This window comes from Pygocentrus nattereri, chromosome 3, assembly GCF_015220715.1.
Source record: "Pygocentrus nattereri isolate fPygNat1 chromosome 3, fPygNat1.pri, whole genome shotgun sequence".
Taxonomy (NCBI): domain Eukaryota; kingdom Metazoa; phylum Chordata; class Actinopteri; order Characiformes; family Serrasalmidae; genus Pygocentrus; species Pygocentrus nattereri.
The window spans coordinates 9,300,604-9,372,447 of record NC_051213.1 but is presented as its reverse complement, the minus strand read 5'-3'; the positions used below and the strand labels follow the sequence as shown (position 1 = coordinate 9,372,447).

General features: G+C 39.1%; 1 protein-coding gene and 1 long non-coding RNA gene across 4 annotated transcripts; one reads left to right on the top strand and one right to left on the bottom strand.

Moving 5' to 3' along the window:
* The first annotated feature begins 45,192 nt into the window (after positions 1-45,192).
* si:ch73-206p6.1 (phospholipid scramblase 1) lies at positions 45,193-59,706 on the top strand. 3 transcript variants are annotated; one of them, XM_017705169.2, is made up of 8 exons: positions 45,193-45,332; positions 45,461-45,572; positions 47,157-47,234; positions 47,402-47,444; positions 49,451-49,671; positions 50,149-50,310; positions 56,643-56,801; positions 58,456-59,706. In XM_017705169.2, exons 3-8 carry the CDS (start codon positions 47,163-47,165, stop codon positions 58,483-58,485), a joined length of 687 nt encoding a protein of 228 aa, XP_017560658.1. In that variant the 5' UTR covers positions 45,193-45,332; positions 45,461-45,572; positions 47,157-47,162; the 3' UTR covers positions 58,486-59,706. The 3 variants fall into 3 exon arrangements, with proteins under 3 accessions (XP_017560658.1, XP_017560673.1, XP_017560663.1); XM_017705184.2 differs by having other exon boundaries at positions 47,154-47,234; XM_017705174.2 differs by lacking the exon at positions 45,193-45,332 and having other exon boundaries at positions 45,339-45,572.
* Positions 59,707-61,349: 1,643 nt separating this feature from the next.
* LOC108431812 lies at positions 61,350-67,460 on the bottom strand. Its single transcript, XR_001858178.1, has 3 exons — positions 67,402-67,460; positions 64,944-65,015; positions 61,350-62,681 (listed from the first exon to the last, which is right to left on the bottom strand). It is a non-coding gene; the product is annotated as an uncharacterized LOC108431812 (long non-coding RNA).
* Positions 67,461-71,844: the final 4,384 nt, after the last annotated feature.

The following is a 71,844-nucleotide window of genomic DNA, read 5'->3' as shown; positions in this document are numbered from 1 at the left end:
AGCAAGAGGAGAATAGGAAAGAGAGAAAGAAAGAAAGAATGAAAGAGAGAGAGATGGCGACACTGGCTATAACACACTACTGTAGCTACAGCAAGCTGAGTGTGTATTAGGCTCCATTTAAACGACTTTGTATTCACATACCCATCCTCATAGAGCCTAAAGCAGCTCCACTGAGATAACCCTCTGGTCCATCAGCATGAAGGAGAGCTTTTAGAAGAGCGGTCAGGCCTCAGGCCGAAAGGATGAGTGTCCAGCAGTAAACGTGTGCATGGAGACCCTGGACTTAATGGATTTTGCGTTCAAGCCTCGTTCTTATTCACTAAGGATTGTTCTTGGCTTCCTTGGCGGAGGACACAATTACCTTTTTCTCCCCGTTCTGGAGTGTCAGGCGCGTCACTCAGCGCTCATGAATAATGAACGCCTGACATTCTGTTACTGTTACCTGCCGCTCGTAACCAGTCAAACTGTAAAAGGTGTTTATCTGCGCTCCCCGCCACTCCAAATGTTAGATATTAAGAATTAATGGGCATGATTAAGACACTTTCAAGCCCTGGCAAATGGTATATTTAAATATTAAGTCACATGTAATTAAGATGAGAGAAATATTCATCCCCATAGTTAGGGGCAATTATAACAATTTCCATCAAGGGATTTCCCAGCTTGACTTTTTTGTTCTGAGCTATGGTGATTAACATTACGGCTAATTGAAGTCATTTTCTTAGGCTCGGGGTAGTTCTCCTCAGCCTTTTGTCCTGGAGGGAGTCTTAACACTCTGAAGGGTCTGAGCAGAATTTCAATGGAAGATTTTGGTCGTCTCCCTGTCCGCACACGCACGCGGGCCTCATTTAATTGTCTGCTGGAGTGTTTCCTCCCATTGGTTTGAGGGGTCAGGCTTCCGTTTGGGTTTTTTCCTTCTTTTGGAGGGGGTCGGGGGTGATGACTGTGACCCAGCAGGTGGACGCCTGCCCAAAGCCAGCCTCAGCTTAAAACCTCCTCAGTGTCTCTGACAAAGACTAAATTTACCCTGTGATGATGACTCTCCCCCTCTTGATGACCACTCAGCTCTCTCTGCCTGTAGCAGCATCTCAATCAAGCAAAAAATTAATATGCAGTTACTGCAAACCTAATAGCCTTTAGGATGACGAGAGAGAGACAGAGAGAGAGAGAGAGAGAGAGAGAGAAACAAAGTGTAAGGGGAAAAATCAGTGTGGGATAGAAAGTAAAGGGAGAAATGGGGGAAACATAAAAAGAGGAAGAGAGGGAAAGAACAGAAATATGAGAGAAAGAAAGGACAAAATATGCAGAGAGAAAAAAGTAAGAGATGGAGAAAAAGAAAAGGCAAAAACCAAAAGAGCATGAGAGATGGACGGAAAGAAAGAAAGAGAAAGAAATCAAATGAGAGGAAAGAAAAAGTACAAAAAAGAAAGATACAGATAGAGAGATGACTGAAAAAATGACTGAGATGAGAGGAAAGTATAGGAGGAAGAGTGTGAAACATAAAAAGAGGAAGAAAGGAAGAAAATGAGACATGGATTGAAAGCACAAAGTATGGTGAAAAAAAGGAGAGAAAAGACAAAAACAAAGGAAAGAAATGACAAAAAAGAAAGGAGAGAAATTACAAAAAGAAAGGAGAGAAAAGAAAAAAGAAAGGAGAGAAATGACAAAAAGAAAGGAGAGAAAAGAAAAAAGAAAGGAGAGAAATGACCAAAAAGAAAGGAGAGAAAAGACAAAAAAGAAAGGAGAGAAATGACAAAAAAGAAAGGAGAGAAATGACAAAAAGAAAGGAGAGAAAAGAAAAAAGAAAGGAGAGAAATGACCAAAAAGAAAGGAGAGAAATGACAAAAAGAAAGGAGAGAAAAGAAAAAAGAAAGGAGAGAAATGACCAAAAAGAAAGGAAAGAAAAGACAAAAAAGAAAGGAGAGAAATGACAAAAAAGAAAGGAGAGAAATGACAAAAAAGGAGGCGAGATGGAAAAAAGATGAAACAGAAAGAGAGAAGGAGAAAGAAAGAAAAGAAACTGAATGAAAGAAAGAAAAGAGAGAAAGAGAGAGGATGAAACAGAAGGGGAGAAAGAGAAAGAGGACACAAAATGAGAGAGAGAGAGAGAGAGAGAGAGAGAGAGAGAGAGAGAGAGAGAGAGAGAGAGACCTAGCCTTTGAGTTTCTCCCACTCTGTGTTAAACATTATATTATATGGTATTATGGCCAGAGCACAGCTGTGGTAGGAGCGCTAATGCGAGCTATGAATTATCCAGAATAGCGTGGAACTGCAGTGCTAACAGAGAGGTGGCACATACACGGACCTAATGTATAGAGAAGGTAACTATGAGTGACACTGCCAGTCAAACTGAAATACCGTCGGCCTCCGCTGGGACACCGATTCTGGCCTGAACGTGCGGCACACTGAGAAGCAAGTCCATTAAAGTTATGCATGATGTTTTCACAAGACATGCTGGGTAAAATGCTGTGCGCTTGAGTACGTATGCAGTACGTATCAGGATCGGGCTAAAACCATAAAAGACTTCATCTAAAACTAAAAACTCACCACACCAAAGCTGGACTCAAGCTAGCCAATCTCTAGAAGATAAACCATAGCATGCCACTCTGAGGGTATGCATGTAGAACAGGGAAGAGAGGTATAGAGATAGATAGAGTGAGAAAAATACATGCAGGAGTCCATTTAGGCGGCCGAGGAGCCGTTTTACAGATCGTGTGGAATGATCCCAGCAGTTGTCCTCCCTCTCAATGTTATTACAGGAGGAGGCAGGGTCAGATTGCAGGGATGATGCATGGGAGGCACTTTTGAAATAAGTAACTTTTTTTTTTTTTGCATGAGCATCGCATATTGACCTTGGCATTTCTGACAACAGCATCCATCATGCACATGATACTCTTCCAACAGGCAACGCCAGTCCACACCGAGGCCAAACGGAACGGGATGAAAGACTAACAGGAGTGGATCGACGCCTGACTTTCAGTGACAGACAAATAAACCTTCAGCTTCTCGTGTATTTAGGCCTTTGGAACCTGCGAGCCTCAACAGAAATGATGTACGAGGCAGGAATAAGTGCCTTTGGATCGATACCGCAAGAGTAGAACACGGACTACATAGTAGAGCATTGAAAATCCCGAAATGTATAAAAAGTATGTTGTCAAATAAAACAGCTTGAAATATTTTTACTTTAATGCAAGATAATGATGCTAAAATCCATTCAACTATTGTGGGCCAGTGATGTGTTTTAGGGAGTTCAAGGGTAAAACTGCAACTTCAGTCTGATATTTTAGCTTTGGGAATTTAATATGATTTAATTTAATATGAATTTAATGTGTTACCCCCCCCCCCGAGTAACACATCTGCACTGCAAAAAAATGCATTCTTGTCAATTGAAATTAACTTAAAAACAGTCAATAAGCCTAATATTTCTCCTGTTGAGATTGTTGTAAGCTTAATTTTAAGACTATTTATCTTATTATGTCTTATTTTGTCAAATGAAATGATCTTAAATGTAGTTGATTTGTCTAATATTTCTCATTTTGAGAGGATTTTGCACTTTGTTACACATTATTAGATTGTCTAGCTTATTTCTAGACTTATTTTTTTTTACTTGTTTTAAGTAATTTTACCTTTTTTAAGCAAATTTATCTCACAAGATTGGCAGATAATTTTCCTTGTTTTAAGAAATGAACTTGAAACGAGCTGAATTATCTTCCAGTATAGTGAGATCATTTCACTTAAAAAAGATCAAATTACCCAAACAAGTAATAATGTCTACAAATAAGCTTAGTAATCTCATAATAAGTGCACAACTATCATAAAATGGGAAATATTAGACATATCACCTAGATTTAAGATCATTTCAACTGACAAGATACATTTTCTACAGTGCAGTGGAATCAAGAATTGAACACAACAACCTAAAGTCTAAAAAACAGCCAGCCTAGAATCCTAAAGACCCTCTAAATGATGATTTGCAGTAGTGTTCAAATGTGTGGGATCACTTTTTTGTCAAAATTTTGAAAAATGATTGCAGGTAAACATATAAAGTGATTCTATTTCGATGTTTCTACTCAATTAATTAGTAAAACGTTTTATTTTAGATAAACAGAGACGTAGATGATTCTAAAATGACAAAAAAAAATGGTAAAATATTGAGAACAGAGTTTACAAATAATATCCAGCATGGCTTATATTTGAATACTTGAAACATTATGACCACATTAGATACCTTATCAAGAAATAACTGAATTGATGATTACAGAATGTTGCTTGAAATGTTGTTAAATAAAAATAAAACCTGAAATATTGAACAAAATGTCCTGAAATATCTTCTAATATCAAGCTACACTGTATAAGTTATTAATGAATAAACTAATAACAGTTATAAATACAAGTGATTCCAAACATCTGAACTCTTGTAAACTGGTGAACTTAGGTGTGACCATATTTAATAAATACCAATTTTACTACTGATGACCAAACTATGATGAATTTAAAGTAACAAATTTAAACTTAACTACACTTAAACTACACACTACACAACAAATCTCCGTCCTGCTACTAATGACCATTTAGCACCAAACAACGAAAAGGCTGGTTCAAATTTGGTCAGAGAATGAAAGGATCAGCCACGACTGGCACTGACATCACAGACAGTACGACGTTCTAGCTGACAACCTTGAAAACTTATCAAATATTATTTTACCAAACAGACACCGTGTACTTTCCAATTACAAATAAAAATACCAATCAGCTGGTCTTCGTCTCCATTTGAAGCGTGGTGTAATTTCTGCCCCTCACTGGGTGTGTAAATATGCTAATGGCCTCTGCCGATGTTAGAGGGTGTTGACAGCCCGGTGCAGCGTGTGTACAGTATGTAAATGTAAACAGCACAGCTATGGCACAGTGGAGTGAGTGAGTGTAGAGGAGCAGGACTGGGAGCAGTTACTGACCTCCTGCCTGGCCTGCTGTGCAGTGGGAGAAAGTGGCAAAATTCAGAGGACAGTGAAGCATTGTGCTAGCCAGAAATCTACCCCCCCCCCACCCCCACCAAAACACCCCCCCCCCCACCCCCCTCCCTCCCTCACGCCTTCTTTCTGACTAAGACATTCATGTTTGCTGCTGGAATATTCATATTCACCACAGCACTGTCAGTAATCTCTACTGAAAGACACAGCGTGCTCTTTTACTGTCGCAAGCTACAAGTACTGATGGCCTTATAACTGATATAAACCGAACACATATGAAATTCAAGAGATTTTGAACTGAAATCTAATTTGATGACTTTGTGCTGCCCCCTCAACAAAACTTTGCATCTCTGAAATGAGAACTTTTACAGAAGAATGAAAAGATACTTTACTTTTAATGAAAGTCAATGGAACCGGACGTCTTCGCAAGTCATTTTGGGCTGTTTCTTATTCATTTATCATGAAATTTATGCAACTGAAACCTGATAAGCGACATGAGGTTTTGACTGCATTCATTTATGATATATTTCATATAAATAGAGCAAATATAGAGAAATTATGTATTAAAATTTGCCTTAAATACGACATTTAAGTTTCTTCTCCTAAAGAATGTTTGAACTTATTTTCAATGGAACAAAACCTTTACAGTTTTACCTAAACATGCATTACAAGTTAAGAATATTTTTTTCCTTCTCTTGTAAAATTTTAGTGATATGAACTTTTGTTCAATTATTATTATTATTTTATTTTTTTACATTTTAATGGGCATTCAGAAGGTTAGTAGGGAACTACTTTGACAAGAAATAATGGCTCAGCATCAGATCCTTCAAAAAGTATTTATTTCATTTAAAAGAAATCAGCATTGACAAATATTAAACAAAAGCAAATAGACTGTCATCAACAACAATGACAGACGCTGTAGAACATTAGACATACACATACTTTGGTAACTAGAATTTAAAAAAATGACTTGAGCAAGTGAAACTTAAATCGTTCACCTAGTACCAACTTTTTTTTTTTCAGAATTCCCACTTTAGATCCACCTATAAATATTTACTGCATTGAGTCACACAGCGAAAGATAACATTTTGTTTCTTTTTCCGTTCTATTATTAAACCCAGCATGGTCCTGTTTTCCACAATCTATTTTTATGGTTTGACCGCAGGATCCTGAGTCAGACTGGGCCTCAGTTCCTAAAAGCCTTGTAGCACAAAGACTGGAAGCGTGTAAAGTATCACATGGCTTCGAACACTCGAGCTGTTAAGGTGATCAAGACACAGTGGCCTTAGGGAAACTGAGTGTCTGGTTGGTAAATGGAAAGAAAGCGATAAGCATGTGTAATACTATAGTTATTACATGTTAGCATTAGTGTATTAAACACTATAAATGTGTGTCAATCTTAATGGTGTCAGGTTCTGTAAGGTTACCTCAGCACTGCAGTGGAAGCCCCTGTGCTGCTTTTTCTACTTGCTAACATCAGACGTTCCAGCTTGATCTCGTTTGATATCTATGTATTAGCAGCTATTTCTCTCTGAAATGTCATTAGAACTTTGACTGCCACTCCCGTCAGTCGTACGTTGCGCTGACCACACTTTTCTGCTGCGTGTCATCGTCAGACACGTCTGAACTCTATGCACACTCGTCGTAGAGGCCCTCATTTTGTGAAGCACCGAAAAAGGCCTAGCTCTCTTCCACCAAAGCGCTAGCTAAAATGGAGAGGGGCTATTCTCTTCCTCAGGAGGGGTTGGTTTAACCCCCCTAATGCCCCAAAATACAGGCAGATAGTGCCCTCTAGCTGCAGCTGGTGAAAGTGCAGGGAAGCACAGGCGCCTTGAGATCGTCTGGGCGCCAGGCCTTGACCTGCCTCCGCAGAATTTTAATAGAAACCAAGCATGAAAGGCAGTCGTCTTGAAAGGCTTCATCAAGTGTGACCAAGTAGCATCAGCAGTAACCCATGTTATACAGGCCACAGTTATGACCCCCCTCAAAAGGCTGCCCAGAGGAGGCGGGCCACACGCCCTCAGAAGTTTGCCACCTTCCCCCTGAAGCCCGGCTGGGCCTGCCCGGCAGGAGGCGGAGAGCAGTCTGCTTTGAAAAATAACACCTTTGTGATCCCCCCTGTGTTTGGGGATGCGGCATGGTCTACAGATGGTACGGAAAGAAGCACTACACCACCCCTTTACTAAAAACAGAGATATGGGGAGAGAGGAAGAGATGGACAGTTAGCTTGCAACTCTAAAATGAATAAATACAACACAGAGTCACAAAGAGCAGCACAAAATATGGCCTAATAGTATCAAGCACATGTACAGGGTATCTATTGACACTTAACAAACCCTTTTGCTTGAGAAATGGCAGCTTTTTAGGGAAAAGGAAAAAAGATTAATGATGTTAATGTACATGCATGTCATGAGATTTTACTTCTTGGGATTTTGGACCGTTTCCATTGGTCACTTTGTCAGGAAATGTCCATTCAGTGGAAAGGACTGCTGCCATTTTCAAATTGTGGCAAAAAAAAGGGGTAAAAACAAACAAAACATGGGTTATCGACATGAGATGTTTCAATTTGACATTGGAAACAGTGCCATAAATATTTTGCACTTTGCTGCTGTTGGAAGAAAACCTTGTATCGTTTTTCAGTTTTTGACATAATTTGAAAATGCCTGTTGATCTTTACATAATGTGCAAATTTCATGGTGAATGGACCAAAACAAATGGCTCAAAACGACTTGGAAATAAGTCTGGCTCCATTGACATGCATTAAAAGTAAAGTAGGTTTTTTCCTTCTCCTGTAAAGTTACCATTATGAAGATACTGTTCCAACAACAGCGACTTATATAGTACATAATTTACACCGTAAAGATATTTAGCAATATTTCGTATACTATGTGTGTATATTGTGCTTGATTTTATTTACCTATTCACCACTTGCAGTCACCATTGTCTGTTTGTGTAAAACAAAAATATTTGGAGGGAAAGACAGTAATTTTGTAAGCATTTGGAATCTGGAGATATGTCTATTTTGTGATTTAATCTGTGGTGGTTTACTGTACATATGTATGTATTAATTAATATGTAATACATATTATGTATTCATTTACTGCTAGTATTGTCCAATCATACGAGCATCAATTTCATGAAGACAAATATAATGTACGTCCAAGAGTATCAAGAAAATAAAGTGATCCTGAAACTGGTTCTGACAAGGCAGACAGACATGCAGGCAGACAGACAGAGAGAAAGGCCTTTGAAACGATGCCAGTGATTGCTCTATGACTGTCAGAGACACATGCTCTCCTCAGGGCTGTGCACCTCCTGCCATTTTACGGGATGGTGACGACAGCTTAGACTTATAATGTCTGATGTTAGTGCCGACTTTCTTCGCGCAGCAGCCATAACACACATAGGCTAGCTTTCTAGCGCATTTAGACTCCATGCCACACGACGTCATGGCTGATGCTCCATGCCTACAAAAACCATATCTGTAGTTCACCGCTATTAAGATTTAGTAACTTAAAGTATATGAAATATAAACACATAAAACACACATTCATCTGTCACAGGACAGCATATAATTCAGCTGCAGGAGAAGACCAATTTAACCTCTGGCATTGGAAACGTGTCATAAAGTATCTGGAAGCGTTCTTCGATGAGCCGTTAAGTTTAAGCTTTTTCTTTCACATTCCACAAAAGTCTAATGAGGGAGCTTACATTTCCCCCCAGCACATTCTGGATCTTATTTTTCCTGCTGTAAAGGGAACTCTTACAAAGCTTAAGATAAGTATTGAGTTGCAGAAAGAAGCAATAGCCACCAGAAGGTCCATATGTGCTGGTCAAGACAAATGGTGGCTTAAGCACCCACTGTTTACAATACAGGGCACTATTTTGGGAGCCTGTCATGTTTTAGCAGCATCTGAAAACAGTGGAGAAGATTTACTGCTCTCTTTCAATGCTCTGCAATAGGTAGCACAAACAATGTGCACTAGCACATGGAATACCCATAATGCAGTGTGTTGTATATGACACAATGTGTCTATTAAAAGAAAATCTATGTAACACTAACATACCCTGTTGTTTGCTTGAACCCTGCCCTGTGTTTTAAATCAAGTACTTCTGTTGTGTGCTAGCCACCTTAGGTGCAAACAATGTGTTCACACTGGGAAATGCAACAAGATGTAGTGTGTTTTTAATACCTAAATGATGTATTAGAAATGGCAATAAATACATTTTTAAAAATTAATTAATGAAACAAGGGATGTTGCATTCTACAGCAATCAGTAGCCATAGGATGCCAAACTAAGCATAAGAGAAGGAAACATCAGAGGCCAGAGTTTATCATTTAGAGTTTTGCATTTGGATAATATCAGCTGGCTCAATTAAAATCAGACAGTTTAACATAAGTCAAGGAAAAATAATACCAGCAAAAATGCACTCTAAACTGATACACATACCAGGCATAAAAAAGGACATTTATATCTTACCTTTGATGACAATGCATGAAAGTAGGCATTTGTTTTGGTATTGCTATTTTTAAGCAATAAATGTAAAAAAGCATTGCATCAAACTTACAGACCATGGGTAGAAAACAAGGGACCACTCTTTCTGAGTACTGGCTCTTGCTTTTCCAGGTCCAAAAGGCATAGCCTAACTTTTTTTTTTTTCCAGGAAATACTGGTGCACTGCAAAAGAACTGAAAGACTGACTGAGGCAATGGCAAACAGCAAGGTTTGCTAAGCAGTGATTGGTGGGACAAGAAAATAAGGAAGGTCAGGAATGATGCAGATATTCATTGTTGTGATTGGCCACAATACAATGACAAAACTCAAAGGAAACTAATCAAATTTCCGAAACGGCTTTTGGATTCCCAGTTAGGATATTTGCAATATGCAGCAAAGGATCTTTAAAAAGTATAGTTGTAGCTGGGCATATTATATTATAGCCAACTTTAGCCTTTAGATAGCTCCCAATAATGACCTGAGCTACTGTATTAATAAGTTGTCATTTAAGTTTCCTGTATGCTTTGGCATAACACTAGTCTGCCAAAAGCAGCTGCTGTGATTGGACGTTTGTAGTTTTTACACCTTTTCATAGTATTTTCAAAACAGAATCTTCTAGCTGTTTAAAATGTCCCTCGGCTTCTTCTTCAGTTCAGCTGATAGAATATATTTCAATGGAAATATGTCTGATTTTCAAAATCAGAAGCAAACTGGATTTGCATCTTCATAGGAGAGCAAGCAAGTCAGCATTTATAAAAATGTTTTTAATGTATTTAAACTTCATTATTTCTTTAATTGCTGCAGTTGTGTTGTCTTTTTTATCTAAGCATGGTCGTTTTTGTGTGAAGTTGAGTTGTTTTCACAGCAGGGGGTTCTCACTTCTCCCTTTTTGCCGCTCATTGCTCCCTAGCAGCTCAACACAGTCACTGTAGTTCACACACAGAGAGTCTACAGTGCCCTAGTTAATTTGATAACAGTTACAGGGAGAAATATTATTTATTTATATTAATTAGAAATACTAGTAATAAATGGTGCCCAAACTGATTAATATAACAGGACTCTATCTAGTGCTCCAGAATTTTTAATGTAAGGAGCAAAGTTTAGACATGAGTGGTTGCAGTGTTTTTATTGTTTGTTTGTTTGTTTGTTTGTTTGTTTTTAGAAAGAGTGAGGTCTTTCCATAGCCAGGTATCTACATATACTATTACAAAGCATACACATTTCCAACATAGAACTATAGTAGCCTCAGACTAAATCAAAATAAACATACTTAGCATGGGGGATAAATCACTATATGGCTGGGTATGGTGACAGGGCATTCTACTCTGTGTGTCTGTGTGTGTGTGTTTGTGTGTGGTGGGGGACACTGTGTTGAACTTGTAACCCCGGGGTGCTGAAATCATTTTTTCCCGCAGCTAACACTGGATAACTGCCGCTTGACAGCATGCTCCTGCATGGCCCTAGGCTCAGCGTGCCGTCCAGCTCTCTGCAAAGGTGATCTGCTGTTGACTTGTTTTTCTTTCCGTTCCCTCTGCCCAGCATGGAGAACCGCGTGTATTTTGATACTCTCTCCCCTTCATTTGTATTTGTCATCCTGAATGGCTTTTCCCTACTACTGCATCTCTGTTTCTCTCACATCATAGCAATCCAGCAATTTGCTCATTTTCCTGCATGCAAGCTTCTCAGAAACATCTCAGGTTTTCTCCTAAAGCAGGCTCGGATTGTGAAGAAGGCCAATGGAGCCTATGGAGACCATTTTAAATGTTTGCATAACAAAGATGTGCCTGTTCAAGTGATGCAGCCTAGGATGCAGTATTGAACCTCTTTTCATGGTAGCCAATAAAATAATACCTGTTTTGAAGGTCCCTCAGTTGAACACCTCAAAAACACTGATGGACTGTATTTTTATGGAAAGTTTTATATGTAAGATTACAAAACTTGTGTACAAATCTCATGGTTGGTTAGTGTAGTGGGTAACATCTCTGCCTTCTACGCTGTAGACTAGGGTTCAATCCCCACCTGGGCAAACACTATGCCAATAAGGGTCCTTGGGCAAGACTCCTAACGCTGCCTTTGCCTACCTGTGTAACAATAATCAAATTGTAAGTTGCTCTGGATAAGAGCGTCTGCTAAATAATGTAAAGCTGCAGTGGTATTGACCATTTTACCTCAGCACAGGAGGTGACATGTGAATTGTTTTCATAACAGAGGGTTCTAAATCACCCCTCAATGCTCTCTAGCAGCTCAACACAGAGTCACAACTTTTTACATGTTAGAGCTAATAGCATCCTAGTTAATATGATACCAGTTATAGGGTAAATTTTTCATTGAAATTTATATTCTGAGAGCAGAATAGACAATAAGGGACATGCAATAAGAGGCTAGAGTTCAGAGAACATACCCAAAATGTGAAGGCTCTATACCAATTAAGGGTCCACCAAAGCCAAGAACCATTTAGGAGCCTTTATTTGTAAGAATTCCATTCAAGGTTCTAGGACGTATGTTTAAATGCAGAACCTTTACATTCTGTACAGTTTCTTTAAACCTTTGGAAGGTTCTTCACACAAACAAATCACCTTTCTACCACAAACATGGTTCTGTAGGTAACCAAAGTTGTGGCAACCCCAAAGAATCTTTTGTTTCATCTTTTTTGTTTGTTTTTAAGAGTGTAAATGCAGCGGATAAAAAAAAGCTGAAAAGCTAACAAATTCTTGAGATGGTCTGGATGAACATCCTTCCGTTTGTTTTTGGCTACTGAACATTTATTAAGTGTTCTTTCTTGCACACCAACATACGTGGCATTTGGGTTCGTTGAAGCATTGTATGTATGCAAAGGTCCACAAACAACAAACAAAATGGTAAACAAAGAGGAAGAGAATGGGATAGAAATCATTTCTGACACTTAAGATCAGTTTTCATCCAGGGTATCACACAGCAGTGCCTAAATCACAGCACTGATTTAGCCTCGACCACATTTGCGCTACTTGAGTTTCTAAGTCTCTGGATCCAAGTTTACCTAAGCCGCGTGCAGTCGTGTGTGCTTCCTTTGTGCCAGTGTTTGTGTTTGGTCAGCCAGTTGGCCCTTCTCTATTCAAGGAACTTCACACCACTCCCATCCACTTCTCACCCAGGAGAGACCCCTCCACACAGGCCATAAATTAAGGCAATAGAAAGCAGAAAAGGGGGGAAAAAAGACCAGCAAGCAACCAGCAACTCATTTCCATCTTCCATTTTCATCTCCTATTAGCACATATTCGATCATAACACGAGGAGAAAACTGAATCTGCTTCAGAAAGTGGTTGGGGAGGGGTGGAGGAGGAGAAGGGCCCATGTGCAGTTTCTCTCAGCACAAAGATAGCTCCATGACTGGGTGCAGCAATAAAGCATTTGGCTGCTAATTCACCGGGGCTGTGATATGTTATTTTAATGAGCGTCACCGGAGCACTGCTTAATGTCTCCGCAGCTCCAGAGCGCTTAGGCAGGGCTACATTAGGCTATACTGAGGCGCTGACGAAAGCCATGAGATGCTTCGTCAAAGCAGCAGACTGGCCTAATTCCCAGAGACATCATTTGTAGCAAATAAATAAACAAATTGCTGGATAAATAAAGAAATAAATGATCAAAATATAGAAACTAGGGCTTTTCACATCACAGAAATGTGCTAAAACAAATGAGCTTCTTGTCTATACGTTTCTTGATTTTGCCATCAGTAGGCCTTTCCCGTCACCATGGTAGGGGTGAACGATATTATGATAAAATCACATGGTGATCATTTAAATTTTCGTGATATTTGGAAAGAGGAAAAAAATCTAAAATCCAACATTGAGAAGGGTGCATTCAGATGAAGAATTAAGGCAGTAGTATTCTGGTTAGGGCTGTACAGTGTGGCCAAAGTAAAAGAGATATCAATTATATTGCTGCATATGGTGATAAACCTTCTAATATACGATTTCAATGCACTGGTGGACCCTTGTTGGGTGATGAAAGGTGAGGATGTTGCTATATAAGCATAGTTAGGTAAACTGGAGTGTTTCTTCACATCTTAGAAATACACTAAGATGAATGTGTTTCTTCTGCCATGATATATTTAGGGTTCAGATGTTTCTTCTTGGGTTGTGCCATTAGCAGTCCTTTCAGTTACTATATTACTGTTGTTAGTTATATGAATAGAAAGTAAAATTAAACAAAAAAAGTCACCTTGAAATATTCTATACTTTAGCGAAAATATTGCCTTTGTCAAAGTATTTTACACACACACACACACACACACACACACACACACACACACACACACACACACACACACACACACACACACACACACACACACACAAACAAACACACACTACTTCCCTAAACTGCTTATCCTTCTGGGTCATGGTGAGTGAGAAATAAGGCAGAACTGTTTAACATACTGTTTTGCGCTGCACAACAAGGTCAAAAGAAAATAAAGTAATAATGCTTCATATTATGGATTTATACACCTTCTGAAATAATGAAAACACATTGAGGAACTCGAAGCATAGGTAGGGGTGAGAGTTTGCCTCACATTAGCCCTTATTCTCTCCATTTTATTATTATATTGACCATATAAGCTGATTTTTACAACTCAGAAACTCAGTATAATGAAAGGATTTCTTTGGCTGAAATATTTCTTGGTACTTACCATCAGCAACTGCTCATAATCACTACATTACTAATACTAGACAGATTTATCAGCATACAGAAATTGGTACTTGGGTCCTGTCAATCATTTGTCTTGTCTTCTCTTCAATTGTAATAATAAATAATGTCAAAATTCAACAAATGTGTTTATTTCAGATTGTCTTGTCAGTTCAAGTTAACTTGCGTTTAGCTTTATTTTCCAAAAGCTAGCTTCTTTAATGAAGGCTTAGCTCCATTCACACTACCATAATCATTTTTCTTTAGCATCTATAAATGTGGGTGTTTCTTTTGCACTACTGACAACATTAGCACAAACAGAGCAGGCTTTCTGAGACCTCACTGGGTAATAAATTCACCTTTTCTCTACAAATGTTCAACCTGCATTTTTGAAATATTTTATATTTTAAAAAAATTTTATTACTCAGGCTATTTTGAAAGATATTACAAAATGATAACTTTATATATTATACTATATACTAAAATCACCACCACCATCACTACTACTACTATTACTACCACCACCACTACTGCCATCACCACCGCCACCATCACTACTAATACTATTACTACCACCACCATCACTACTACTACTATTACTACCACCACCACCATCACTACTACTACTATTACTACCACCACCACTACTGACATCTCCACCATCACCACCACCACTACTACTATTACTACCACCACCACTACTGCCATCGCCACCAGCACCACCATCACTACTACTACTATTACTACCACCACCACTACTGCCATCGCCACCAGCACCACCATCACTACTACTACTATTACTACCACCACCACTACTGCCATCGCCACCGCCACCATCACTACTACTACTATTACTACCACCACCACTACTGCCATCACCACCACCACCATCACTACTACTACTATTACTACCACCACCACCATCACTACTACTACTATTACTACCACCACCACTACTGCCATCACCACCACCACCATCACTACTACTACTATTACTACTACCACCACCATCACTACTACTACTATTACTACCACCACCACTACTGCCATCACCACCACCACCATCACTACTACTACTATTACTACCACCGCCACTACTGCCATCACCACCGCCACCATCACTACTAATATTATTACTACCACCACCACTACTGCCATCACCAACGCCACCATCACTACTACTACTATTACTACCACCACCACTACTGCCATCACCACCACCACCATCACTACTACTGCTATTACTACCACCACCACCATCACTACTACTACTATTACTACCACCACCACTACTGCCATCACCACCACCACCATCACTACTACTACTATTACTACTACCACCACCATCACCACTACTACTATTACTACCACCACCACTACTGCCATCACCACCACCACCATCACTACTACTACTATTACTACCACCACCACTACTGCCATCACCACCGCCACCATCTCTACTAATACTATTACTACCACCACCATCACTACTAATATTATTACTACCACCACCACTACTGCCATCACCAACGCCACCATCACTACCACTACTACTATTACTACCACCACCACTACTGCCATCACCACCACCACCATCACTACTACTACTATTACTACCACCACCACTACTGCCATCACCACTGCCACCATCACTACTACTACTATTACTACCACCACCACTACTGCCATCACCACCACCACCATCACTACTACTACTATTACTACCACCACCACCATCACTACTACTACTATTACTACCACCACCACTACTGCCATCACCACCACCACCATCACTACTACTACTATTACTACTACCACCACCATCACTACTACTACTATTACTACCACCACCACTACTGCCATCACCACCGCCACCATCACTACTAATACTATTACTACCACCACCATCACTACTAATATTATTACTACCACCACCACTACTGCCATCACCAACGCCACCATCACTACTACTACTACTATTACTACCACCACCACTACTGCCATCGCCACCAGCACCACCACTACTAGTACTATTACTACCACCACCATCACTACTACTACTATTACTACCACCACCACTACTGCCATCACCATCAGCACCACCACTACTAGTACTATTACTACCACCACCACTACTGCCATCACCACCACCACCATCACTACTAGTACTATTACTTCCACCACCACTACTGCCATCACCACTACTGCCATCGCCACCAGCACCATCACTACTACTACTATTACTACCACCACCACTACTGCCATCGCCACCAGCACCACCACTACTAGGACTATTACTACCACCACCACTACTGCCATCACCACCACCACCATCACTACTACTACTATTACTACCACCACTACTACTACTATTACTACCACCACCACTACTGCCATCACCACCACCACCATCAATACTAGTACTATTACTACCATCAGCACTACTGCCATCGCCACCACCACCACCACTACTAGTACTATTACTACCACCACCACTACTGCCATCACCACCACCACCATCACTACTAATACTATTACTACCACCACCACTACTGCCATCACCACCACCACCATCACTACTACTACTATTACTACCACCACCACTACTGCCATCACCACCACCACCATCACTACTCGTACTATTACTACCACCACTACTACCGCCACCACCACCACTATTAGTACTATTATTACTACCACCAGCACTACTACTACTACTACTACTACTACTACTACTACTAAAACTACTATTATTATTATTATTATTATTATTATTATTATTATGTGCATTTAAGTCCTTTCTGACTCCCAGTAACTACCTGGACTGTGTTTCTCCAGAAAATCCTGGATGTTCATTCTTTTTGATGTCTCTATATCTCGATATCTCTAATTGTATCCATCCATCTTCTTACTGGCTTTCCTCTTGCTCTTTTACCTTCAACTGCTCCAAGCATAATTTCACTCCAATAAATCAATTGCTTTCATAATATGTCTGAAATAAGAGCTTCAGATTAGTTATCTGGACTTGGAGTGAGAGGTGAGGCTTCATTTGGCCAAGGATCTACTGATGTTCTTTTCTGTCCAAGGTACTCTCAAAAGTCCTCAGCTATGCCAAAGTTCCATCCATATTTTTCCTGTCCTGTTTTTTCACATCTATAATTAACCACAGAAAAGACCAAAGCCTGGACAATTGGGATCTTTGCTTGTAGAGACACATTATGTTTGAAAATCTTTTCAAACTCATTAATTCCTGCTCTGCAGAGGCCCAACCTGTTTGCATTCAAGTACTGTACCATTGCTGTTACTGTATTACTATTACCTGATAGAGAAGTATATGAATACATAATGAAACTGGGGCTTTCACATCATGAAAAACTAAGATGAGCTGTTTTCTACTGCCATGATATCTTCAGAATTAGGATGTTTCTTCCTGGTTCTTGCCGTCAACAGGCCCTCACGGTGTCTGTGTTACTGTATCACATGAGCAGCATAAGATATTGAGGTGTTTTGCTGAACATGTGCTGTTGCAATTTAATTGTCCTTTGCACATTTTGGTGTAATCTCATTACAAATAATGTCTGTCTAAAGATAATTCCGTTAACAAATATCACAAAGGCAGTGCTATAATTCCATTGTAGGCGTACGTGTAAGGGACCATATGGCCGTGTACTTATTTTCTCATTTCATACATGTTTCTTTTTGACATCAATAATTCCTCGGTATCCAGTAGCGCCTGGATCGCTTCCAAAACAATTATAAAGTTGCCGTGGAAACTGAGGCCTCCTGCCAAAATGAACCACACTGTCTGTGCTGAGAGAAAGAAGACACAAGGACAAAAGAGGAAGAGGGGGGGAGAGAAAGAGAAGGAGAAGGAGAAAGAGAGAGGCACAAAAAAGTGACACAATGCAAGCTTCAAAAATAAAATGACAGCGCATCTGTATATGACTGCGGCAATTATTTTGTGAATATGCTTTTGTGCTGTGTTCAGGGTGGCTGTGTTTGTCTTTTTCAGAGTGTGTGTGTGTGTGGGTGTGTGGGTGTGTGTGTGTGTTCTGAGCTGACACTGAGAGTGGAGGGGAAACACTCCTCACACTCCTGTTTAGGACTGGCAGAGGTGCTGCTGGAAGCGGGAGTAATGTATTGTAACCTTATCCTAAGCTAATGAACAGGAAGATGAAGGCACAGTAATGGATGCACTTTTACATTCATCTTTGTGTTGCTCATTACGGGCGAGTGTGACAGCCTCGTTAGGAGAGCAGGCCAGATTAGCCAGGAGAATAAAGAGCAGAGGGGAATACAGCACCTCTGTTACATTTCTCTCTCGTATACACCTCTGCTCATAAGTTTACACACCCTGGCTGAATGTGGAAGGCACCTGGCTTTTGCTTCAGTATGTTTGAGGGATGGTATAAAACACGTTTCTTTAGTGAAAGCGCTCGGACTGAGTGATTTATCACCACAGCAACTTACATGTTGTGTATAAACCTTTTAGAACCCTAGGCAATTACAAAATATTTCCATGGGACACACACACACACACACACACACACACACACACACACACACTGTATTCTACAGAATTAGTTCAAACTATTACTACTTTAGGTAAATAATAAATAAATAAATAATTTTTCAGACCTTCTTAAGCAAAATATATATAAGCTCATCGTTCATCATGTACTGCCTAGGTTGTCACCCCAAACCCTAACCCCTAAATTTACAGTTGTGAAAATGTTTACTTTGTTTTGTTTTATTTTGTTAATCATTTTTAATATCTTTTGATTTCTTAGTGAAGTCAAAAATTATGATTCATCAGGATTAAAAAAAAAAAAATTTTATTCAAACTGTTGTTCTAGTTTTAGTCTGTTTTAACAGTTTTAGCCTGTGGGCAGGGCCTTATTTTAGCCATGCCCCTGCATTTTAGAGCAGGAAGTGAGACTCCATCCCTGTCCCTCATGGCTACATGATGAGCCTTTAGAGCCCACTGTTTTGAAGTGAATGTGTCTCAAAGTCTGAAAATCAGTGCATGACATTAAGAATAGTTACTACTAAAAAGCATTTTTTGCAGTAAAGTGACCTTTTCTGTGTTTTAATGAAAACTATTATGATTTTGTGTGTATAGCTGTTCAAAGCTGTGTTTGTTAGTCCTGCGCTGGCAGGTGCTGTTGAGTTCTGCTCAAAATGAGCCAAAACTGTCATCACCACAACAGTCACTACTGAAATATTTGGTAAAGTTTTGGTAGTGTTATGATTTTGTAGTAGTGACAAAATGAGATGTTCGATCAATTATTTTAATAAGCACAAGTAATGTATAGAGAGCAAGAAAGATTTTGGAATCAACACTAACAAAACTTTGCTAACTTTATGAATTTTGGCCTTTAAATAAAAGAAACTTACTTAATGCCTCCTTTGTTACATGGACTATCTAAAAAGTTATCAGTTCAGAAATAATTTTTTCAGACATTCCCCACAGGCTGAAAGTGCACGAATGCTGGTGGGTCATTCTGTGGCTTATTACTATAGCAAATTATGCATAGTACCTTTGAAAACCTCATATTGACTTGGATATTTATGATCAGCTTTTTATAATATTTGAAATACATGAAACTGCTTACATGAAGCTAAAACATTATTTCATGTTTATGTATTTATTACTTTATCTGATCAATTTTATTTTGAGTTGATAATGACATCACTTCTGCAGTTTTTTGGGCTAATCAATAAAAAGAAAGGTTGTTTCCATGTCCAGTTTCATTGTAACATTGTGTACCATTAGCCTCCCTGACAACCTACTAGTACTAATAAGGAAATTCTGTTAATTTTCTTATTGTTTTAATTAATAGGACCATTACATGAGAGACCATGTTTCTCAGCCACATAGATTGATCTATTACTATTACTACTGATAGATGTATGGTTGAGCACCGTCCTTTTACCTGTACATCTCCACCTCTCAGCCATGCTGTTTGTGTTTGTTGTAAGAGATGTGGGGGAACTCTATCATTAAAGTTATTCGCAAAAGTGTTGTTTTCATGAAATGTAGCATTGCAGCATTTCAGGTACTGATAGTTTATCAACTAAACGTGAAAAAAAAAGTTTGGCCAACATTCGTAGTGTTATTGACAATGTCAGTTTCCATGGCCGACAGAAACATTGTGTTGGGGAGTGTCACAGCACTTTGTGTAAAGATAAATAAAAGTAATAAAAAAAATAATAATTAAACAAAAACCTTTGGCATTTGGTGTATGCCTGCATTGACCTTGCTGGAAAGAAGAAGTACAGTCAAAAGATATGCTAAAAAAATGTAATATACAATATCGGAATTAGGAAAAGGTTCTAAAACCATTTGAAAATGCTGATCAGCACCAAGAACAATTTATAAGACAACATCCAGGAGTCTGTAAAATGCGAAGACAATCCCACCAGCAACATTTCCCAAATACTGGCTTCTCTAAAACAAAGAGGTGTGGCTTGTTACAGTAACCCTCTAAAGCCCAAACATGAAAAAGTGATGCAAACATTCTGTATTTTAAAATGTACACTACTCAGTGCCCCTTTATCTGAAAAAAGAATCGAAGTCCAATTTTTATTTCATTTTCCAGCATGATTTTGACTAAATCATAAGTGATATAAACAACAATGGAAGTTGATGGCTTATGAAATGTAGTAGGGCATTAAAAATAAATAAATCAAAAATAATTTGCAAATGCCAGACATCAACCTGAAGAGGCCTCCACTGAACTGTTGGAGTTGTACTTGAACTGTACTTGTTATAGTTGACAGAAATGTTTGCTTACTTTTTTTTTCCAACACAAACATTTTACATTTCAATTTCAGACGTATCCACCCCAGTCCAGATCTCAGCTCCACTCCAATACACAGCAAGAGCTGTAAGTCACTGATTACCTGGCTCAGATGTTTGGGGAGCTGAAATAAGACAAAAAATACAGACTGGAGTGGGGACGTCTGACAGTATGCATTACAGTAAATAATGGTCATCTGCTGTTTAATCTGTTAGGTTTTCTTTTGGTATTCTGGAGTTCTTTTTCCCCCATATCTTCAAACAACTAAGCAAGCTCTTCAAGTTTATCTGCACACACCACAAAACAACACACTTTCACTATTTCAAACAGCGTCTAGAGAGGTGGCCACCAAACCTGGTTCTGGAGATCTACTTTTTTGTAGAGTCTACTTCCAACCACAATCTATTAGATGCAGACTTAGAGGGAATGGGTTGGTGTGAGTTACAGCAGCATAGAAAATTTGGTCAAATGGGGTCAACATGAATGCAGCAGACCATCAGAAATCAGCAGTGGTGGACAGTAACTAAGTAAATGTAATTCGCTGCTGTTCTTAAGTTGTGTTTTCGTGTATCTGTACTTTACTGAAGTTTTTCCATTTGGGCGACTTTTTACTTTCACTCCACTACATTTTGAGAAATCTGTCGTTCCTTTTGGTTTCTGTGTGTATAAAAACGTAACATGTCAAAACGAAAGAAGCGCAAAGCCAGAGCACCAATCAGGGCCCAGCGGTCACTTTGTTTAGAGCTGGTTTTGACCTGTTGGTCATACCGACCCAGTGCAGCACGCGGTTCAACGTCAGCGCAGCAGCGTAAAACTTTGGGAGAGTCTGTTCAACATAAATGATGAACTAACCTAACTTTGTGTAAATAGAGCACAATATAGAAATATGTCCACATATGCAGTCGAGACTGATGCGGCTTTTTTCTGAATTTCTACAAACACCATTTCATTTTATAGTAAATTAGTTTGGGCTGGTTTATGTTTATGAACAGACGCCTACAGATCAACATAGTAAAGGAGCTCATCTGTGATCCTGAGTTTAAAGCCAGTTTTTATTCAACTTAAACTTGGAACTAAGTTGCATTAAGTTAATTAATCTTTTAGTACTTTTACTTTTGATACTTAAGTGCATTTGAAGGCAAATCATTTTGTACTTTTACTCAAGTGGAGGTCTGAAGGGAGGAACTTCTACTTTTACTGGAGTGATATTTTACCTTGGGTATCTTTACTTTAACATAAATACTTTGTGTACTTCATGCACTGCTGGAAATCATGAAGTAAAATGTGCATGAATCAGCCAGGACACCCTGCATGGGACACACTTGGTCTTTCAACTCTTTCGTGGCTGCAGTGGAAGAAAGTGAAGGTCCTGGAGTGACCCTCACAGACCCCAATATCACTGACCCAGATTTTTTTCCTAAGAAGAGCTGACAGCTTCACCACCTGAGAAAATAAAGGCATTCATTCACAACTATCACCAAAGGCTGCAAGCTGTCAATAACTATATTTCTATGCACACCAATGGCTTGATATTAGTCATAATAAGCCTAAGACTGCTACTCTAAGATATGATTGTGTAATCAATGCAGTTTGATTGTCACGACACACCGGGCCTAAGCTTAACCTGATAAAAACGTGGTCTAGGCCAATATTGGCCAGACTATGAGATAAGTTTAAACGTCTAAATTGTTAGATTGTTCTTCTGACTTTCACATGAAGCTTATGTGAGGTTGTGCTGTATTTTGTGCGGTAACACATGTGAGGTCAGCTTTCTAACACCAAAACAAATGAATGACAAAAGGAGAAAAAGTGGCATCTGAAGTTAAACATTCATAGACATCACTGGATATTTAAATAAAAGGAAAAAAGGAATCTAGATATTTTAAAACAGTGGGGAACTCAAATGTGAATAAACACCAGGAGGGTGTTTCACCTTTTACAAACAATAAATGAGTCTTTTGTACAGCTCTTGTAAACGTGACGTTTCAGTCCAGTTTCTTAGACTGAGAGCGTAGTCAGACTATTGTGTGCCTGCAGTTATTGATCCTAAGGGTGCAACAAATGATATTAAGAACACTGGCGAGGCGTTTTTTGCCAACTGGGATGGTGGTGCCATTGTTCCAGTCTCACACCAGGGCAGCATTCAGCCCCAACAAAGCATAAAAAATGTTTATTTAAACAGAAATGGTCGTGCGTTGAACACTGTGTGTTATGCAAACTTTGCAACTTATGGCGCCTGAGAAGGCCGTTCTTGGCATTCGTTTGGAAGAATTATTGAAGCCTGACGAAATGGGATTAAATATGAGAAACGTATCTTCAGTGGTCACCTTTGTGGAGGACTTTATTAGTATTCCTTTTAATAATGCCATGCACTCCTCTGCAATTAGCGGGGCTTCTATACACATTGATGCTGATTGGGTAACATCTCTGACTCATCAAACAAGACAAAACATACATCAAAGCCCACTGAACAGTTCCACATTGTTTCGATAAAACATGTCCAACCCACCAACTCTGGCGACCTGTCCAGGGTGTATCCTGCCTTCCGCCCGAAGACTGCTGGGATAGGCTCCAGCACCCCCCCCACCCCGTGACCCTGATGGAGAAGAGGCTTAGAAAATGGATGGATGGATGTCCAACCCAGAAACTGTAGCCAAAATGATGCTCAAAGTTTTGAGACTGAGCTTGTCCCAGATGTCCTGCTGTCTTGCCCTGTTTAAACTCATGTAAGTTCCACTCTTCCACAGCACCCGTAATGCTTATTCTGCCTGTGGTCATTCACAACCTAGCCAATGAAATGAAAGCTTCTCACAACAGAGTGGGGTTCTTCTCCAAAACTGTTATTTATGCAAGTTCCTTCAAATGATGCACACAAAACTGCTAGCTCCCTCTTGTGGAGAATATTCAGTGTGTTAAACTTTTGTGAGTTAGGGCTGATTTACACTTAAACACAAACATATGCGAAAGGGTTCGATGGGTAAGCATAAGCTCACAGAAGCCTACTATGCACTACACGTCATGCACATCAGTGGAGACGTGTCAAACAATCATTGATTGGCTATTGGCTAGAGGAAAAATGCAAGACTCTTCATTTCTTGTATATTCTGATTTGGAGACTGCCCCCTAGTGCACACCCTCATGTTACATGCAAGTATGTCGGCAGAAACTTAAAACAATAAATAATAAAGCATCAGGCAGAATTGAGCACATGACAAAAACATGATGAAACAGCTGGATAGCATTAATTATTGGCAGCACATCAAGTGATAAAGAGCACAACACTAATAGAATCCTGGAACGAGTAATTGAAATAAGCTCAATGGTCAATAAACAATGCTAAACAGATACAGTCTCCATACGTCTAGCAAGTAGAGATCATTAGCCAGAGTACATAATGCCTAGCATTATATATATAAAAAAACAATCAAAATACAACAATAAACCAGAAAGATAAAACCAAAACTGGTCATGTGAAAATATTATAGCAACCAGTTATAAAATACTCTCCAAAACTGGTCACTGTCCCATTTATACCTGCATTATGTCTCATTCACATTTACTTTTACAATAAAGTTCGTTTAAACTGATTTTAAACTAGCACCTTATCTGAGTTAGTAGGTTGTCTTATATTAGCCATGTTAACTAAACCTGCAGCAGAAGTGCTGATGGGTCACAATGTGGCCAATCATTTCAAAACATGCCTAGTAACAGGCTTTCAGTTGGTCATAGGATTTTTCTCTAGTGCCCTGAGCTAGTATATTTCTCCACGGCTAATGATCTCATTAAACTGTCCTGCAAGCTACAGCACAAACAGACCAACATAAACTGGCATTCACTTTTTTGAACCTCTAGCCAGACCTATTCACAGACCTATCAAGAATTTAGTAGACAAGTGTTTCATATTTCAGTACGGCAATATCTTCCAGTGCCCACAATAGACAAAATTTCCCTGATTAATAATGAAGCATATGTAAAAATTTGACTTTGTAATTTCACTCAACATTATGATTGATACAGGCAAACCTCTGTGATGACGTAGCTGCATCTAAGCACAGTTAACAAATATGTGATGATCAGAAATCTTCTAAAAATTGTAAGTGTTTTATAAATTCAATCAGGGGTTTCTAAACTTATCAGCTGTACTCCACGTTTTACACTCAGTGACACTAAACACAAGGCGGCTGCGGTGCGTATGCAGATGGCCTGCCGTGCTTTTCAAAGGCCGTTCATGTTTGTTCAGTTGGTGTTTTGAGTTAGCCCCTCTATTTCAGGGTTGCTGTATGCTGCTGTTTGATCTTAGCATGACAAAAGCCAGAATGAATTTCTCGCCGAGCGGCGCTGTCTCAATTATGAAGAAAGGCCATGGAGATTATTTTAAAGGGCCCATATCATAGAAAAAGGAATTTTCCTCAGTTGATTACAGACATTCTTACTTTTTTTTTCTATCAGAAGTTTGGCAAAAAGAAAAATACATGCAAAGGGAGACGATTCACTTAAAATGCCGACGTTATTTTTGAAACACAAATGTACATCTAGGTTTTGGCTACTCTGCAGATGAATTATTTTATAGAAGATTATTGAAATCTTACTGTTTTATTGCTTTTTTTGTCAACAAACAAAAACAACTCACTTATTGTAATATTTTATTAGGTCATTTTAAAGTAGATTAATCCAGTTATGAGTAATATTTAGGAAAATTAGGAATAATTGGGAAATCCTTCTATAATGTTCTTCAAAATGTAGATAGGAATGAACATGTAAATTTCATGCATGTGGGTATTTTTCATGGCTGAGATTTGTTTTTGTTTTTTTTTGTTTTTTTGAGAAGCTGAATCGCCCTCAGAACTGCTTTTCACAGCAAGATCTCAGAAAGCATGTACCACTGTGTGAACTGTCATTAGTACAAATGAAGTAGACATATTTATATATTCTAGATAGATTCTACAGGAAACAAGCTTTTAAGTGATATGATTGTGTTGAGTGTGAGTGAAGCTAAGCCTTTATTGATTTGGCTTAGCTTCACCCACACTCACCACCTAAAATTCCGTAGCAACAGACTAGCAACATCTTAGCAACCTCTGGGAATACCATATCAAGAACATAGCAACTTTTTAGCAACCACCTGGGATACCATAGCAATGGCCTGACAACTAGCAACTATCAGAGATCCCATAGGAATGGCCTAGAACAATTTTGTACCCACCTTGAATACCATAACAATGGACTAACACGTCCTTTAACAACCACCACGGATACCACAGCAATGGCCTAACAACCTATTACTCACTACCTAGAATTTCACAGCAGTGGCCTGGCAACACCTTAACAACCATCTGGGGTACCACAGCAATGGCCTAGCAACACCCTAGCAACCACCTGGGATACTATACCAATAGCCTAGCAACACCTTAGCAACCACCTGGGACACCATAGCAATGGCCTAACAACACCCTAGTAACCACATGGGGTACCATAACTTGTCATGGTAACTTTTCCTTTCAAAATTGTTAACATTTGTAAAACTCAGTCGTTGATATACACAGTTGAAATAAACATTCGTTGAGTTTCTGCATTTTTAATATTATAATGTCACAGATGCAATTTGACCTAAAATCTAACAAACGACTGACCAAGCCTACATTCATGTGCTGTCTCACCTTAATAAAACTACTGAAGGTTTCATTTATGCATTGCTCAAATCTTAAAATGTACTGTTCACTCCACAATCTATAGGGCTCATATGTGGAAACGAAACTGTAAAATTTTCAGACCATTTTGAATTCATTTTTTGTGATGTCGCAAATTAACTCACATGTACCTATTCACCCTTTTGCCCCGCCCATTTACACTGTGCTATGAGGAGTGTCTCAGCCAGGGCTGCTTTTTAAATGAGGCACAATACAAGGCAGCCAGTCAGAACAGAGCTCATTTACATGTATCCGTCTTGTAGGCACAGTAACAAAAACAGCCTTTTAGTTTAAATCTAGGGGATGAATAGAGTCATGAAAAAATAAATGATGACTGTTGCTGGCAAATAAACCCTGACGTCATAAATGCCCCTCAAGAAAAAACAAAATAGGATACAGACCTTTTAAATGTCCTTTCAACAGTGATGTGCCTGTTAAAATGCAGTACGACAGTATTTTAATAACACAAGGTAAATGAGGTGAAGCCGTCCGTCTTGTTTTTTTTCACTCAGGGTGGGTTGCATCATTAGAGGCAGATGTTTTCCCCTTTGCTAAATTGTCTGAAAAGGCAATATGTAAAGTAGGGTTTGTGAGGTAGTTTTGGACAAACGTGTTCGTTTGTTAATTAAATGCTTTATATTTGCGTAGTGGAGGACTCAGCTCTTCTTGACTTGCATCTTCATTTGTTATCATTAGTGGTGTGCAGAGAGATCAATAATTGTATCCCAGGGAGCCATTCATTATTGAAAATAACTTTAATAAGCCCGAAACTGTCATTTACCGCTATTCACATGAGAGACGATATTTTTATTGTGCATGCGCAGGCCTGTGCATGTGTGTGTGTTCATCTGGCGGCCCAAATGAGCACTTCTGGGCATTTTTCATTCATATTACACACTTACAGTCAACATTTACATTTTATGCAGGTCTGTTTGATTATTAGGGTTCCTTCATAAGCCTCACAAGCATCTTTCTCTCTCACATACATGCACACACACACTGGACACACTCCTCACACTCCTGCTTTGTTAGTTCAATACTGCGCCCTTGTGGCTGAGTTTAGCCCTTCACTTATTACCAGTGGTCTGCTCTGTTAGTTAGACTGCAGGGAGTGATCTTCCCCAAAGGATCAGAAGAAACTAATAGGCTGGTATTAGAAACTCAGTCAAACATACGTGTTCTAATATTTCTTACATCAGGAATTGCAACTGAAATTTCCTTCAAATGTCTCAGAAATGTGTCTTACATGTGTCTACAGGGGGATTCTACCAATTTTTCTAACTTTCTGCGTAGAGTGGTTTCAAAGTCATTCAGAGTGGTTTTGTGTGAAAAGGTTAATGGTAGAGAAATTTCAGAGACTGAAACTATTCACAACACAAATGCAAGCATTTTATTTCCTACTCAAAACACACTGAACCTATATGTGTTATAGTTTTTTACGTAAGTGGTGATGGTAAAGCAGTTGTAAATATGAATACATTGCCTGTCTGAGCTATTTGGCCATACAACATCCTGCATGTGTCTCTTTAGCATGAATAGGGGAAAAAGGTCTCTGAAAACTATCATATCTCAGGTATCACTGTCATTCATAACCATTTCATGTAATAACTTTCTGGGAGGGAGCTTTTAGAGGCATTAAACTCTTCAGACGTCTGGTTCCCATCACTGCCACTGTGAACAATCCTGACTAAGGTTGTTTTTTTTTATTTTTTTTTTTATTATTTTCAAAAAAGGTATGCTTCACATTACACAAACCACTTTAACTTTAGTCAGAGTGAATGTTAGTCAGTCAATGTTTACACCTTAAATATTACATTATGCAGGACATTTTTGTGGAATTCCCTTTTCATACCTTCATTTTTAAGAGTTTAAGAATATTTTCTAAACTCTGAGGATGTTAATCAGAACATCCTCAAACTGTTAAAATTACTAAATTAAAATGAGAAGTTGGGTGCTTTTACTTTCTAATTAGCAGTAATACAACAATGTTGAAACTATATATATTTTTTGTTGTTGTTTATTATTTTAATTTTTTTTGCTGTGTTGCAAGTAAAAGTTCACAGATTTGGTCATACCCACTCCTGGGGGCCCCCTAGTGGCTCAGGCCCCTGGACACATGCCTCTAAAAACACACTTTATGATCTGGGCCTGGATAAAGGTGACCAAAAGCAAGCATTACACACACACAAATATTTTATATTTTATGTATATATATGGAGAGAGAGAGAGAGATCGATCAATCAATCATCAATCTTTATTGATCCCAGAGGGAAATTGCGGTGTTTCAGTAGCAAGACATATAATTGCACATAAACTTTTACATATGCTATGCAGAAAAATAGAAAATAGAAATAAACTCATAAATAAACATTAAACTCTTCAGATGTCTGGTTCCCATCACCGCCACTGAGAACAATTCTGACTGTGTAAGCTTTTTTATGTATATATATATATATATATATATATATATATATATATATATACACATACATACACATTTAATTATGCAGACATTTTGGTGGAATTCCCCTTTAATACTTTTATTTTAATTCGACATCATTCAACATCCTGAGCCACTCATTTTTGTCCCCTGTGGAGTACATTATCCTCTCTGAAATAAAGGTAGTAAACGGCCACTGCACTGTAAAAAGTGGGACTGGTGTTAATTAATATTTATTAAATAACTAATAGTAACCTCTACAAAATAAAAAAGACTATGTTCAGTTAGAAATAAAAATGAGCTGCATCCAATAAATTTGAATGTTTTGTTAATTGTATTTATTATTTATTACAATTATTTTCACTCATTGGGAGGTCATTGGTTTTAATCACCTCACACTCCTGCCCAACGCATTCTGTCCCTCATGGACACCTGTGACTACATGCTTCAGGGGTTGCAGTCCTCCAACTTTCCAAATGTAAAACCTTTTTAATTATTGCTAGGAAACCATTTTCAAGTATGTCGCTGTGGCAGTTGCCCGTTCTTTTAAGTTACTGCAGCTACCAAACAAGTCAAACTTCCTGTGCTGTTCCTGTTCAACCTAGCAGCCAGCTAATGCATTAGTTTGGATTAGCATAGAAGCACAGCCTGGACTTAAACTACAGATTTGCTGTTGAGGTACAGACAAAGGCGAGACTCTGATGTGTCGGCAAAAGATATACTGGAAGATTCCTCCCGTACTGAGGAGAGCAGATCCCACCCTTACAGAGGAGAGCAGATTCCTCCCGTACTGAGGAGAGCAGATCCCACCCGTATTGAGGAGGGCAGATTCCACCTGTACTGAGGAGGGCAGATTCCACCCGTACTGAGGAGGGCAGATTCCACCTGTACTGAGGAGGGCAGATTCCACCCGTATTGAGGAGGGCAGATTCCACCCATACTGAGGAGAGCAGATTCCACCCGTACTAAGAGCAGATTCCACCCATATTGAGGAGAGCAGATTCCACCCGTACTGAGGAGGGCAGATTCCACCCGTATTGAGGAGGGCAGATTCCACCCGTACTGAGGAGGGCAGATTCCACCCATACTGAGGAGGGCAGATTCCACCCGTATTGAGGAGAGCAGATTCCACCCGTACTGAGCTCCGAGCCATCACAAACGTTTCACCGCGGAGGCGATAACTGCACGCCTAGAGCCGCTTCTGGAAACTGAAAAGGATTCAAAATAGTTTCTGTGAAAAAAAACGGTTATCGGTTCATATGATGTAGCAGCAGCTTTTCAATTGGATATTTATTCAAACCTAAGTCTGTAATTTATGAATGTTAAACTCTTTATATGTCAAAACGACAATAAGCATCACTTTCTAACAGTTAAGTTAGCTAGCTAGCTAACTAGCTCACTAGCGAGTCTCCTCTTTTAGATGACTTCTCTCACAAAATATGAGAAAGGCACCTTTTTAGCTAAATTACAAATTTAAAGTGAGACGGTGTCGAATTCATGGTATAATAAACTAGTGTGTACACTTGTTAGAGTTGCTAGTTAACCTAGCTAACTAACTAACTAAATAACCTTGGTTAGCTAGCGTAACTGGTTGGTGATTGGTTAGTGTAGTGGTTAACACCTTTGCCTTCTATGCTGTAGACTGGGGTTCAATACCCACCTGGGTAACCACTCTACACTAAACCAATAAGAGTCCTTGGGCAAGACTCCTAACACCACCTTCACCAACCTGTGTAAACTGATCTAATTGTAAGTTGCTCTGGATAAGAGCGTCAGCCAAATGCTGTAAATGTAAGTTAATAGCTCTGCTGGACGACAAGTTCGCTCCTGACCATGTGCTGACCATGATGGGCTCAAATCTGAACAGGAGACATCGAGATGACAGAAAAGAAGAAACTATCTAAGCTAGTTTACCTAACCTCATTAACTACAGTCTGTGGTGTGTGGGGCTGTTAGCTGGGTGGTCAGCAGGTTAACGGGCTCACACCCCACAGAGCATGTCCGATGTTTTTCTCACATGAGTTTAGAGGTTAAACACAGAAATCTGAGGGAGAGATGCTGAGTGACTGGTACGGTTAAAGCATTAGTTTAATAAGGAAAACTGAGCTTTTATTTGGTAACGAGATGCCAAGTGATTTTACATGCTAACAATCCTACATCACACCAAAGATCCTGAAATCTGTTCTTTCTTCTTCTTATCTCCCTATTTTCATGCTTAACCATATCTTTTCTTCTTGCAGTTAACTGACCTACACATCTACCCCCAGCATTTCTCAGGTATGGAAGCAGCTTTTATTTACCTCTCTTTCTCTGGCACGTTGCTGGTTTGTTTACGCCCATTTTTGTACATTTGTAATCGTCTAAGATGAATATGTCTGTCTTTAATTGAAGTAATTTTTAAAAACTCAATAGATATTAGTATGTCTGTGTTTTTCATGACTGACTGTTCACTGACTGTAATAACCTTCGAGAAAGATCAGCTTTGTGACGTTTTTAATTGTTTTCTCGTGGAGGGTGCTTGTTGACTGCAGTACAGATGTTAACTGAATTCCTTTTCACAGGTAATATTTGACCGAGTTTTTCTGCTTTTACTCAGATTACCAACACCTGTCTTACACAACAACTGAGAAGCTTTGTATTTTGTCCATCCTGCTTCTCGCTGATAACAAACTCCAGAATAAGCCAGAAAAAAATATCTAAGCTATAGCATCATATATAAAGCAGCATGTTTACTGGATTCAAAAGGCTTGAATGTTTATGCAAATGCAGTTACCCAACATAAATGTGTCTCTATCTGTTTGTTGTTGAAGCTAGTCGTTTAAACCTTTACCAAAAGTTTTATATTTTACAGCCATCCACTGCTGCTGCTTCTGGTTCTTACCTGATCAGGAATTGTCCCAGGAACCTTCATTTATAGTATATTATTAAATATTAGGCCAAATATTTTATTATGTCTTTTAGCACAAGATATTGTCAATATTATGTATTTTAACAGGTGTTTGACGCACCTGCTTTGCTTTTTGCTTTACAAAACTGTTATATGAAAACAATAGAACTTTAAATATTATGTGCTATTGTAAAACACAGTAGTGTTATTCACAGTAACCCGCTCTTTCTATGTATTGCTTTGCATATACATTTGTTTTTCTTGTTACTTTGTAGAACAATTTTTGATACTGTTTACTGTTTGTTCAGGATTCCTTATCCTTGTGTGATGTATGGTAAGTATTTATTACTAATTTTGCTCATTATTTATTTATTTTACACTGCAGTTATAAGGAATCCATTTTCACAAACTGCAAGTGACAAAGAAATTGACCAGAGACCTTCACGTCTGTCAAGAGCTGAGTATATTTAGCAGGTAGGACTCAGATGTTCATTCTCTTTTCCAGACATACTCTACATATATGCTCCCTGACTATTTCTACACTACTAGTTCATCTGTGTCTTCATATACAACAGTGTCCACTCACTGTCCACCCTATTAGACCCTCCTACCTTGTCGATTATTGATGCAAAGTCAGAGACGGTAGCTCATCTGCTGCTGCACAGCTTCTGTTGGTCATCCTCTAGTCCTTCATCAGTGGGCCAGCAATGACACTGAGGTGATTTAAGCATTGCTGTATCTGATACACTAGTACCACACTTACTATGTCACCATCTCAGCAGTGCTTAGGATTAACCAATAATGGCTGCTTTGTGGTGGTCTGGGTGGGTCCTGAACATTGATGAATAAAAGTATGCAGTCAATATTACGTTACTTGTTGCCTTAATTCTTTTAAGTAACCATTAGTCACATTTTTTACCCCTCCTATCACCGGGGTGGTCCATCAAGGGTACATCTCCGTACCTTTAGACAGGGAACATATCTGTACCATAATTCACTGAAATCAGATTTGAGTCGTATTGACTCCACACGCCGTCTCGTCTCCAGGGTTTTTATTGCTCCGTTTTAAAACATCTGGTTATGAAAAGATAAAAATACAGACTTTTCACCTGGAAAAACTGATTTAAGGTTCACAATCAGACCTTAAAACCACTGCTGTACCTTTGAGGGAACATTTACATTGTTTGTACCTTGATGAATAAAAAACGTACCTGTACAAAACCTTTATTTCTAACAGCGTAGTTTCATAGCTGTATTTTCCAGATCATCCACACGATCACAAAAGTTTTGTTTTCCTTTAAGAGTAGATTTAAGATGATACCACATGTCTGAGTGCAGGATTCCTGTGGAGGACATTGGGACTTAATATGTTCGTTCTAGACCTCTGCAAATGAAAATGCGGAGCACATCAATTCATTCAAATTGAGTCCAGTTGTCTTCACCTTTATTCATCAAAACTGCATACAATCAAATCTTATCGTAAAATAAGCACATGCAAATGTCACCAACAGGTGTGTTATTAATCCATTCCATCTCTGCGTATCTGCGTAATAGTTTAACAACCTAAAAAATCTAATGTGAAGTTGACTAACTAGAACTAGCATCAGTTCAATCTACAATACCAGCAATAAGAATAAACATCTTGCAAATTACATGCACAATGGAATCCAATATAAAAGTGGATGTACTTATTTTACATCGTATAAACGAATGTATTATGTTTCATTTAAAGACTAGTATTACATTACTAATATTACAGCGTGCTCGTTTTATACTACTGACAGCCCCCCCCCCCAAAAAAAAAGATACACAGCACCGCTAGTGCAGAAGCACTACTGTAGTAATGCAGCGATTAAGTGTGTTATTGTAGGAAACTAATCACACTACATGATCACATCATTCAATTAGTAGGGGTGAGCAGTGCCTTTACTGCTGGACCTCAAACCCTGCCTATGAGTAAAGCCTTTGGCTCGCAAACTGTTTTATTGGCTCCCTACTGAAATATTTGCATGGAATAGGACTTTGTGTAAATATGCAAATATATTCACTTCCATGAAGTTGTGAAGAACATGAAGTTGCAGTTTTAATATAACTCACAACAGGTTACATATAAAACACCAACACCAACAAAGTTCCACTCCACCTCCATTAACATGTATGTACCTGTGGACGGTTTGCCATTTAGGGCTATGCTAAAGTAAATACTGGGGACTGAAAGTAATATGTAATATGTTTACCGGGATAAAGGGAACTTTGAAGTCCGGTTGGTGTTACGTGACATGACTTTTTCTCCCTCCACTTCTTCACATTTCAATCTACCTAACTTCCTAACAGGTACAACCCAACCAATGGCTGGGTCAGTGGTGTTCGGCCTCTGATGGGGGCAGGTGTTTGAAGATAAAAGGCTTACCTGGGAATGTGTAAAGAGGGTTGTGTGTGTCTGTGTGGCCTTCAAGTTGCTGGCAGTTTGGCGAGTTGTTGAGCTGTTAAATTTGTAGCCATGTTAGTTTTAGTTCTGCCTTGGCCTCACATTGACTCTCTTACTCACCTCACACTGTGCCTCTCCTTCTAGCACGATGCAGCTTGGGCGCATCTTTACCTCTAACATGGTATCACTTTGTATAGACACACACTGGAAAAAAAGATTTTTTGACTTTGTAAATGGAGTGAAGATTACTGAAGTACTTTTTATAAGAATACTAATTCTTGCTACTTAATAATTGCACATATAATTCAGTACTACTTGTTGTTTCTTTGCAATTGCTTGTGATCAAATACACTCGTACATTCAATTCTAAACGCCAAAGTAAAGTTTACAAGGTTTTTGTGATGATTTCGCTTGATGCAAACCAAAACTGAAAACTGCCAGTAAAAGTTGCGTACATGTTCGATGCGATGATGTCAGATTTCGCGGGAAGTCAAACTTGTTCCAGACGGAGTGCAGCGGTGGTTTTCGCCTCGTCATCAATTCACCACATTCAGCGGTTCAGCGGTTGCCGTGCACTGGCCGATGGGGACTGTGTTATGGTAAGTTGTTACTGTTTAAGAAATTACATTACTGTGCCAGTTATTAATATTCGAGCCAGAGTTTAACTTTCTATACTCTTGGCGCCAAGTTAGCAGTCGCTAGCTTTGAATTAATATTAATATTAAATTTAATTTAATTTAATTCAATTAAATTAAAGATGAGATACGGAAACCGTAAGTATTGGTGGTCGATATTGAGAGACCCCCCCATCATTCTAGCAATACTAGTGTCAAAGTAAACAAAAATGTTATTATTGGAAAAACTGTTTTCTCATCATATCAAATGACTCTTGGACATAAATCTACGCATCTCCCCCAAAAAGCATTGATTTGGGTGAGTAAAGAGCTTTCACTTATTTACAGTTAGCTTAGATTCCCGTCGTTTTGTATTGAGGTGGCCGATAATATGGGTACCTACTCTACGTAGCTTAGCTAGCCATGTTAATAGAAACAACGTGGTTCTGTTGAATGTACATGGCTAATATTTTAAAAGAAGGTAACCAGCTACATTTAAAATGTGCTATTAATAACTGAGCTCCGGTAACACGCTGACGATCCAACCGGTTAGCTTTACTGAAGCACAGCTGACTGCATTTGGGGTTATTAGTTTTGTTGGTTACAGACTTGTGCTTGAAACACACTCAGTATGAATGCACTGGTAAAAAAAGCCCTGGTGGACCTTCAAACAAGAGGTTAAAATGCAGCCTTTTAAGTAAACATCCGATTCACACAGAACTTCCCTGCTGGTAGAAAAATCAGCTTACACCAGTTTTTGAACGCTGGTATGCTGGTCACCTTCAAGCGAAGAGTCAGCGCAGGCCACCGGCATATGCTGGTTCTGAATGCTTTTATGCTGGGATGCTGATCATCAGCTTGGGAAGCTAATATGCAAACCATCAAAAAACGCTTGTAGTGTTTTGCACACTAATCACACTAAGGCAGCACCAGACCAATATTTTGATTTGACTGGTGAGCAGCTGGTCAAAGCTGATTATATATATATATATATATATATATATACATACATATGTGTGTTTATTTATTTATTTATGTTTTGCCAGTAGGGTTTCTGCCTTAAAATACGGCTGAGCAGCAAATTTTCATTACGTCCGACACAGACAACACCATTGTTAACATAATTATTTGAACGGTCATATTAATTATTTTCTGAATATAATATAATGATACGTGTGTGTGTGTGTGTGTGTGTGTGTGTGTGTGTGTGTGTGTGTGTGTGTGTGTGTGTGTGTGTGTGTGTGTGTGTGTGTATAAAAGGTTCGTAGTTTCAGGGTCATTATTACAAAATCAAGGTGTTCAGTATTCTGCCAAATTCAAAACTAATCAAATATTTATAAGTCCTTCATAAAACACACACAGCCCCTCCCTTACAAACACTCCAAATACTTGGTCTTCCCAAAGCTTTCAATACACACACACACACACACACACACAGCCAAAGGTTTGGGCACTCCACACTTAAAAGTTTTGACACAAACACACACAGCCCCCTCTTCTCTTGCTCACTCCAACCACTTAGCAACACCTTAGGAACCGACAGTAAGAGTTAGAGGCAACCATCTGTCAAATATCTTATTCCTTTCCTTTTTATGTGTTTTTTAAAAGAAGTCATAAATGCATAAATGCATTTCTTTCAGGAAATACAAATCTAGTTCACTTTTTTATAGCAACAGGAAGGTAGGCGAGATGCTGTGATCCAACGCCTCATTAATTTCCTGGGAGAGTCCAGTGAGGAGCTCATTAAAGGCTACCAGGTAAATTTTAGTGTTTTCCCATTTCTTCTTTGACTTCACATAGCAGTTGGGAATTGTGTTGGGATGTCTATAGGGACTGTTTAATTCTGTTAAATCCACTTTAACAGATAGTCGCAGGATAGTCGCAAATAGTCGCAGGATATCAGCAAAGGCATGATCAAAGATAGCTTTGCGGACCTTGCGATGAAGATCACTGTATTGGCCAGTGCTGCAGCAGAGGAAGGTGCTACCCCAGACATCGTGGTCAATGTTATTGATGAAACTGAGGTACTGGATGGATGTAGAAATCTCACAAATGCCTGCCTTCTGCTCATGGGGTTAATCTATTCCCTGAATCTCAGTTATCCCCCTAAGCTGAGACACACATTTGAAGTGTTTCAAAAGATTGTACTTGATCTGGATGCTCTAAAATTTTCTCCAGAAGGTCACTCTTCACAGAGAAAACTACTGATGTAAGAATGAAAACTGTCCAATGTGACACTCAGCACTTAAACTTCTACTCGCTGCAGTTTTATTTATTTATTTATTTATTTTGTGCTGCAAACGAGACTTTAGAATGTTTTTTGTCCTTACACTGTAACACCTAATGCTTGAACTTCCACAGTTTGTATTTTCACTTCTGCAGAGCAGGTGAGAATTTACAAGCAGTTGAGAGATGTTCATCATTTCTGTCCTCACTCTTATCTTGTATTGTTGTTTTACTTGAGCTGGACGTTCTATAATCTTCTCCAAAAGTTCACTCTTTATAGAGAAAACTACTGTAAGAATGAAAGTTATACACTGTGACACTCAGCACTTGTACTTTTATCATTTTATTTTTGTTTTTATTGTTTGCAGCAAGTGAGAATCGTTTGATTGAAAGATGGATAATTTGCCCTTCCTCCTTTATCTTGTATCCTAGTTTACTTAAGCTGGATGTTCTAAAATTTTCTGTAAATGTTCATTCTTTGCAGAGATGTACAACACACACACACATACACCCACACACACACACACACACACACACACACACACCCACACACACACACAGTCAAAGGTATGGTCACCCCACATCTAAACATCAAATGTTTTCACACACACACATACCCACACACACACACATACCCACACACACACACACACACACACACACACACACACACATACCCACACACACACACAGTCAAAGGTATGGTCACCCCACATCTAAACATCAAATGTTTTCACACACACACATACCCACACACACACACATACCCACACACACACACAGACCTCAAATTCTCAAAGTAATTCTTTGCAGAGAAAACTACTGATATAAAAATGAAAGTTGTGCACTGTGACACTTAATACTTAATACAGCAAGTGAGACTTTAGAAACCGTTTGACAGTTGGTTAAAAGACTTGTAGAATTAGTCCTTACGCCTTTTCTTGAATTCTTGAATGAGTTAGATGTTCTAAAATTTTCTCCAAATGTTCATTTTTTTCAGATATGCTTGACATGCAGTTTTTATGCTTCCCAAACATTTTCAGACACACCTGCCATACATACACATACACAGTGTATCAAAAGATTTTACTTGAGCTGGATGTGATGAAAGATCGATACCATTTGTTTTGTCCTTTTATCTTGTATACTAATTGCACCATTTTATCCTTTCAGTTGTTACTTGAAAATGCATTTCCATTAGGGTAACAATAAAAAAATAAGTTATTTAGAATAGTGTCTGTCACTTATTGGCTGTTGTATATTTTATGGCAATCATCGCTTAAGAAAATGAATACCATAACGTAAACATATTTGACAAGTAAGCATGATGCATTGCTACAACATTACTAGTATTAGTATGTGAATTTTAAAAGCCACGGCTTAATGTGGTATTACAATGTTTGAGTAAAATCTATTAAGATACAGCAATTAAAATATACTTGAATGAGGGTGTTGCAAAGTGGCCTTTACTGAAGAATTTCTAATTAAATCCACCAAGAATTCTGAGTAAACTTTAATTGAAAATATGGTCTGTTAAATTTACCAGCAGTTTTTATGTGGAAAAACTTTCCTAAGTTTTTTTTAAGTAAATCCTACTCCACATTTTTTTCAGGTAAGGGGTGAGTGCCACCCACTGTATTTTCGAAGGTGGGCATGTTAAAAGTTGTATTCTTTTCATTTTATTCTTTTCATCACACCGTCCATAGTCCACCGTCCATAGTGCTGCTGGCTTTGGACACAGTACTTTTTTACTCCCAGCATTCAGTGCTGATGGCAGACTTGACTTTATCACACAAAGTCTCAAATTAACCTTGTAAGCTGGTTACATATTCACACTACTGACATTGTCTAGTTGGATGTTTTCTTTTTATTTATTGTCAAATGTCCTACGTCCTTTTCCTGTTTCACTACAAAACCTTTAAATGCACTATTCATATATGTACAGTGTTACTGCACTACTCATGTTTGCAGTTACTGTAGATGGTTTACTCTTATTCTTATCATTTTTGCATGTCCTGCTTTCACAGTACACACCATCAACATCTGCATTCTCTTCACTCTGTATATCATATACAACCCTGTTTCCAAGAAAGATGGGATGCTGTGCAGAATGTAAATAAAACAGAATGCAATGATATGCAAATCATGTAAACCATGTTTTTTTAAGGAAAATACTACAAAGACAACATATCAAATGTTGAAGCTGAGAAATTTAGTTTTTTTTTTTATTTGATGCCAACAACACGTTCCAAAAAAGGTGGGACAGGGGCCTGTTTACCACTGTGTTTCATCACCTCTTCTTTCAACAACACTCTGTAAGAGTTGACTATGGAGATACTGCTATAGCTGTGAAAGTGAAAATGTTTTCCCATTCTGGTTTGATTTGATATAGGATTTCAGCTTCTCAACAGTTCAGGGTCTCCTTTGTCATATTTTTCATTTAATAATGCATCAAATGTTTTCGTTACTCCGCCCCTGATTGTTTCCACCTGTTTTCCGCCTGTCCCTTGCTATCCCTGTGTTTTATAAGCACTGTGTTTGCCCTGGTCTGTGTTGGTCTTTGTACTGATTGTTTGGTGTGTTTCTCCGTTGTGTATCTCACAAATGTATCTGTGTTTCTTTCGTCATGTCTGAACCCCAATCTCCCCGTGTTGGCTACATGAACCTGGACCGTCTTGACCCTGATTTTGGATTTTCCCATAATAAAACTCGCTTTACTCAGCACGTGCGTCCACCTCATCGCTCCCTGGCGTTACAGAATGACAGGCCTGCTCTGGACTGCAGGAAGGCCAGTTTAGCACCTGGACTCTTAATACAGAGCCATGCTGTTGTAATATATGCAGAATGAAGTTTGACATTTGTCTTGCTGAAATTATCATTCAGGCCTTCCCTGAAAAAGATGTCATGTGGATGGCAGCATATGTTGCCAAAACATGGATATCATTCAGCATTAACAGTGCCTTCACAGATGCGCATGTCACCCATGCCATATGCACTAATGCCCCCCTATACCATCATGAATACTGCGTTTGAGCTGTGCACTGATCAGCTGAGTGGTCTTTAGCTCAGAGGACATCGTGTCCATGATTTTCAATAAGAATTACACATTTTCATTAGTCGGACCACATAACACTTTTCCACTTCCTCGCAGGCCATTTTAAATGAGCCCGGGCCCAGAGAAGGTGGCAGCATTTCTGGGTCCTGTTTATATTTGGTTTCTTCTTTGCATTTTAGAGTTTTAATTTGCATCTGTGGATGAAGCGACAAACTGTTTTCAGAGACAGTGTTTTTCAGAAGTGTTTTTGAGCCCATGCAGTGATTTCCACTACAGAATCATATCTGTTTTTAATGCAGTGCCATCTGAGGGCCCAAAGATCACAGCCAACAATTCTGGGTTTTTTTGTCCCTTTCATGTACCATAGATGATAAAGTTCTTTGCTATTTTATGTTGAGAAACATTCTTGACTATTTGTGGTGAACCCCTTTCCATCTTTACTTCTGAAAAGCCTTTCTGGGATGCTTTTTTTATACCCAATCGTGTTACTGACGTGTTGCCAATTAACTACCAGGTGTTTTTTAGTATTACACACATTTACCAGCCTTTTGTTGCCCCTGAGGCCTCCTCAATGGCACTGTGCCCTAAAGGATTAAACAACTTCAGATTAGTCAATTAGGTAGATAACATCTCTAATGCAGCCTTCCTGCTGGGATAGGCTCCAGCGCCCCCCCCCAACCCCCCAACCCCCCCGCGACCCTGACGGAGAAGCGGCTTAGAAAATGGATGGATGGATGGACGGACATCTCCAATACAGACATACTATCAGCAGTGAACTAACATAAATCCCACTACTTTGGGAATCGCTTGTCAGAACCTGCTCTTGTACGTCTTTTTCAGCATTTTGTCTCTGAGCCCTGCCAAGCACCTGGCAACTTTCAAGTCAAATGCATTTGATGCAGCTGAAAATCAGTTTCAGAGCTGACCTTTTGAAGAAATCTTGCCAACAGTTCTGGATAAAGACACTGCCAAGAGGCCCTAAATTCCTTGGGCCCAGGTAAACATAATAGCTGTTATCTATTCTTCAGCACTAATCCGAATGGGTATTTTAAATTTTATGTTTCTCAAACATTGAGCAGGAAGACATCATGAAAACATCAAGGTGTGTAATCTGTATAGTCTTTGGATAAGAAACAGCAGGTCCTCACGGCAAAGTGGTAATGAAGTCTTTGTGCTGAAATCTTTGCCAAATGCGGCAGGTAATTGAACTTCCCGTGGGCTACATTCTGTGAGCAGATAAAAGGAGAAAAGATAAAGCTCCAAAAAGAAAGATGAGAGATTAGATGAAGCTGAACTTAGAAAAGCAGTCATGGTGCTATAATGAAAAAGAAAAAAAATGAAATTAAATGCAAAAAAAAAGAAATGGAAGTAAGGAAACCACTGCAGTGGAATTGTTTTAGTGCCTGTGTCATGAAAGAAAAAGTGGACTTTAACTTCTATTCTTCTGTTCTGGACCCAAAAGAATGTTTTTAAAGCTGAGGGAGTTTTATTGTGTTAAGAAGCTGAACTTACAGCACTGAAAGGCTAAAGTGGTACTTGGCAACAAGCAATGCCAGAGTGGGTAATCAGGAGAATTCCCGGTGGGCTTGTTGTGCTTTGCGCCAGATTTTGTGAGCAAATGTCACACAAATAGAAGAAATCTGACAAACTACGGTTCCATCCAAGTGTATATCTGTAGCAGTTTAACAGTTAAACCAGCGGCCATCACCTCACCACCTAATTGGAACTGAGTCTTGTATAGTGGATAGAGATTAGACGAAGCTGAACTTGGCTTCTTATTCTTGTTTCCCACCTTAAATGATGCATCAGTTACACAGGGTTCATGTTCTACCAAGGTCATCACATTTTTTAATATCCTGATGTAGCACTTAAGGAGGATGAGGACATATTCGAGCAAGTGAGTGTTGAGAAAAGCTGACCTTGACTTACTTAGCTACCATTAGTTTGTAGCACATATGTAGTTTTATTTTAGCACTAGCTAGCCACCTTGGTTCTGTCAGTGTGGCATATAAATAAAAGAAAGTAAGACATTAAGATAATTACATTGACAGAAAAAAAACAGGTTGGCCTGCATGGTGTAACAAGTAGATTACTCTCCTCAAAAACATGAATACCACCTGAGAATACTCAGAAAAAACTAATTCAGCAAAACATGTACTTAAGCACATGTAACGGAGTAAATGGAGCTCGTTATTGCACACATCAGATGTGCCAGTCCACAGAACTGGAATTGAGGACCCCCAAGTTAGACCATCAAGGATGTTGAGAGCCAGTCCTTCAAACTGCTCAGATGTTGCAAATCTGCTGTTTTCATCACATTAAAATTTGAGAATGTCATTTTAAAATAAAATAAGCCCATGTGCTGAAAAAAGTGGACAATAGGATGTTACACAGTAACTGCTGTCATTTTTCTTGTTTCCTATACAGCATCAGACCAAAACATTGCTGCAATATCAGCAACACCTTCAAAAACCCACAGGACATGTTTCCACTGTTCATCAGTCCACTTCATATCAGTGCTTTAGCTGAGCACAGAAAACTCATCAGTGTTTCTGGACATTGTTGCCATATGGCGTCCGCTGTATTTTATCTCCTATCTGAGGGGTCGAAGGTTAGTGGCACTGAGTTGAGTTTTTTTATCTTGATTCTCAAAATCTTTTGATGACCTTCTGCACCGTATGGAGTAGTGAAAAGCCTAAAATCGTTGAAAACGCTATTTAAAAACACTGTTGGACTACTTGGTCATGCAAATTTTTGACAAAGTGGCCTCAACCCATCCTTGCTCAAAGAACTGAGATGCTCCATTTATACCCAAGCATGATTACATCGCCTTAAAATGTTACATCACCTCTTTTAAAATATTTTCTGAACTTTTAACAATGTTCCTTGTCATAAATTGGCCCCTCTCCCAACGTTTTGGACCATGTTGCTGGCATAAATTTCAGAATAAGTGTGTTTAAGGTAAATCATTAATCATCTCATCTGTGTACTCTTATTGTTTAATACTGATCAAAGTGGATATTTACTAATCACTGCTTTCTGTCCTGTTTTTATTTGCATTGTCCTACTGTCCTACATGCATATATACTGTATATTTATACACCAATCAGCCATAACATGACCACCTCCTTGTTTCTGCGCTCATTGTCCATCTTATCAGCTCCACTTACTGTATAGCTGCACTTTGTAGCTCTACAGTTACAGACTGTAGTCCATCTGTTTCTCTGATACTTTGTTACCCCCTTTTACCCATGGACCCTCACAGGGCAGGTACTATTTGGGTGATGGATCATTCTCAGCACTGCAGTAACACTGATGTGGTGGTGCTGTGTTAGTGTGTGTTGTGCTGGTCTGAGTGGATCAGACACAGCAGTGCTGCTGGAGTTTTTGAACACTTCAGTGTCACTGCTGGACTGAGAATAGTCCACGAACCAAAAATATCCAGCCAACAGTGTCCAATGGGCAGCGTCCTGTGACCACTGATGAAGGACGAGAGGATGACCAACACAAGCTGTGCAGCTGATGAGCTGTCGTCTCTGACTTTACATCTACAGGGTGGAATGACACGGTAGGAGTGTCTAACAGAGTGGACAGTGAGTGGACTCCAGCAGCACTGCTGTGTCTGATCCACTTGTACCAGCACAACATACACCAACACACCACCACCATGTCAGTGTTACTGCAGTGCTGAGAATCCACCACCCAAATAGTACCTGCTCTGTGAGGGTCCATTAGGGTCCTGACCACTGAAGAACAGGGTAAAAGCGGGTAAGTATCAGAGAAACAGATGGACTACAGTCTGTAACTGTAGAACTACAAAGTGCAGCTATACATGACTTTTGTTTATTTAATTTGGGGGGTTGAAGTGAAAAAATCTAAAAATGTGTCTGGTCCAAAAATAATTTAATACTACTACCATTACTACTACTACTACTACTACGACTACAACTACTACTACTAATAATAATAATAATAATAGTAATCATACATATCCATCCATTTTCTAGGCCGCTTCTCCCTCAGGGTCACGGGGGGGGGTATGGGGGGGGTGCTGGAGCCTATCCAAGCGGTCATCAGGTGGAAGTCAGGATACACCCTGGACAGGTTGCCAGTCCATCGCAGGGCAGACAGACAGACACAGGCAGTCACTCACACCCAGGGGCAGTTTAGCACGTCCAATTGGCCTGACCGCATGTCTTTGTACATGTGGGAGGAAACCGACACAGACACAGGGAGAACATGCAAACTCCACACAGAGAGGCCCCCCGGTCACTCGGCCGGGGAATCGAACCCAGGCCATCCTCGCTATGAGGCGACAGCGCTACCCACCACGCTGCCCTAAACATACACATTGTTATATAATTTAATACAAACTCAAATTATTTAATTACTTAAAATTCCTGCTTTGAGAGTTTATTCTATATTTAATTTGTCTTAATTACAAATCAATATAAAGTGAAATCATTCAGACATAATTGATAGAGGCCTCAAATTCATTTTTAAATATATTTTAGCACTTTGACCAATAATAATTTGATTATTAATTTGACCAATAAAAATTCTTTTGCAAAATGAAAAGACTTTCTAAAGTCTTTAATGACTATAATGTATGAATGATAAATTCTGTAAAACGTAGATTACAGATTAATACAAGAATAACCAAGATACGGATCTTAAGAGGTTAAGAGGAGGCAGAGGCAGGGAAGAGGACCTGTGATCAAAACTATTCAATGTTAAGAGTAAACCCAGTATTAACTTTCCAAACGCATCCTTTAAACCAGCGGCCGCAGCATGGCTTTAAAACACCAACTGTAACGGGATTGTCCCTGGAGGAGGAGGAGGAGGAGGAGGAGGAGGAGGAGGAGGAAGCTGCTTTAAATATCTACCTTCAAATAGACCCAACTGCCCCGGCGCGCACACGCATCCTTGTAGAGGCTTCCGTAGCCGAGCACGTCTCTGAGCGCTGATTGGCTCTCGCAGGTGGCGAGAATAACCCCGTTGGCCAATCACACGCGCTGTTTTATATGGGTCCGGGGTCTTTCGACATGCCGTTATTGTCCTCATAATAAGGTAGAAGTGAGAGGGGGGCTGTTTATTCCTCTAAACCTGCTCCTGAGTCTGTAAGAGAAAGAGAGGCGTTGTTTCGCTGTGCAGGCCGTCATGGCTGACCAAACTGCTCGCCTGTTGTTGTTTTCTAGGTGATTTGTCGTGGAGAAGATGTCGGTTGTGGGTCGAGGCTGAGCGGGCAGCGCGCCGCTGTTCTGGACGGGCCGTCGTGTTGCGCTCAGCTGTGGGAACCTGCAGTGAACGGTGAGGCACTATTCTGGGATTTGATTAGGGTGACATGAGGAGTACGAGGCTTTGCAAACGACGAAGAATTAATACCGTAATCTATCTGGATCATTAGCGTTTCTCCAGGAGCTTTCAGGGTCTCCGTCTGTCATCATGCTGTCCATGTTGTCCTCTGTGAGCCAGCGCAGTGGCGCTACACAGTAATGTATCCCCCAGTATCTCTACACTCATATATATATATATATATATATATATATATATATATGAGTGTGTGTGTGTGTGTGTGTGTGTGTGTGTGTGTGTATTAGGGGTGTATTAGGGGTGTGGGGAAAGCTCGATTCTTGGTGCATCGCGATGCGGAGTCGATTCTGAATCGATTCACAAATGTCAAAAATCGATTTTGTAATTTTTCATTTTTACCGTAATGTTGACGGAACGCGAAGGGCGGAAGTTGCTGCTTCAGCTGTAGCGGCTTCCCTCCCGTCTCCGTCAGCAGGAGAGCGGCTTATTGTAAAATCTCTCCTCGTTCGGCTGTTTTACGAGGCTGAAGTCGCTTCTTATTCACATGTTTACGTTCCACCTTAAATTCTGACCGAGGCGCCGGATGTAGCTAAATGCGGCAGCATTTAAGGTGGAACGGGGAAATTCGAAGGTGAATGTCTCCAAATGTTGGTCTGAGCTGAATCTCTCTGCCCTTTCATAGCTACTGGCCGGGAGAGGCTGCTGCTAAGAGACCTGCAGTCTGGTTGAGAAACGGGGCTTTCGCGCTGTGTTGCTCAAGTCCCGTCTCGCAGATACTTTACTGACACAGTGACCCCTGACTCTCTTCAACCCGACCAAATCCGGAGATATAAAATCATTACAGAAAACGGGCAGGACGGCTGTAACGTGCTGAGTGGACATCCATTATCTCTGGGTCTTATTTCACCGTAACGGCGCATTTGACCGCAGAATGGTGGCAGCGGCGCCTCGCGTGCTCCAAACAAGAGCAGTGAATGAGTCTTCCAGTTCACTCACCACAGCACGTCCATTTGATTTATTAATAAAAGATATTGGAAGTAAATTCATTATAGATCATTACAAATAATTTGCTTTCAAAGTACCAAGTCGTTCTGTATAGAAAAAAAAAGATAGATAATCGTTTTATAATCACATCACAGCCCTCTGAATCGAATCGTGAGGTGCCAAGAGATTACCACCCCTAATGTGTGTGTGTGTGTGTGTGTGTGTATGTGTGTATATATATATATATATATATCTCACTGCTGACCAAAGAAAACCATGTAGCTCCAGTCTCATGATGAATGGACCAATAGCAATGCTCTTAAATCACTTACAATAAATTCTCTTTACATTAACTTACTTTTAAAGGTAAGAGTGTTTTTGCCTTCTCCTCTAAAGTTATTATTTTGGAGCTACTTGATTGTCTTTGGACAGTGATGACATACAAGTTCCGATATGCTGAGATTTACTTTGAAAGCCGGCGTAATGAGACATTCACTGGCTTTAGAATTATTGCTGTACTTCTGAACCAGCAGATGGGGCTAAAGCTCCATAAGTTGGCCTTCCTTGTTTTAATCTGACCTACTTCTTTCTCAGCAGAAAGGCATGGCACATATGTACATGGTGCCTAATCCTGGAATGCCAGGATGTCCACCTGGGCTAGAATACCTAACACAGGTGAGATCTTTGCCTGCGTATGGTCTCGGTGGAATAGATTTGGTTGAATTATTCTTGTACAAATGTTTGCCTCCTAAACAGTTTAATGAATGACAGCACTTTCATTTGTGAAGCAAAATGGGTTTATGAGAGATACCTGATTCTTTTCTGTTTTTTATGGAACACAGGTTGATCAGCTACTGATTAAACAGAAGGTGGAGCTCATAGAGGGTATGTTCAGTGCTTTTACAGACATTTACATTCAATGCTTTACGCTGAGGCACTTAGCCCGCATCCCTCGGGTGCCTGTAACAGAACACGTTATTGATCCTGGCTGATGACCATTCCATATTGCAGAGCTACTGTCCTTATGTCCTTGAACAAGGCAGTTAATCTTAAAGGCATCATCTGTTCCAAACCTAGCTGCATCACCCTGACTTCTTGTCTCCAGTTAAGTGACCCCTCGAGATGTTTAACTCTTCAGAGAGATTTTCTGTGCAGAGAGAACAAAAGCTGCCACATTGCCAGACTGCAACCAGGATACCAGAGATAGCTATTTAAAGAGGCATCAAAAGTTGATGCTGAGAACATGACAGTAGACTTGCTGAATGGGACGAGGGGCTGAGCTGGCAGTTTGTAGGTTCATTTAATTCTGTGTGTTAATCAAATAAACTTATTTCACAAACGACTATTTGTTATTAGTTAGACATTAAATGGTAAATTGCACTTTGTTTTACAGGTTTGCCTTTCTTACAGACATTTAAAATGCAATGACGTATAGCAGAATTTCTCAAACAGGGGTTTTGTGTGTGTGTGTGTGTGTGTGTGTGTGTGTGTGTGTGTATATATATATATATATATATATATATATATATATATATATATATATATATATATATATATATATATTGTTCTTAACATTCCAAATATACCACTTTATTGTAGTAGTATTTAGTACTAATAAGTACTAAAAGTGATGAAAGTTAATAATTACTGAATAGAGCATGGTAAGTTATGCATTTAATTGTGTATTGGTCAAGATTCAAGATATTTGACGTCTAACGGTTAAATATATGAACTGCCACTACACTGGAATGACTGGATCTGCCTCCCACCCATCAACACAAAGCATACCAATAGAATTATACAGACTGTTTATTAAGGGAACTGACCTGCTTCATTATTTAGATGTAGATAATGAAAATATGGCATTAGAGTAATGTTGCTTGAAAGGAGATTAAATACCCAATATAGCCTACAACCCAATAGAGCACACCGAGTGCATCCTTGTCATAGCTAATTCAATATCACAAGATGTTGATAACAATGAATTTGAGGGCTATTGACTAATACAACTCATGGTGGTTTGCTTACTTTCAGAAGCCTAGCTAAATGATATAAGCTTCAGTGGAGGACTCCAATATTGCTTTTCCCTAGTAAAGTATTGATTTGTTATAAAGTATGCTGATACATTATGATGGCATGTCATTACATTTGATTCGTACAGAGAGACTCATCTAATCACGTCACCTGCTTTGTATAGCAGCAGTGCTTGGCCAGGCATCAAACTCCCTTGTCTCTTCTGTCCCCACAGTACTAGAATCTGGTGCCAATGGTCAATAACTGGATTCTGCCTTGATTTTCCTAAGATGGACAGATGGAGATGGGGGCAGAGTCATGTGGCATTGGGGAGAGTCTTGCAGAATGACCGACGGGTCACCGTAAACACGGACAAGCCTTCCTGTGCATAGTGCAGTTTTCCCACATGGCATTTCTCCCATCAGTCACTTGAGCTGATGCCACTGATAATACAGATATTTTTCTCATGGTCTAATATATTCCAGGTTATTTGTACAAGGAATAAAACAAAATGCCTGCTTCATCTTGATGGCCTAATCTCAGAAAGACTGGGAATCCCTTCCTTGTAGGTTGTCTTCGTGCTCTAAATTGCTAGTTTTGTAGCTTCTTTGATTCAGGTCAGATTGAAAGATTGAGTTGGAATGACTCTTCACTTGGCTTGGCAGAGATCAAGTTGCTCCTGACATCATGTCTCCTTGAGTATAGCACTCAACCCCTCATTGCTTCTTTTCCATTATCCAGTAGAAGGACATTTATCATCCAGGATTGAGCTCAAAACTGCCGAGTTCCTAACCAAGCCACCACTTTACAATGACTAATTTTGGAAGGTTTGTTAGAATAGGCATTCATTCTACCTCTATGCGAATTCCTGTTTGCAGCTCTGGCCGGCTTTGAAAGCAACAATAAGTATGAGATCCGAAATGTAATGGGCCAGAATGTGTATTATGCGGTGGAGGAGAACGACTGTCTAACGCGCCAGTGCTGCGGCCCCCTGCGCTCTTTCACAATCCGCATCCTCAACAATTTTGGACAGGAAGTGATCACGGTCAGCCGTCCACTGAAGTGCATGTCCTGCTTCTTCCCCTGTTGTCTACAGGAGGTAAATAGGTGCACCTTTTCCACAGAACACAGCCATAAGTCCACAATTCTGAGCTCTCATTACATTGATTTCTAGCCGTCTTTAGCTCCGCAAAGATGTTTAGATCTCCTCAGAGTTGGACAGTGAGACAGAAGTCATTGTGCTTATTGGCATCTGCAGTATTGTTCAAAAACAACTGAAAGCACAAAAGGAGGACTTATGCTTAGCTCAATAATGCAGTAAATTCATGGAGAGAATTATCACCCGTAATGTTTATCCCTCACCACGATATAAACATGCATTGGCTTCGATATTCCTTAAAAAGCAAATGAGTACTTTAAACTTGCTGTGATGTTTTGGCAAGTGATGCACTTTTTTTTACATGGAAGTAGAAGAATCCAAGTTTCCAAGAGCCTTTGAGTTGGTTTAAAAAACGTCACTCATATTTTCTCTCGCTTTCTCTTTCTTGCTGCCATTGGCTTGATCGATGAATCCCAGCTGGAGGTCCAGTCTCCTCCAGGGAACATTGTGGGCTATGTGCTCCAAGAGTGGCATCCCTTTCTGCCCAAGTTTACCATCCAGAACGAGCACAGGGAGCCTGTCCTCAAGCTGCAGGGGCCCTTCTGTGGCTGGAGCTGCCTTCCAGACGTGGACTTTGAGGTACTTGTAGCATTGCCCAAATATCCCACCATCATGCTGGCGCTGTGTCTAATTGGAATGGAGAGCGCTCCAAGCCTCAGTGCATGAGCAGAGTGTGTTCCATATTTTGTTGAGACCTCAAATGTGTTTCAAATCCAAGAGCCATTGGTTTCCACATCCAAGGAATAGAGGTTAGGTGAAAAGTCTCAATTCAGTGCTGGAGCAGCCATACTAGCCATATTAGCTGCATATTGGTTTGGGTTAATTAATAGTCATGTTCCTGTTTGAAAAAATGTATTTTATATAAAGTTCATTCACTTTTTATTTTTATTTATTCTATTGTACATTTTATTCATTTTAAGTGTTCTTTTAGTGTGTAAAGTTGACCTCTGCCCTGAATCAGATCATCCTGATATTTTGTCTCATTTTACAACATCCAGTAGCTCAAAGCAGCAGCAGCCTTCCAAACATAGAATGGCTTCCCTCACGAAATTCATAAAGGTGGCTTAAAATATTTTCACCTTTACATAAGCTTTATCAGCTATTAAAACCAAAAACTCATAGCTTCAGTTGCAGTGATATTTCACACAGTTAAGCTTTAACCATTTTAACTGTACACCTGTTTCATACATACTATCTCTGCGTAACGGGAGCGACACGGCAGCTTGACTGCTACAGCTTGGACAAACTGGCCATTGGTACCACACGTTGGTGCAGGAAGAAGGTTTCTGCAAACATCCTTTTATAAAAAGGATAAATGGTTCATTGAGTTCATTTGAGCTTCTGTTTCATTTTCATTGTTTTTCATAGCTTTTTTTTTATCATTTTCTGTTCTGTAATGTATGTGGCACATGGACAAAGTAGGATCTTTACTTATTCTCCAAATGCTGCGTCACCTCAGTGCCACGTCTGGGACACTCTGCTGCTGTACTCATGTGAAATCAAAAACCCTGTTAACATGAGTATAACTCTATAAATATAAATCTACCAAATCATTCCAAAAACAAAGTTAGCTTACATGTTTATCTAAAAAGTCATGTACGTTTATTCTGGTTTAAGCAAGCCCAGCAGGTAAAGTATAAACTGTCGTGCTGAAACAGGTTGAAAAGTTAAGAGGATCCTCATACAGAAAGCTTGGCGCATATAAGCACAGCGAATGTGAAGTGTGATTGACCGTGCGACTAATCTACCTTCCCTTCAATCTGTAGACTCTTAGATCCCGTGTAAAACTAAAGAATCAATTACACATTCCCAAATGTACATAGTGCAGCTTTAAAGTTATTGAAGCAGATTTGAGAGGCAGACATGACAGCCAGCCTTGAGAATCTTATATCAAAAAGATCTTGAGCAAAAATTGCTTCATTGAGTGTTTAAACTCATGGCCAGCTTTGTGATATATTTTCCATAAATGAAGAGGTCACAAGTATTAAAGAGTATTCAGGGATCATAAGCCCTACTTTACATCCTATATGTATCCTCAAATGCAGTGATTGTGTCAGTGCATGTAGTGGACACACTTCATATTCATTACAAAAAGGCCCCAAAACATCAAACAACTGTTACCATGCCTAACCTAGAGGATTTAGAAATGTGGGGCAAGAGTACCAAGCAATCTGATTTAGCTTGTGGAAATGCTAAAAATATAAACAATGTCAAAAATATAAACAAAGCATTGTTAGTTGTCCCTTGAGAGCCATATGAGATTTGGCTTTCTGAGATACAATGTTGATTTTAATAGCTGGCTGTAACCAGAAGTTAGACTCAGACTAATTGCATGTCTGGAGTTCCGTTGTAAATACGAGGTCATCTGCAAGGATCCTTAAACGTCATTTATCTTTGAACTGGTCTGGCAAACAAGGGTATTCGTAGGTTTAAGCATAACCTGCATATGAGGTTTTGATGGCTGCTCCAGCAAGTCAGCTTTCTCTTCTATGCTGGAACTTACACTATATTGCCAAAACTATTCACTCACCCATCCAAATCATTGAATTCATGTGTTCCAATCACTTCCATGGCCACAGGTGTATAAAATCAAGCACTTGGGCCTGCAGACTGCTTCTACAGGCATTAGTGAAAGAATGGGTCGCTCTCAGGAGCTCAGTGAATTCCAGCATGGTACTGTGATCGGACGCCACCTGTGCAACAAGTCCAGTCGTGAAATTTCCTCACTACTAAATATTCCACAGTCAACTGTCAGTGGTATTATAACAAAGTGGAAGGGGTTGGGAACGACAGCAACTCAGCTACAAAGTGGTCGGCCGCGTAAAATGACAGAGAGGGTTCAGTGGATGCTGAGGCACATACTGCGCAGAGGTCACCAACTTTCTGCAGAGTCAGTCGCTACAGACCTCCAAACGTCATGTGGCCTTCAGATCAGCACAAGAACAGCGTAGAGAGCTTCATGGAATGGGTTTCCATGACCGAGCAGCTGCATCCAAGCCTTACATCACAAAGCACAATGCAAAGCATCGAACGCGGTGATGTAAAGCACAACCGCTGGACTCTAGAGCAGTGGAGATGAGTTCTCTGGAGTGACCAATCACGCTTCTCCATCTGGCAATCTGATGGACGAGTTCAGGTTTGGCGGTTGCCAGGAGAACGGTACTTGTCTGACTGCACTGTGCCAAGTATAAAGTTTGGTGGAGGGGGGATTATGGTGCGGGGTTGTTTTTCAGGAGTTGGGCTCGGCCCCTTAGTTCCAGTGAAAGGAACTCTTAATGCTTCAGCACCAAGAGATTTTGGACAATTTCATGCTCACAATTTTGTGGGAACAGTTTGGGAATGGCCCCTTCCTGTTCCAACATGACTGCGCACCAGTGCACAAAGCAAGGTCCATAAAGACATGGATGAGCGAGTTTGGTGTGGAAGAACTTGACTGGCCTTCAGAGTCCTGACCTCAACCTGATAGAACACCTTTGGGATGAATTAGAGCGGAGACTGTGAGCCAGGCCTTCTCGTCCAACATCAGTGTCTGACCTCACGAATGCGCTTCTGGAAGAACGGTCAGAAATTCCCATAAACACACTCCTAACCCTTGTGGAAAGCCTTCTCAGAACTTTTGGCAATATAGTGTATGTGGAACCTAGTCTAGGTTAAAGAACAGACCCTGAAAAGCCAAAAGTGCTAGCAGTTGGCATTTTTAGGTATTCTGGGAAAATTTGACCTTTTATTTGAAGTATAATCATTCTAATCATGAAATAAATATATTTATTATTTAATACTTTATACAGCCTCCCTTTGCAAAGGTAACAGCTGAGACTTCTTCTGTAATGCTTAATGAGACTGAACAACACATGGCCATGACCATTCCTCCATACAGAACCTCTCCAGATCCTTCAGATTCTGAGGTCTACGCCCTCTTCTGCTCATCCCACAGGTTTTCTATGGGGGTTTAGCTCAGGGGGTTAGGATGTTCATAGCAAAATCTTGATTCAATGGTCAGTGAATAATTTTCGTATTGATTTTGAGATGTTCTTTGGATCACGGCCCAGTTTAAGTTTCCTGGCTGAGGTAGGAAAACAAGAAAAACAGCCCCACACAATCACAGGTCTACCACCATACTTCACACTGGGGATGAGGTACTTTTCTGCATGGCTATCTTTTTTTTCCCATGCCTAACTCCCCTCTCGTGTTTGTTGTCAAAAACCTCTATTTTGGTCTCATCTGACCACAGAATACAGTCCCTCTGAAAGTTCCAGTAACAGCGTTGGTCCTTGACAGCAGAGGCTTTCTTCTGGCAACCCTTCCAAACAACTTGTGTTTATGTAGGTGGCATCTGATTGTAGTTTCTTTGGCCACTCTAACCAACCTCCCCACTGTGTCTTCATAATTGTGACTCACATAGATTTCACAAAGATTTATTTTATGATAAGATTACGTCTTTTTCTTTCAAGTATTTTTCTTCAAATAAATGTTAGATTTTTGTCAGTACTTTGGAGGAGAGATCAAAAGGAAAAGCAGTAATGAATGTTTTTTTTTACAGACATTTGGTTCATGTTTAGCAGGGCTGCCAGTATTTGTTTAGGGCACTGTATTGTTCTGATCCCTCTGTTATTGTAGGAATTGGTTAAGGCTTGAATCAAAGCTGGCTTAAAGGCGTTGCTTAAGTTCGCCATTATCTTATTGTTATGTTCAGGCTAACGTAAAATACACTGTGTGCACAATTATTAGGCAAGTGAGTATTTTGACCATATTATCATTTTTAGGCATATTTTCTAACTCCAAGCTGGATAAACTTGAATGCTTAATGGATTTAAGCATAGCAGGTGATGTGTATCTGTGTAGTGAGGGAGGGTGTGGCCTAAGGAGGTCAACACCCTATATCAAGGTGTGCATAATTATTAGGCAGCTTTTTTCTTTAGGCAAAATGGGCCAAAAAAGAGATTGAACTGACTCTGAAAGGTCAAAAATGACAAAGTCTCTCAGAGGGATGCAGAACTCTTGAAATTGCTAAGATATTGGGGCGAGATCACAGAACCCTCAAAAGTTTTGTTGCAAACAGTCAACAGGGTCGCAAGAAACGTGTTGAGAAAAAAACATGCAAATTAACTGCCAAGGATTTGAGAAGAATCAAGTGTGAAGCTACCAGGAACCCATTATCTTCCAGTTCTGTCATATTCCAGAACTGCAACCTACCTGGAGTACCAAGAAGTACAAGATGTTCAGCGCTCAGAGACACGGCCAAGGTAAGGAAGGCTGAAACACGACCACCACTGAACAAGACACATAAGCTGAAGCATCTAGACTGGTCCAAGAAATATCTGAAGACAGATTTTTCAAAGGTTTTATGGACTGATGAAATGAGAGTGACTCTTGACGGACCAGATGGACGGGCCCGTGGCTGGATCAGTAATACGACAGAGCTCCACTTCGAGTCAGACGCCAGCAAAGTGGAGGTGGGGTACTGGTATGGGCTGGTATTGTTAAAGATGAGCTGGTTGGACCTTTTCGGGTTGAAGATGGGCTCAAAATCAACTCCCAAGCCTACTGCCAGTTTTTAGAAGACACTTTCTTTAAGCAGTGGTCCAGGAAGAATCTGCATCTTTCAAAAAAGACGATGATTTTAATGCAGGACGATGCTCCATCACATGCATCCAAGTACTCCTCTGCATGGCTCGTCAGTAAAGGCGTTAAAGATGAAAATCTTATGACATGGCCCCCTTCCTCACCTGACCTGAACCCAACTGAGAACTTGTGGGCAATTCTTAAACGGGAGATTTACAGTGAAGGAAAACAGGACACCTCTCTGAACAGGGGCTGGGAGGCTGTGGCTGCTGCTGCACAAAAAGTTGATCATCAACAGATCAAGAAACTGACCGACTCCATGAATGGAAGGCTTATCACTGTTATTGAAAAGAAGGGGGGCTGTATTGGTCACAAATTTTTTTTTTATGTCAGAAATGTTTATTGGAAAGTTTTGAGTTGTTTGTTTATAATTCTCACTTGAACAGATGAAAATAAAGTGAGATGGGGAAAATGTGTGTTTTTCATTTAGCTGCGTAATAATTCTGCTCCATTATAGTTTCCCAATAAATGTGCACGTATAGATATTCTCCTAAGAAAGCCAAAACTTCACTTTTACTTTCTTAAACATTCATGTTTGAGGTTTATTAACATTTTGGATTAACGGAGAGCACTGTAGTTGGTCCTTAATAAAAATAATCCTCAAAAATAAGACTTGCCTAATAATTGTGCACACAGTGTAGCTCTCTGTGTTGCTAACGATTTAGCTTTGGTTACTAATTGGTAACAATCTAGTACCTGTAGCCAGCAAGCCTAGCATTACAGTTTGCAGTTAGCTAAAAATAAATAAATTATCATATGAAATGTTTGTTAGAAGAATTTGAAGCTGTGTCTGGTTCTTCTCAGATGTCTTCTCCCATGTCTCCTATAGCTGTCAGGGGCGGAAGTGATTATACCCAACCACTGTTTTCCTGGGTGTATGTATGCCTGGGTCTGTCGTTATAGTGTGTGTTACTGCATCACAGCGGACCCAATGTTCCTTTAAACAGATATGACTTCATGAAGTTATATATTGTTGCTGTCCAAAGAAATCTAAACTTTACTGGGGAGGGATCATTCTTTACTTCAGTTTTCAATACAAGTTAATTTTTTGAGCACTACTATTGGTTTAAGTTTTCACATAATGTAAAGCGGTTGTGCCCCAGTGACATTAAAAAATGGAGATACTTTTTCTTCATTAAGCAGATGTATAAGATATTATTGTTTGATAAATTGTTATGCATTTAACTATAACTCAAGTGTAAATTGAAACTATAATGTACTTAGAGAAATGCATTTCTAAAGCATTATGAGTACAGGATTCACGTTTCAGGATTTTCACATTCTTACAGATTTTGACCATGGATGACGTCAGCATTGGAAAGATCAGTAAGCAGTGGACAGGGCTTCTGCGAGAGGCCTTCACAGATGCTGATAACTTTGGGATCCAGTTTCCTTTGGATCTTGACGTCAGAATGAAAGCGGTGATGATTGGACTCTGTTTCCTCATTGTAAGTGATGATTTCTCTAACACACCCAATTTGAACAACACCAAATTACCTGGTCCTGACCTGGACAGCTACCTTCCTGCAGAGCCCAATTGCTATCACAATCTGTCACACCTGCTCCAACTAATCAACTTCTTCCCAAGTCCCTGATTGGATTGGCTGGATGTTAGAGTTAAGTAAGGGGTGGGGCAGCTTATTGGATACAGGTTGGAACTAAACTCTGCAGGAAGATAGCTCTCCAGGTCCAATCCTGGCTGAAATCAGCTCACACCTGATCCAGTTAATGAAGCCCTTTGGGGGTATCTGGACATTAGAGTCGGGTGTGTTGGATCAGGGTGGTAGACCTCCAGGACAGGGATTGAGAACCCCTGGTTGAGTCAATTCCAACAGCCATCTGAAAACATATGTAATGAATAATTATGCAGAGGCTAAATATAATATCATTTTTAGTATTTAGTGTTTTCACCCTTTGTTTTTATGACCGCTTCTGGTTTTTCCCCCATGGGAGTAGCTTTTACTTATTTTATCAACCTCCAAAGTTCAGTCTTAGATATTGGTTGCATTTTCTGCTTCACACAATCGCAAAAGTGATCACAATTTCAAATCTATAATCATCAGTCCATAAAACCTTACTCCACATCTCAGATGTCCAATTTCTCTGTTTTAGTGTTTTTTCCCCCTATATCCTATATTTTCTACATGCTCAGTAACGGCTACTTGACAGCTACACATTCTTACTGACCAATAGTGGTGTTGTCCTCTCACAGTGGAATTGAATGTCTGTCTGTCTGTCTGTCTGTCTGTGTGTGTGTGTCTTAACTCAGAACGTTAAGAATCAAAAGACTAATTAATTCATTAATGTTCCCTAATTAAAAATATAATATTTAAAAATTATAATATAAAAAATGTATCTAATCTGATATATATATATATATATATATATATATATATATATATATATACATATAAACATGTAGTACATCTACTATAGTACTATAGTACTTCACCTGTGTAGCCAGTTTACATACAACCCCAAATTCAATGAAGTTGGGACGTTTTGTAAAACATAAATAAAAACAGAAAACGATGATTTGCAAATCTTTTTCAACCTGTATTCATTTGAATACACTACAAAGACAAGATGTTTAATGTTCAAACGGATAAACTTTATTGTTTTTTGCAAATATTCACTCATTTTGAATTTGATGCCTGCAACACGTTCCAAAAAAGTTGAGGAATGCTCAAAAACACCTGTTTGGAACATTCCACAGGTGAACAGGTTAATTGGGTATAAAGGGAGCATCCCTGAAAGGCTCAGTCATTCACAAGCAAGGACGGGGCGAGGTTCACCACTTTGTGAACAACTGCGTGAGCAAATAGTCCAACAGTTTAAGAACAACGTTTCTCAACGTGCAGTTAGAAGGAATTTAGGGATGTTTTACACAATGTCCCAACTTCATTGGAATTGGGGTTGTAATACTGCTTTTAATTTGTGCTGTTGGTGTACTGCCCTACACTACACCAATAAGAGTCCTTGGGTAAGACTCCTAACACCACCTTGGCCTGCCTGTGTAAAATGATCCAATTGTATGTCGATCTGTATCAGAGCATCAGCCAAATGCTGTAAATGTAAATGTTGTCTAATGTCTCTTTACAGGACTTCATGTTCTTTGAAACTAACAACTAACTGCTGCATAGAACCACGGAGCCATTATCCTGCAGAAAGGAAGACCGCAGAAGACCCTCATTTAAACGTCCTCAGTCAGTCATGTCCTAGTCCCCTAAGCAAATGCATGCTAATATATTTTGTAGGTGTGATGGCATTACATTAGCTGAACAGGGGTGGTATTTAACTTATCAGACGAAGAGAAACATTCAGAAGATTAAAGTGATACTCGTGCTGCCACTTCTATGATATTTGAACAGCATTGCTTTTGATGAACTTGCCACATAAGACCATACACTGGCTAGCCCACCTGCCTGGCTTAGACCCTGAAGAAACTATAGGTTTATTTGAAGCCTGTAAGTGTACAGTGTAAAGTGTAGTGTTGTGTGTTTTTTGTTGTTTTGTTTTGTATCGTCGCTTCACAGAAATATCCAAACACCTTAAGGCCCCTAATATTTGTGAAGATTGGCAAGAGGATTTAGCCAACACTGTAATGTGACTCGTAGAGGTTGGCTGCGATGCTGATAAAGTATAAGTGACCAAAACTACATGGGTTATCATTCATAGTCAAGTGTCAAAGTGTGAAAATGAGTTCTAACATGTATGTACATCTATACTTTGCAGCTGTTCTTTGTTTTAGACATGTATCAACTGTGGTGTGCAGCAATTCAACATGTTAAAGAGACATTCAGCCAGCCAGTGTATAAGAGAAATATATGTACATCGTAATGTATTGATATGCAAATTATTTATGTTTTATGTTTCATTTTAGCACTGTTGGTTAACCACTTTTGTTCGAGCTCTGTTTATTTAAACCCGTTGAACTTTTTTTTGGTTGTAGAAAGTGAATTAGCATCATTAGTTTACCGTGAATGTGAACATGTTTAGTAGTACCTGATGTTTACAGTAGATGGCAGCAATAGCCTGTTCAACATGTGCACCCACTCCCCTCCTCCTCCTCCTCCTCCTCCTCCTCTTTTTTTTTTTTTTTTTTTTTTTTTTTTTTTTTTTTTAAAACACATTCACACAATGAATCAATAACACTTTTTTATGACTCAGGAATGCATGCATGCAACTAATGCTTGCACTTTAAACATATCCATAGGACGCTTGTCTGTGAAGCTCTAGTTCAATGGATGACCGTTGTGGTTGTTGTTTTTACAGTGATATACCGAATGTAGTCTAAGCAATGCCTTGTTCTGATGGTTATTTTTATTAAAATAATTTATTTTCATCTTTCAACAGACTACGGGAGGTTTTTATCCAAAGATATCACTGACACAAAGCGAGCACCAGTTCTAAGCACCAGCTTAAAACACATGTATTTATTAAAAAAATGATATACTGCCCTCTGTGAGGTGCTCATGGTTCAATACTTAATATATATCTCAATCATCAAAACTGGAGCCTCTCATAAAACCACTGCAGACTTAACGGCGATAAATTGACTTACATAAGCCCCGTTCTGACTTCACATCAAGAAAAACATTGAGCACTAGAGGGAGGAAAGTAGCTGTTGAACTGATTATGTCAGTAAAGGATACCGATCAGTAAATCTTGTATTTTATATAATTCTAGCTCCAAAATGTTGGATTAATCCAGGTTAGCAAAGATGGAAAGTGGGTGAAACGGTGGTGGAATGTAGGCCATAGAATACTGCATAACATATTCAGCAGCAGTTTTAGGCCTAAGTGCTTAGTCCTCTTCAATGAAAGTTTAGGCCTTAGTCTGGATTCATACAACTTGATTTGGGGTCAGTTGAACGTCTCGCTTATTTACAGCTAGTCGGAAATGCTGCTGCCTGAGTTTTAACCAGCTCAAAGAAACGAGATCACGTTACGTTACTCTTGTTAGCGTCTCTTTGTTGACGTAATATGGCTTTGCTTTTCCTTGCACTTAGAGCATGTCCATAATGTATGTCTATATGATCCTTCAAGATATCTAAGGCCAGCTTCTCAGTTACTGCTGACTCTTCTACTGCCTCAGCTTAAACTATTAGGAGATTAGGCCTTGGAACAGCCTACCAACTCACATCAGACAGGCATCCTCAGTGACCGGTACTAATTCCATGCTCTAATTGCATTTCTTTAATTGGCTTTTACTGTTGAATGGATTGATGTTGAAGGGAATGAATTGTGCAGGTTGAGGACTGGGTGTGGTGGAGTTCATGTGTTTTATGTGTGAATAGTAACTGGTGCAAGTTGAGAACTAATACTGGGGTAAATTTCGTGCACTAATGGTAAAGCACTTGGGTTTTGAATGTGCTATATAAATAAAATTGACTTTTACTTCAAATTTGGTGATACAAAATATAAAGATAATGAGGGGAATGGATACAGGGGTAGATAATGCTTAACTAATTGTACATTTATACTCCTTATATTTTCATTTAGACATTGTACTTATTACAGATTTCAAAGGCCTGGAATTGTTCTGTTTATTATTATTATTATTATTATTATTATTATTATTATTATTATTATTGTTGTTGTTGTTGTTGTTGTTGTTGAGGCTTATTTCTGTATTATTTTTTTTGCCAATCAAATTGTCAGTGTTTTGACTTTCAAGTATAGTTTTTGCTCTAAATGTTTTTGATGCAATACCCATAGTTTCATCCCACCCATTTTCCCAAATTTCTGTGTAATTAAATGGGTAAGATGTAAGTTATTCAGAGTGGTTTGGTGTGAAATGCACCATTCTAGAGAAACCTACTGAATCAGAAGTGTTTGTGCTGGTGGTGATAGGAACCATCTAAAGTGTTTAATGTCTGTAAAAGATTTTGGCCTTTTTTATCTAAAGAGGTACATGCAAGGCGTCTGGCGAAATAATTCCCAAAGAAAAAAAAGTTTGTTTGTTTGTTTGCTTGTTTGCAATAATTTAACATATTAAAGACTAGCCAGGTTTATTTGGATGAAAACAAGATCAGATAAATATTAGTGACGACCCTTATTCAGCAAAATTGCTTACATTCATATCGGATCAGAAAATGAGTGCGCACAAATTTCACCGTTTTCTTATTCATCAGTTACGTCTTTGGCATATCAGTACAATCTCAATAGCATAACAGTTTAACAACTTTAAAAATACCATTGTGGTTAACTCGCCAAATCTATTACCTGTATCATCTGTAATACTGATAAAAAGAGTACAAATAGAAAATAACAATGATATTAATACTTTGTGTACAACCAGTACAAAAGTGGACATAATTATTTTACATACACATTGGTAGAAACAAATGCTGCAACTATTCCCTGTTTCATTTGAAGACAATACACCATGTTTTTATGTTTTATAGTACCGAAACAACACAAAAATGAAACAGGTACAAAACACAACTAGTACAAACGCATCTCATACACTGCAAAAATACAGTTAAATGTTATTTTACATTACACAATAATATTCTACCATCTTAAAACCAAACAAAAAAAGAACTAAGTGTAGGGGTCAAGCCGGCCCCCGTCGCTGCCAGCAGAGGGCGACGGCAGCAAGGTGTCCAGCCTGCACCGCCTGCTGCCAGCAGAGGGCGACGGAGGCGGCAAGGTGTCCAGCCTGCACCACCTGCTGCCAGCAGAGGGTGACAGCAGCAAGGAGCCACAGACTAATTAGGCTCAACTTGACACACCTGTGGGCTTCCCTACTTAAGGCTGATTCAAACGGCAGCGTTTGTCACACCTTTGTAGAGGGTTGACCGGTATGGAACTTACTCGTGTTTAAGAAAACAAAAGACAAACAGGTGTTCAAGAAATTGCCCCAAAACTAAAAGAAAGAAATGAAAGAGGACCACAAAGAGAAATTGTCCCAAAACCACTTAAAACCCACAAGAAGGCTTGAGTTACAAACTGCTCCAAGCCCTGTAAGATGTGTTTGCTCCAGGAAGAGCAAGCAAGTGAGTCTGACTTCTCCTCGATATCTTGGCGGAAGTCATTTTTGTTATCTCATCTTCTATTTATTTCACTTATTGTTCAGCTTTTGTTTTGACGTTCCGGCCTTTTTCTCTTTTCCCTTCCTTGAGGTGCTTTATCCGTTGATGCCTGTGCGTCCCAGTGGCGCAGCGGTAACTCCAGACTGCTGATCGGTACAGTGGCGGTGCGAACCTGGCTCCAGGTCACCTCATTAGTAACGTCACAAAGACACGCTCCATTGCCTCAATAAATCTCCTTCGGCTTTTGTTTCTGCAATTGGGTTCCGCCTCCCCGCCATCCTGTAACACACTAACCTTTACTTCATTACATAAACTTAATACTGAAAACTGGTCAGTAGAGGAAGCGGTGTATTTAGCGGTTGACCTCAAACTTCACCTGCAATCGCAGCCGTTAGCTGCTGAATGTGACTTTATTAGCTCCCTACTGAAGCTTCTGCATGAATTAGAGCATAGTTAATGTAAATGAAGTGCTGACAAGCTGGCACTTCATTTCATGCACTGAAGCCAGTTCATCATTGCGTTGTTTAGTCATTAAAGGCTGTCAAATCTGTGCTCGTTCTTATATCATATAAAATCTTCTTGTGAGGATGTCAGCACTCAAACCTGTCAGGGGTTGCAATTAACAATAGTTTGGAAAAGAAATCTGTCCATCACTGTTTAGGAGTGATGAAAATAAAGATTAGCAAACAGATCTTATGTTAACACATTTACAGCCATTTCTTTCTTACTTAACTGAAAAAAAACAAAACTGGTAAGTTAAATGATACTTAGACTAAGAAAAGGGAAGGTGTTCCTGAATATCTGCAGGGCAGAGAAGCTCCTCTTCTGAGAGCAGTCTCTCCGTCCTTTTAACCAGTGCTGACTCATTCTGCCGTGCCTGTTAATGTTATATTGCCATGTTGCTTAAGTTAATTAAGATGCTAAAATCCAGCCAGTGTAATGGAAACAAACATATGGCACTAAATGAAGCATGGCAACGATGAGGGCTGGCTGGTCCTAATTGCCTTTGGAGCGGTTGAGATCCAGCTTTGTTTCATCTACATGCTCTGAGCGCCCTGTTGCTGTGGAAGGGAAGGAAGTCTCAGTCTAGTGTTAAGGCTTTTGCAAGAAGCCATCACTCTGAACTTTTGGGAGAGGGATATATCTCTACTCCTCGGTACGATTTCTCCTTCCAGCCAGGGCCCAATAAATTCTGACTGTACAGTTCAGGCAGAAAGCTGCGGTTCTCAGCCGGCCGCTGTCGTCCTGGCCAATCTTGGTGGGTGAGTTTTGTGGTCACAAGTGAAAGAAACAGAAGGAATTGATCTAATGGAGTCCAGACTGCAGTGCCCACAAAGTAAAAGATGAGGCGGAGACAGAGAGAAAGCTTTGCAGAGAAGCTTGACTTGATGCTTCTTAAGCTGTAAAGTTCATCTGCATTTGAGAATCTTACCAAGCTAACAGTAAGTAATACATGCAGTACTTTACAATGCAGTTGATGCAATAAGACAGTCTTTTGTGTCATCAATTATAGAATTAAAGTGTCTGATGCACAGTGAGTGTGTTTACATGGACTTAATAATCCAATAACTTCATGCCACAGCTTTTTTGTTTGGGGTGTTTTTTTTTTTTTTTTTTTTTAAACATTTGCATCACTTTACCGGAAAATATGAACATGCATCATCTAGAAGATGAAGAAATATTAAATCCTTTGTTTCCTCAAGCGCGTAGTCGCTTTCAGCGTTGTTCGAAAAGTTTTGCTCTTTTTATTTGTACCTTCAACTTAAATAATAAAATTTAATTTGAAAAATATTTATTAATGTCTCAGTCATGAGTAGATTATTTCCCATGTACAGTACAGAAAGATTCAGTACTGGTTAAATGCATTAGAACTTTTCTTAACTGCATGCATTTATTTATTTATTTATTTATTTATTTATTTATTTATTTATTTATTTATTCTCTGTCCTTTGATCAGTTTCTCAATAGCGTGTCCAGTACAGCCGAAGCAACACTCAACATTTGCTAGTTAGCAGGCTAGTGTAAGCAGTTTGTTAGCTGACTTTACAATTGAGTTTAAAAAAAAAAACAATTTTTGATAAAACTTACTTTATGCATGAACAACAGGTCAGTGCTTATAGTGAGGTGATAGTTGGGCACTGGCTATGACAAATGATGCTGGAAGCACATTCTGAGCAGTAACTGATGGAGGACAAAATAAAATCCAGCACTCAAAGCAATATTCTCTTTCCTTTCCGAGCTGCAGGAAACATTCATATCCATCGGAAAAGTCATAACAACCAGTTATATCCATCAAGCTTCCCAACTGAAACTCAATGATCCTGGTAATTTGTATTAATTCACATTAATTGGTAAGTCTCTTTTTAATATGATAAAGAATAATTTTAATAAATTAGAAAGTTAAATCATTCTAAAAATCAATGTTGAATAAGACCCTGTAGTAAACTGACTGGCACTTTTACAAAAGACTTAAGTTATTTAGAAATGTCCCAAGTATTTGCAGAATATCAAGGCATAAAATGTTCTTATTGATGAAACAAATTGAACCAACCATAATGCGTCCAAATTCTTATGAATTCATGTAGGGGCTGTTTTGACCCTCTCCATAAAAGACCTCTAGATCCTGTGAGCAAAAATATGGAAAAAAATAACATTTCAAGATGTGCACAAACAAATATTAAGAATACATGTGATCAAGGAATGAAATGTTTTCATTTGAAAAATTTTTCCCAAAAAAATCACCGGTCAATTAATGCCATTTTAAGCCCTTGACTGCATAAAGGGAGCCACCCTTTATGTATTCGAGGGCTTAAAATGGCATTAATATGCAGTTCTAGCTGCTGATGGGTTCAGTGCTGGCTGATCAGGAAGACAAAACACGGTAAGTAACTGGCAAGATCTGAGATTTACTAGTACAGGTGAATGTGGGTTCACTACATGGCAAGCAACAAGTCACTCCGTGACGATTTAAGGTGTTTGTGATCTAATCAGTAAAAATTAATAAACCAATGTAAAACTGTTACTCTTTAAAAGGGCGATCTTGTTGTGAAGTGGTACTGTGTTCAAATTTTTCCGTGCCACCTTAAAACCGTTTAACCGCCTGAGATGCCAGAATGTATCTGTTACACCATTTAAGGTGGAACGGAGAAGTACGAACAAGAATTTGGTAAATAAGAAGCGACTTCAGCCTCAAGGCTTCGTAGCATTTGACAGTTTCTCATTGTAGATTGAATGCATCAGGAAACCAGCTGGAGTGATTATAAATGCAAATGGGGCCATTAATCTCCAAAATATCGCTGTTCGTCTTAAATCTTTCTCTTTGCCTTTTCATTGGCTACTGGCAAGTTGTGATTCTTATCGGTGTTGCTAGCAGCAGTCTGCACACCAGCCTTCAGGGTTAAAGGGTGAATAAGCAGTTCTACATTAACTCCAGCATTTAAGACCTGCGTTCAAACACTCAGCAGAGCTTTATTTTACAGCAAATGAGGATTATTCTAATCGTACCTAAAATCTAGTTCCGCAGTGGAGCCGCAAGAGGGCAGTAAAAGAGCCACATGTTGCCGCCCACTGCCCTACATAAACAGTCATAAAGGCTCCAAAATTCCTCCAAGTGTCAATAGTTGCTGAAGTGAAATGACATGAAGTTTAACCAAATTTCTGTCATGAAAGGCTTATGTAGGCGTCTTGTATCAACAAAGTGTTACTTTAAATTTTAAAGACCGATCTGTCTCCGTGTCAACTGGACTTTCCTTCGCCCGCTGCCCTTCGCCAACCAAGGAAAAGCATTTGTCTATGTTCAGTCCATTTGGTCTGTAAGGTACAAAAAACACTGAGCTGGCCTTTGGCTTTTGTTGCATGTGCGTGCATGCATGGCATTGTGAGGTTTGTTGGGGTATTTTTAACATGCTTTTCTGAAAAATGGAAAACAAAAAGAACATTACTTCGAAGAGGATGATGTAATTGTTCATTCTTTGAACGAGCCAAATTTTTCCGGGAAAGGGGCGTTGACTTACCATCTAAGACAAGTCAGCAAGTGTAAAAAAAGGTCCATGTTAAAACCTGCACAACATTTTAGCCTTAATTCATAACGATGCTGCAGAGACTCAGATTTCTGACTAGGAGCTTTTTTCAGGGCTGAAAACCCAGGCATTCAGCCACTGGTTTGAATCCCAGTCCAGTATAGGAGCCATTTGGAAGTAGAAAGGTCATCTTGATAAAAGAAGCTGAAAGTTGGCAGAGTTGTGAGTTGCAGCCCCCTGACTTGAGGTTTATGCGCAATTCCGCATCATTATTCATAATACCCCCTTACCGTTTAACTTTTGTAGGTCAGTGTACTGGAACGTTACTCGATTTTCAGGGTAAGAATAGCTTACATTATGTTTAAGCAAACAGCGCCGGCACAGGATGGAAATTCAAGACTAAAGGAACAGCAAGAAACAGTTGCAGTGGGACTTCTTGAGAAGTTTAGTTCATGTTTGAGCCTGAACAGAAAGTATATACAGACTGTTTGGTGTAAGGACAGCTCGAATGACGTGTTTATTTAAGCGATGATTGTTGGAGCCTCATCTTTCCTCTCCATTTGTCTGGTACATTGCTCCATTTCCAGTGTTCTGAGGTGATGTTCCTAAACAAGAGCATCCTCCTTGGACTCCACTGTACATGGGAAAATGACTAAGTATTAATAAAATGTTCTGCTGTCCAACTCTGGAAGACCAGATTTGAAGAGGTAAACATTACTGTTGACCCTGACCGCTCAGTGCGCGCTCAACTAACCATGACCTTGTTCTAAGAAATGAAGATTTTCTGACCGTTTCGTTGCGCGTCCAGATGTAGTCATGGGTCTCATTCAAAGTAGACTGCAACTCCACCGCAGTCAGTTTGAGAGCTCGCTTATTGCTCTTGATTACATTACATTACATTTACATTTAGCAGACGCTTTTATCCAAAGCGACTTACAAATAATCGATGCTCTTTGTTCCTAATGTAACACCAAGTGAAAGCTAACTTACTTTTTTCAAACACGCTGTATGCATATGCGGCCTCTGCTTACACAGCTGTTGTTTTGTCTTTAACACTGCCTGCCTTCCTCAGTGATCACTAACTCACCATACCAGAACCAAAGCCAAAGTCCACTCGCACACCGCTTGTTTTTCACTGAATGCAGTAGGGGAATAACTGCCCAGAGCAGTGCCATGTTGTATGAAGGCGTGCTTCTCATCTGGTATAACGATATAGAATTCTTTTTTTCTTTAAATTGTGCATAAACACACCCCAAAAGAGGGACATCTATGGTCAAGTGACATGTTTTGTTGACTTTTCTAAGTGAAAATAAGCTACACATCCTCTACAGAGAACACACCTCTGCCCATTTGATAAGTCACTGTTTATTTGCTCAGTTGAACATATTGGGAAGAAATAAATGGTGTGAACTTATCTTGATTAAGCGGTGAAAGATGACGGATGAGTGGACGAATATAAAAAAAAAGTGCAAAAGTAACGGGTGTGTGTGTGTGTGTGTGTGTGTGTGTGTGGTGGGTTTACTCCATACATGAATAGAAAATGTGCAGAAAAATTACATTTTAATTTTGTTCCCTCTGATGTTGCCTTATTTCCATGTAGAACATCAACAATAGATAAATAAAATAAATACTGTCACCCTATCTGGATTAAGCAGCTAAAACGGTTATTGAATGCATGAAAAAATTCAATCAGGGATCATAAGTTTGTTATTTTTTTTTGATCAAAAAGGGAGGCTCTTAGACACTTTTCACACACAGTTTGCTAAAGTTCAGTCTGGCTTTTTGTGACACTATATTTGCTCATTTAGCTCATTGGTTCACAAGGCAACAGCTGAACGGCACCAGTTTACAGATGTGGGTCAGGACTTTTGAGGCATGCTGCAATACATTCACGTGCACGAGCACCGCCTCCCACACCAATAATGCTATTAGTTAATATTATTGACCCAGCCATGGGCAAAGGTTATTACACTTTGATCTAAAAGAATTTCATCTTTTTAAAATTATTGATAATAAATCAAAAGTTCTATCATGGCAGAAATTTGGGGGGGGGTTAAAGGTTGACTTCTTGTTGGACAGAAAGTTAATCTAGTAAGACTTTTATTCATACAGCTTAGGGCTGGTTTGTGCTGTGATGGCTTTGCAGTGTAGGTATGTGTAAACATAAGGGCTCGATCTGTGTCTTTGTAGGCTTTGAATGCTTGTTGGTATTTGAATACTTAAACTCCCCCTTAAAAGCAACAACACTGACGTTTCATAATCAACCATAGTAGTAAGCCGAAGGGCTCCTGAGCCACATCAGCAATTTTGCATAACTTTAATAAAGGCCTGGATGTTGTTTGAGATGGTTGAAAGAGATTTGGTGTTTTTTTTTATAGAAATAATTTGAGCTATTTGGGTGACTGCTGACTTTTTTTTTAAAGCAACGTTAGCCTTGTATCTTCAGTTCTAGACTAAAAAAGCTAAATTTATACTCCACACTGACTTGGCTGTTCGCCACCACCTGTGGTAAGTGAAAAATGGGTAAATTCGATTTTTCATTTCAGGTTTTGGTCAGGTGGCTTTTAGAAATGTTTTATTTAATATTCCTACATTTTTAGGAAATCTATGAATTAACTTCTGCATTCAGTAGTTGAAGCTACACCATGAGAGAATGGCTAAGAATCTAACTTACAGGCTTTTTTCACTCCATATTTTGACTAAAGGGAAAATGATAAAGCCAAGCTTAATTAACAGCGTTCTCATAAGTAGATGTAAATATGCCTCATGAAGGCATCTTTGCTGTTGTCATTGTTGGTTGTTGTCCATGTAATGGTCAGAGTGCACCCTGTTGTGTTGTACTAAGTCTAGGTTGTTAGGTGTGAGTATTTGCAGCTGACTGAGAGGTTTGGCTGCTGTGGAAAGTCCCCTACCAACAGCACAAGGAATTTAATATATTTTGCTGTGTATAACTAAAATTATTCACACCCACAGAGTGAGATATCATCTAGTATGCAGCAAGTAAAGCCATTACAAGCTGTAACTTGCAAACTTTCTAAACCCAATGAAACCCACTCAATAGGGATCACACAGAGACATGGTACAAATATCTGCCTATAAAATAAAACCCCTCAATGAAATGCAACAGCCAAACTATGGAAATGCAGCTATTTCAATAAATTATTAAATGATGGAATGCTAGAACATATATATGGGTCTACAATGGAGATATGTAGATTATTTATATATATTTTTATATACATTTTTTATATATATATATATATATATATATATGAATTTTTTTTTATAATAATTTATTTATAGATAGATGGATATTAACACCTTACTACTTTGCTTCAAGCAAATTCATATAATCATTAGGCAAATTTATATATATCTATATATAGATGTATTTATTTATTTTATATATATATATATATATATATATATATATATATATATATATAATTTTTTTAATATATATATATATAAATTTATTTATTTATATATATATATATATATATATATATATATATATATATATATATATATATATATATGGGTCTACAATGGATATTAACACCTTACTACTTTGCTTCAAGCAAATTCATATAATTATTAGGCAAATTTGCAGACAAAATATCATTAAGTTAATACAGCTATATTAAACTAGATCTGTGGCCCTTTTTTTATGCTGGGCCAAATAACGTCTTGATATGACAGAACTGTAGTAATACTCCACAATCAAGATCTGGTTGTAAGAAAGTGAAAACTAGAGGAGATATTAATTTTAAATATTAATAATTTATGGGCAAAAATGTTTTAATTTTGTAATTAATGATTTACTGCAAAACATTTAACTATTTACGTGGATATACACTATATTGCCAAAATTATTACTAACTCACTGAGCTCCTGAGAGCGACCCATTCTTTCACTAATGCCTGTAGAAGCAGTCTGCAGGCCTAGGGGCTCGGCTTTATACACCTGTGGCCACGGAAGTGATTGGAACACCTGAACTCAATGATTTGGATGGGTGAGTGAATAGTTTTGGAAATATAGTGTATGTTGCAAATTATCCTTAGGTCTTATTGGAAGTTCAGTACAAATTTGAACTCCATCCAGCAAAAAATAAGCAATGAGCGAAGCTTAGAGTGCACAAACAATGAATCGGGAAAAATGATTTAATAAAGCCAAATTTCGAAGATTCATAACTAAAAAAGCACCTGGAGTAGGGCTGTAGGACTTTGCAAGGTCAGATGAATTTAATAGAAGTTTTCACAAGTCTATGACATGAACTGGGAAAGCTGAGTGAGTTGGTATAAAATAACCCAATTTCTTTTAGTAAAATTTAGAAGACATAAAAAAAACCACACACACAAATTACTGATGAACAATTATAACTACGCAATTTGCATAAAATGCTAATCTGGGGGGACTGGGGAGCACTGACCAGGCTGCAGAGACAGTGAAGGAGAGGAAGCAGCATCTTTATTACCACTTTGCCTGAAAAACAGAAAACAGCTTTTTGGTCAAGTTTTATCAGAGAGCCAGAGGTGACCATGTTTTATATTCTACGTTAATTGTTCTTTTTAAGGTGGTCAAAAACACTTTATACCCGAGTATAAAGTTCAGCCGTGTCGTTCTTGATACCCGATGCAGCCTGAATAAGTGTTTTTCTACTGTGGGACAGTTCGGTCGCTAAAGCCCTTTTGTTTGTTTTCAGAAATAAGTGCAGTAGAAAGCATGGGAGCATGGGAGCCAGTGATCCAGAGTAAGCATTTAGACTGAACTGGGCAATTTACCCACTTGAAAACAATCATAAATTGCTGTGTTTTTCTTTTTCTTCTCATGACATGCAGGCAGATTATCCTGCTCTCTTTAGATGTGCAGCTACTACACACTGCTGCTGACTTGCTAGGGTTTAGCATCATGAACAAAACTTTGTTTCTTTGTTTAAAACAGGTAAAATCATTGGTTATTCAAACACCATTTTTTGTATTTTATTTACAAGTGGAGCGGATTTTATAGAATACATTTTGTAGCTCTAAAATACTTCATGCAAAAAGTAATACAGAAACTGTCTCAAGCCTACATTTAGCAAAAAATCTCATTTGGAAACAATTTGGAAGAATTGCATTTTAAAACTAAAACTGCACTGACATAAAACAATACATCCTCTAACAAATGAACCTGTTGTCAGAATTTATTAACCTCTTATTCTCCAGGGTATATTTAGTTTTTTTCCATCTGAATTTAAATGACCAAATCATAAAGCAAATTATTCAGTAACGGCATGAAATAAATTTAAAATTTATTTTATTTTTTATAAAAGCTCCCTTCAAATTAACAATGTGTTTTATGATCACACATATCGCTACATGCTTACAATTTACTGCTGAAAGCCAAAAATCTCAGACGCTCTGTGTTATTTTATTTTAAAAATAATTTTTA

What these genes read in the sequence shown, in the direction of transcription:
- si:ch73-206p6.1 (XM_017705169.2), top strand. Translation starts at nt 47,163, where the DNA reads ATGGCACATATGTACATGGTGCCTAATCCTGGAATGCCAGGATGTCCA. An exon ending in GAAGGTGGAGCTCATAGAGG is followed by an intron (nt 47,445 to 49,450) that starts GTATGTTCAGTG and finishes TCCTGTTTGCAG; the next exon opens with CTCTGGCCGGCTTTGAAAGC. An exon ending in TCCCCTGTTGTCTACAGGAG is followed by an intron (nt 49,672 to 50,148) that starts GTAAATAGGTGC and finishes GATGAATCCCAG; the next exon opens with CTGGAGGTCCAGTCTCCTCC.